General features: G+C 35.1%; 7 protein-coding genes and 1 long non-coding RNA gene across 12 annotated transcripts in view; 5 read left to right on the forward strand and 3 right to left on the reverse strand.

Annotated features, from left to right (window-relative positions):
* LOC115998071 overlaps window positions 1-560 on the forward strand; it is a 1,760-nt gene extending 1,200 nt beyond the window's left edge. The window contains exon 2 of the long non-coding RNA XR_004093833.1: window positions 96-560. This is a non-coding gene — a long non-coding RNA (uncharacterized LOC115998071). The remainder of the gene's footprint in view (window positions 1-95) is intronic.
* A 1,101-nt stretch (window positions 561-1,661) lies between these two features.
* On the forward strand, window positions 1,662-6,841 carry LOC116000435. 4 transcript variants are annotated; one of them, XR_004094105.1, is made up of 3 exons: window positions 1,662-2,001; window positions 3,671-3,794; window positions 4,229-4,678. XR_004094105.1 is itself a non-coding variant. In XM_031240523.1 (3 exons), the coding sequence occupies exons 1-3, from the start codon at window positions 1,899-1,901 to the stop codon at window positions 4,235-4,237; spliced, it is 258 nt and encodes an 85-aa protein (XP_031096383.1). In that variant the 5' UTR covers window positions 1,662-1,898; the 3' UTR covers window positions 4,238-4,678. The 4 variants fall into 4 exon arrangements, 3 of the variants coding, with proteins under 3 accessions (XP_031096383.1, XP_031096384.1, XP_031096382.1); XM_031240523.1 differs by having other exon boundaries at window positions 3,649-3,794; XM_031240524.1 differs by having other exon boundaries at window positions 3,649-3,794; window positions 4,408-4,678.
* A 20,587-nt stretch (window positions 6,842-27,428) lies between these two features.
* Window positions 27,429-33,420, forward strand: LOC115999375 (expansin-A10-like). Its single transcript, XM_031239230.1, has 4 exons — window positions 27,429-27,451; window positions 31,676-31,767; window positions 32,007-32,319; window positions 32,997-33,420. The coding sequence occupies exons 1-4, from the start codon at window positions 27,429-27,431 to the stop codon at window positions 33,418-33,420; spliced, it is 852 nt and encodes a 283-aa protein (XP_031095090.1).
* A 3,960-nt stretch (window positions 33,421-37,380) lies between these two features.
* On the forward strand, window positions 37,381-39,276 carry LOC116000481 (expansin-A1-like). The gene is made up of 3 exons (XM_031240570.1): window positions 37,381-37,641; window positions 37,728-38,016; window positions 38,719-39,276. The coding sequence occupies exons 1-3, from the start codon at window positions 37,509-37,511 to the stop codon at window positions 39,173-39,175; spliced, it is 879 nt and encodes a 292-aa protein (XP_031096430.1). The 5' UTR covers window positions 37,381-37,508; the 3' UTR covers window positions 39,176-39,276.
* Window positions 39,277-42,926: 3,650 nt separating this feature from the next.
* On the reverse strand, window positions 42,927-45,357 carry LOC116000089 (probable pyruvate kinase, cytosolic isozyme). The gene is made up of 2 exons (XM_031240108.1): window positions 44,973-45,357; window positions 42,927-44,361 (listed from the first exon to the last, which is right to left on the reverse strand). The coding sequence occupies exons 1-2, from the start codon at window positions 45,333-45,335 to the stop codon at window positions 43,132-43,134; spliced, it is 1,593 nt and encodes a 530-aa protein (XP_031095968.1). The 5' UTR covers window positions 45,336-45,357; the 3' UTR covers window positions 42,927-43,131.
* A 3,712-nt stretch (window positions 45,358-49,069) lies between these two features.
* On the reverse strand, window positions 49,070-53,551 carry LOC115998234. 2 transcript variants are annotated; one of them, XR_004093854.1, is made up of 8 exons: window positions 53,290-53,551; window positions 52,927-53,056; window positions 52,786-52,836; window positions 52,616-52,667; window positions 51,645-51,703; window positions 50,534-50,579; window positions 49,523-49,828; window positions 49,070-49,292 (listed from the first exon to the last, which is right to left on the reverse strand). XR_004093854.1 is itself a non-coding variant. In XM_031237734.1 (7 exons), exons 2-7 carry the CDS (start codon window positions 53,014-53,016, stop codon window positions 49,692-49,694), a joined length of 435 nt encoding a protein of 144 aa, XP_031093594.1. In that variant the 5' UTR covers window positions 53,017-53,056; window positions 53,290-53,551; the 3' UTR covers window positions 49,307-49,691. The 2 variants fall into 2 exon arrangements, 1 of the variants encoding a protein (XP_031093594.1); XM_031237734.1 differs by lacking the exon at window positions 49,070-49,292 and having other exon boundaries at window positions 49,307-49,828.
* A 6,554-nt stretch (window positions 53,552-60,105) lies between these two features.
* On the reverse strand, window positions 60,106-62,128 carry LOC115999376. Its single transcript, XM_031239231.1, has 8 exons — window positions 61,840-62,128; window positions 61,649-61,745; window positions 61,434-61,561; window positions 61,262-61,349; window positions 61,039-61,141; window positions 60,683-60,967; window positions 60,365-60,592; window positions 60,106-60,276 (listed from the first exon to the last, which is right to left on the reverse strand). The coding sequence occupies exons 1-8, from the start codon at window positions 62,126-62,128 to the stop codon at window positions 60,106-60,108; spliced, it is 1,389 nt and encodes a 462-aa protein (XP_031095091.1).
* A 7,192-nt stretch (window positions 62,129-69,320) lies between these two features.
* Window positions 69,321-71,868, forward strand: part of LOC115999218 (exportin-2-like) — a 4,314-nt gene continuing 1,766 nt past the window's right edge. The window contains exons 1-2 of the mRNA XM_031239031.1: window positions 69,321-69,379; window positions 69,473-71,868. The exon at window positions 69,473-71,868 is cut by the window's right edge and continues 615 nt beyond it. Of these exons, the coding sequence (XP_031094891.1) occupies window positions 69,544-71,868 (2,325 nt within the window). The 5' untranslated portion in view covers window positions 69,321-69,379; window positions 69,473-69,543. The remainder of the gene's footprint in view (window positions 69,380-69,472) is intronic.

Here is a 71,868-nt window from a genome sequence, read left to right on the forward strand (position 1 = left end):
TTAGTTCCAAATGGTTGATGCAACCTGTACTTATAGCATGTGCATTGTGTTATGTTAGTTTTTAACGGGAAACTTTTTTCGGTTACTTTTTTTAGGTGTGTGCAGTGCGCTTGAGGCTTGGAGTTTGTGCTGGGGACATGGGGATGCGTCACATGAAACGTATGTAGGGCAGCTGCTTGCCACTTGGGGTTATGTAGCCTTCGTAGTGGTGATGCACGATGTTTGTGGTCTCTATCTGTGTGCTAGATTTCAGATATTATAATGTTTCATAGCAACGTACATCGGGATAGAGCATCAACTTCGTGTTGGGTGAAATTCAATTGTAGTCACAGAAAACAAGGCCAATTCAATTGTAGTCACAGAAAACAAGGCCAATTTATCAAACAGGGCCAATTTATCTTTGTTTAGTAGTTTCCTGGATTCCTTATCTCATTATTTATTTTAATGTAGAGAGTATTTATTTAGATGTAATAAAGTAGTTGGTGTGAAAGGTCAATGCACTGACTACTAAATTGTTAAGCACACACATATGCATTGTTGCGCATCCGCTTCATGATTCATTTGTACCATATATTTTTTACAAATTCTTATTTCCAAACCTTACATTTTTGTTGCTTAGAATTTTTGTTATTGCACCCATAGTTTTGTAGTTGTCACTGACATACTCATACAACACTAAATCACTGACATACTCATACAACACTAACGCACATGGGTCGTCTTTCAAAAATGCACTCACAAACTATGCTACGGATATGTTCACGACAAATTTTAGTGTATCATAAAATGTCTTAGTTTTTTCGGCAACTTAGGAAATTCATTATATGGAAACGGTAAATTTCAAAGTATACTAAAATGTGTTTGTGACATTCATTGGAGTAGACAACTATGAAAAATGTGTGATGCCTTAGTTGCACACACATATGTAGGATAAAAAACACATGTAACCTTTAATGCACACACGACGGTTATGTCATATGCACACTCAAATAGGCATTGACGCATAAGAGACGGCTGCCCACTTTAGTATTATGGACATATGTTCAATATAATGCACACACAATTTCAGTTAGAGCACACAAATATCACATTCTTGCACATTGAAATGCACACTCCAGAATACGAGAATGCACGTACGTCGGATAGGTGATATGCACCCACCGCTGTATTACGGACATGTTCCGTAATACGCACACATCTTTTCCGATAAACGCACACAGAATTTTGCACAACGTTTTGCACACACCTAACTGATCAAATGCACACGTTGTACGCAATAAATAAATAAATAAAAATAAAAAACCAAGAAAGACTTATCACGGCTGCTGGTTTTTTTTTTTTTTAATTTTAAAATCTAAAACTTATTCCTACCCAGGATAGAGTCCCTTTAAATTAGGAAAATATTCTATTTCATTTATAATCAAATTCTAACAACATAATGAAATTACAATACCACCCTTATGTATTAATTATATTCTTATAGAAATGACATTTTAAATTCAATCTCATCCATTAAATCCAATTTTTTAAATGGTTGTGATGGGATCTCACGATCTCATCTACCAGGGTGATTTCATTGGATGCAGCCCCTATATATATATACTTGTTCATCGTCTTCTTCTTAATTGTTCATTTTCCAAACCCAAACCAATTTCCTTTTCTTTTCTCACTCAGACCAGCCGCACGCCCCCCTTCGTGCTTCTCCTTTGTCGCGTACAGACCAAGAAGTTCCGGTGGCGGCGTCACCGGACGAAAAGCAGCAGGCGTGAGGCAGCGTTGAGCTTCGTCGGTGGCATCCTCTTTCTTCCCCCTTTCTTGCTTCGACGGCGGTGAACGGAGGGACGGAGCAGCAGACCGGCGACCATGGCCCCTGTTTTCCCGGCGGGAGCAAAGTCGCGATGGCAGTGGTAGTCCTTGGCCTCCCCTTCCTCCCCGGCAAGCCCTCTCCTCCGGCGGCAGTCTCGACAAGTCCGTCTGGTAGCGACAGCATAGAACCCGTAGGTAAGGTTCATTTGAGATAATGGGGTTTAATTAGGATTATGGAAGTAATTAATAGTTGGTTATGCTGATTAATGATAATAATTAGGGCTATGATAATAATTAAATGTTGAGGTGCTGATGTGTGGATGAGTAGGAATTATTAATAAATGATGACGCAAATTATATGGTGGACCATGGTCCACAATGCATTGCATTGTGGACCATGATCATGGCTGATATTGCAGTTCTGTTAAACTGATACTGCAGTTGTGTTGAATTGATACTGCAGTTGTGTTAAAAGAAAACTGTAGTTGCGCGGAACAGAGGTTATTTCATCGGTTCAACACACTGCAGTATCAGTTTAACACAATTGCAGTATCCGTTCAACACAACTGTAGTATCAGTTCAACACAACTGCAGTTTCAGACGGATGAAACGACCTCTGTTCTGCGCAACTGCAGTTTCCTTTCAACACAACTGCAGTATCAGTTCAACATAACCACAGTATCAGTTCAACACAACTACAGTATCAGCCATGATGCATGCTCCACGGTATAACAACTGAAATGATGATGTTTGGATTATTGAGTAAATGATGATTATGTTGATTGTTGATCATGGATTAATGGTTGGACTTAGGCTAATGGCGATTAAAAGATGAGCATAGGTTATAATAATGATTGGATGACAATGTTATGGTCAGTTAGTGACGATATGATTATAGTATTGGGTAACAATAGTATGGGTGTTGTTGGTGAAGAAATTATTAATTAAGAAGATGATGTTATGGTAATGCTTTAGGATAATGAAGACTAGTTATGAGTAATGTCGGAGATTTTCAATTATAAGTGTTGAATAAATTATGAGTAGTTAGTAACATTGATTTTGGAATGATGGTGAAGTGCTTGAACTTTAATTAGTTGATTATTATTAATGATGTGGTTGATTATGGGTTAATAGAAATGTTATAGTAATATGATGGGATGAGGATTATTAATTAATGATGATAGATTATGAGCTAATGGGGTAATTATTGGATTAATGATGCAATTTATTAATTATGGATGGAATTAATGAATTATTAGTGTTGATTAAGGAAATTTTTTATGGATTAATTGCTAATGATGATGGTGATTATGAGTTAGTAATGAACTAATGATGATTAGAATGATTATGCAAACCTAATGGGTAGCTCAAGTGGCAAGTGAGCTCTCTTTGTGGGAAGGAATTTTGGGAGAACCCGGGTTCAATTCCCACAAGTGACGATTCCCCCTAGGCCAGCTTGTGTGTGTAGTTTCACATATACAAGTAATGAATTTTAAATAACGTGTATTCTCAGCATTTTCCAAGAAACCAGATTTCAAAATTGGGGTATTAATATTTTTTTAATTTATGAGCCAATCATATTTTAGACTTTTTCTTTTAAAACTTATTTTTTCAGTCTTCCCATACAAAAATTACTTTTTTTTTTTAATTATGGTCATAATATTTGTAGCCGTATTTATCCAAACGATGTAATTAAATTCACCCTATAGACTGCCGACCTTTCGTTGCCAAACGAAAGATCATCAACCTTAACAAAAGTCCTATATATACATGATTTCCTATGCATGTAAAACACTACCAAATTTCAAATACTTCGAATTTAAAATCGCTACTCAATTCCAGCCATGATGTTCATTCTTGCAAGAGATATATCGGCAATGAACACTAGGAGTGCTCTACGTGTTTGCGTGGTTAGGGCGTACGACATTCCTGAAAGAAATGCTTCATCAATACTCAAATCTAAAGAGTTGGTATTTCATAACCAAGAGGTAAGTTTGAATAAGTACTTACAGTTTTGAAATCATATGTATATAATTATTATCGATGTGAAACCATTTTACCTACTACAAGGCACCTTCCTCCACGCACACATACCAAAAGAACATGTTGAAAAGTTTAAAGATGTCTTTAGGGAAGGATTAGTCTATGGTGTAAACAACTTTGTAGTGATCACAAACTTTTACAACTTTAAAACAAGTCCACACCGATACATGTTGAAGTTTAACTACCAAACCGTGGTGAAAGAATTCAAGAATCCCAAATTTCCTATGCACCTCTATTGCCTTAAAGGTTTTGAAGAACTCAAATCAAAGCAAACTGTCGATGAGAAGGAACTATTTGGTAAAAAAAAAAAATTTGGCTTTGCACAATATACGTATACAGTATGCGTTTAGAAACTAATATTACTTTTTTTTTTTTATAGATGTTATAGGTAGAGTTGTCGAACTCCATGCTCCACAGGATAAAGTTATTAACGGAAAAAACTCTAGGCTGATTGATTTCATCATTGAGGATGTCGAGTATGTTTATACTTTTTCCAATAATTATTTTCTATTCATATTTATTAATGAACTTAATGTATTCTTTTATTCTAAAATGCAGTGGTAATCGATTAACATGCACCATATGGGATAATAATGTTGTTAAGATTGAGCCATTTTATAACTGCTCTACTGAAGAACCATTGGTGGCTTTAATCCAATTTTGTAGGGCAATGCTTTGCTTAAACAGTAATTAGTCTATTCTATGTACCTAATCTATTTTTTTACGCGATCTTTATGCTACTTTAATCTATCTAGAGGCATACCACATCAGAAAATACTGCAACAAACATTGACATAAACAAAAAATAGGGATCAACATTATGTACCTATCACCTTTTTTTTTTTTTGTTTTATTTTGCTTTCCTCTGTCTTTTTCTTTTGTGAATTTTTTAACCTGAAATCATATTCAAAATTTCAATGTGGTAAATAGGTACAAATACTGTAAGCTTTGTACTGTTATACCACAACATAAAGGGGGTGTTTGGTTATTGGCTTATAAGCCAAATTTTAGCTTATTTGATCAAGTTTAACTGTTTGACCTATCAATAAGCTATTTTGAAGTGTTTGGTAAATGGCTTATTGATTTTGGCTGATTGGACCAATAAGCTGAAAATTGAAAAGCTAATGAGTGTAGCTTTTTGTATCAGCTTGTTGAATCAATGGGTATATTGACTATTTTATCCTTTGAAATCAATGAGATTTACTTTTAAATGAGTGGTGTTTTTGTTATTTTATAATAATAATAATAATAATAGTAATAATAATAATAATAATAATAATAATAAACAACGGGTGATGGGTTTGTCATTTTTAATAATAATAATAATAATAATAATTAAAAATAATTAATAAAAATTATTTTATAATATAATTTAATAAGAGTTAAATAAACAAAAATAATTAACTTATGTACTTAAAAAAAAGTATAGATGATATCCAAATATTATAATTATTTATTAATAAGAGTTTATCTTCTTGTTATATTTAAAGGTTGAAATAATACAATACACTCATATCCTTAAATGTCATTTTACATTCAATTAGCTACTAGTAAACAACTAGTTTACCAAACAGTTTTTTATAACCAGCCAATACAACCAGCTGGTCAAACCAGTTAACGCAATCAGCCATCAACGCATACTAAGAAATGTTTCAGATTTGAAGCTGAAGCTTGAGAGCTAGAGCTTTGAAGGCTTTGAAGGTTTCAGATTTTTCCCTAAGAAATGTTACCCAAGAAAATCGTGAGTAATCATCAACGCATACTAGAATATACCTCTTACCTCCAATACTTTCTGTTTGAGTGGGACCCATGAGATCCATGTGGATCAGCTCCAAGCAGTGTTTGGTGTTGATTTTCTTTAGAGCTTGATGAGATGTTCTCGTTTGCTTTCCAGCCTGACATGCACCGTAGATTCCTTCCGAGTCAGTTTTTAGGTTTGGTAGACCGATAACTGCTTGAGGATTGATTAGCTTGTCAAGGGAACGATAATTTAGGTGTCCTAACTTTTGATGCCATAGTTCAGCTTCATTCATACTGGACCTGCAGCACATAACATCATTAGTTAGAATATATGCATTATCAGAAGAGCGCTTACCTTCCATGATGCATTGTTTTTGGTTGTTTAGGACGTTGCAGCTATCTTTTGTGAAGTTAACAGTCCAATTTTGGTCGCAGAGTTGGCTTATGCTGATGAGGTTTGCACGTAACCCGTTGACAAGTAGCACCCTTTTGAGTTTAGGTAATCCTGCAACATTTAGCGTACCAACTCCAGTGATTTTCCCTTTAACTCCATCGCCAAACATTACATCACCTTTACTTTCTTTAATGTCGTTCAGGAAGTTGATGTTTCCCGTCATATGGCGAGAACACCCACTATCAAAATACCACCTTTCTTCTCTACCTGAAGATTTTGTTAGAAGAGACACATGACATATGTAATCAGACTTCCTTACCCAGACCTGTTTGATGAAAGGAGTGATAAACTTCTGTTTGTACTTTTCGACCCTCTGATCTTTGTAGAAGTAGTAACACTCTGGTCTGGTGTGTCCTCGAATCTTGCAATAATGACAAATAGGATTATAAGGTTTAGATATACGTTTATACTTCATTACCATGTTGCGACGGTGTCTTGCTGAACTCATTTGTCTTGATGTACTAGGTTCTGGAGTATCTTCTGGAGCTGGTCCAGTGGCTTTGACAAAGATAGTTTGCCCATTGTTTTTGCCTCCGGTGAAGCCAAGACCATATTTGGTAGTTGATTGCCGACCTGTGTCAAGAATTTCATCAAGTGTTGATGTGGTGTCCATCATCTGGATTTGCTTCTTGAGTGAACTTAATTCCTGTGTAAGCTTGACCACATCCTGGTTCAGCTTGGCTTCTCGTTCAGAAGCTGCTTTGAGTTGTAGATCTCTTTCACTTATTTGATCTTTGTATACATTGATGGCTTTTTCTGATATCCCTACTTGACTACACAAGTTACGATTTGCCTTAAGTAAACATTCCCATTTTGAATACAACTTTTTATACTCGGTTTCATAAGAAAAAGCAGGGGCTTCAAGATCTTCTACCGAATTGTAGTCACATCCTTCCGAATCAGCTAACTCTTCATCTTCATCTTCTGGATCAGCTGTGATACCAATTGAAATTGTATTGTGGGTCTTGAATGTACAATTTAGCTAAAAGTTCCAACTTTATTTTAAAGGAAATATTTATCTGAAGAAATAAACTATACAAACAGATAAATAAACAAGAAAATAAAGCGATAAAAAGGAACCAGACACCAGAATTGATCACGCAGTTCGGAGCTCCACTCCTACATCTGCGGGGCACTTCACGTCAGCCCAATCCACTAGATAATCACAAGGGTTACAAGGAGTCACACAATAACCATCCTACACTAATGGTTACAAAAAGATACTCCTAGCTAAGCCTTCCTCATCTTTGAGCTGACACTGTGCAATTCATCAAGATTCACCAACACGGCTGTCTTCAAGCAACCGGGACAGGAACACGTGAAGAACTTGTGAGAAACCAGGATAAAAGCTTCTTATAAAGTCTGATTCGAGAGAGTAATGAAATAGGTTTAGAATAGTAATCAAACTTGTCAAGAATCCCATGTGATTGAGCTATATTTATAGCCAAAATAATAACCAAACTTTCCTCAAGATTTGCAGCTGAAAACCACTCAAAATAAGGATCAGCCATAAGATTAGATCTGAGTAAAATGAGGATCATGATGACTGAATTCTGATTTGAATAAATCCCGTCCACTGGACTGCTCGCTGGCGCTGCTCCAGAATTGTTCCAGCGAACTGACAAAACCACCTAATAAAATAACCTATGTTTTTGACTAATAATTAAGCCAATTAAAGGTGGTCCAAATGTGTATCATTTGTACACTTACATTTTAAGATACAGAGTTAAAATTAGGGTGGCAGACTTGAATGGAAATGCACATTTCTTGCTTTGGGACTGTGAATGTTGTGAACTTTTAGGAATGAGTGCTTCTGATTTGGATGCAAAGCATAACAAGGTAAGTTTAAAGCTAAGCTTTCTTAATTACAATTTTGTCATTACTCGTGTTCAAGGTTAACCTATTTTGTAGGATAAAAATGGGGTGCCTAAAGAGTTGCAGGACTTGGTTGGCCTTAATCTTATCTTTCGAATTGCTGTTGGAAAGGAACAATTCCAGAATATGCTCAACGCATTTCCAGTAATGCGTATTTTAAATGACCTGGACTTAATTGAACAATATGATCCAGAGCTAATGCAGGGTAGGGATAAAAGATTTATCCTCAAAACTTGAGTTAGAGCTGACAGAAGAAGATCTCTGGGATGATGAGGTTTGTTTAAATGAACTATTAATGTAAACAAAATTTCAAATTATCTCATTAAATGTTAATTCTCTGTGTATAGGATTTTGATGAGATGAATGAGGCAGAAAGTCCTGTACAAGTGGTCCCACATAAACATGATAAGGATTTGGCTGACAACGGAACAGTTAAGAGAGCTCTCATTGATGAGTTTTCAAGTACTCAGAGCTCAAAAAAGACAAAGGAGCATGCTATATATTAAACTTGAGAAGCTGAAAGAATTTTGAAACTCTATGTTTGAGAAATTGAAAACAATTCTGGTTGGTTTTTGTAAAACTATGCCTAGTGCATGTGGTTTGATGGTCTGTTTTTAGACAATGTTTTGGTTATTATTCACCTAACTTTGTGCTGTAAGGGTACTCATGATTTAAACAATATCATATATGCCGTCTTTCTTTAGAACATATATAAAACTATTTTCCGTAGGCTTTGGTTTTTTTTTTTTTTTGTTTTTTGTTTTTGTTTTTTTTTCGTTTTTTTTTTTTTTTTTTGTTTTTTTTTTTTTTTTTGTTTTTTTTTTTTTTTTTGTTTTTTTTTTTTTTTTTGTTTTTTTTTTTTTTTTTGTTTTTTTTTTTTTTTTTGTTTTTTTTTTTTTTTTTGTTTTTTTTTTTTTTTTTGTTTTTTTTTTTTTTTTTGTTTTTTTTTTTTTTTTTGTTTTTTTTTTTTTTTTTGTTTTTTTTTTTTTTTTTGTTTTTTTTTTTTTTTTTGTTTTTTTTTTTTTTTTTGTTTTTTTTTTTTTTTTTGTTTTTTTTTTTTTTTTTGTTTTTTTTTTTTTTTTTGTTTTTTTTTTTTTTTCCTTTTTTTTTTTTTTTTTTTTTTTTTTTTTTTTTTTTTTTTTTTTTTTTTTTTTTTTTTTTTTTTTTTTTTTTTGCAGGTAGTAGACAATATTAAACAACTAGGGAGTTGCAGAATAGTATACATGGAAATAGGTTCAAAACCATTATTATTCAGCATTGCTTTGTGAATAATATATATGATGTAACATGAAATGTCTGTTATATTTATTTATTTAATTTTTTTTGCAGGCAATGGACAAAACATACACTTATTACACTACATATTCAGCACTCAACCAAACACAGCGGATGTGAAGCATGGATGTATGAGGAGAAAGATTCTTAGAGCATTTACTTACATGGACTCAGAATAACATACTTTTTTGCACGTTTACTTCTGTCTTCAATTCATGTAACGTACAGCAAATAAAACTGTAATTGTAATTTTTTAAATGCCTCAAAGTAATGTTTATTAAGGATACAGTGTAATGCAATTTAAGCTCTATAATACATTTGACGGAAGCAGTTTTACGTGGGGTTGAGCTGTCAAAAGATGTGTGTATGTTAAAACGGAAAGTCAATGACTCCCCGAGTGTCGGTCTCGAAGGAAGGACGTGGAGGTGTGTCAAGTGTTTGTGTGTTCAAATGATTGAGTCATGTAAAAGATTTGAGTGTGGTGAATGATGATTCGAGAGTGAAAAGGTTCATAAGGGTTGTGTGAGAAGGAGAGTAAAATGAAAATGAGTAAAAGTATGTAAGGAGGTAGGGATTGGAGAGTGTTCATCTATGTTGCATCCTAGTGTGTCTAAGGCAATGGATAAACAAAGCAAAGATGTTGCTATTCAAGAGTGTGTCTTCTTAGTCCTCTTCCACCTTTGTGTACTAAGGCTTCTTGGACCTAGGAGTGACTTTAAGCAACCAAAGTCCTAAGAGACATTTTATCAAACACTTTAGTTACACACTATCATACTATTCTTAAGAAGTCCATAGGATCTATGATTGTTACAAAGCTTCAATCCTAACTCTAATCACAAAGACATGAAAGAGTCAAGAGCTCAATCTTTCATCTAGATTGGCCAAATCTAAACAAGATATTATCAAAACAACAATCAATAGACAATAATAGATATTCCAACAATCCAAGCATTAATATCCAAAATAAAATATAAGATCATCACACTAGCAACATATCTTCACACAATCCAAATCCCTAGATTAGCCACTCATGATAAAGAATTCAAGACAATAGCTAATTCAATCCAAGAACAAAATAGTAAAATAGATTAAGATGTAATAGAAATCACCTAGATTTGAAGTGTTCCTTCAATCCAAGTTTGTTGTCTTGCTACAAGGAGAGTTTTTCTAAGCTAAGCTAAAACACGTGTGTGGAGGTCAGTTTGGGTCCTTCGGGGCTCCGGACTTGCTCGGTTCGTTCCTTAAGCTCGGTCTTCGTTCCTAATAGCTCCCGGAACTCCTGTATTGACTCAATTTATGCTAAAGGTAGCTTGTGTGCGGTTAGTGAATTGAAAGCACATTTAATCACAAATTTATCATGTAAGGATACTAAAAATGTTACAAAGCACCCTAAATTATACTCGAATAATGGGTATCTTGGGAGCTTATCAACATTCTGTACCTTGCTATCTTCATACATATTTTTATTACATAATCTCATTGTCAAGATTTTTGGTATTCAACCTGCAAAGTTAAGTAAAACAATTAATTAATATAAGGTAATTAACAAACATATTATTAATCAAAAAGTATTCATTTCATTCTAATTAGGTCAATGAACAATGCAAGCAGCAAGCGCATACCTTGGATCACATCACAAATAAATTTTTAACATGAGAATGGTTTAAGTTACTGGGAAGAGAACTAATGTGACATTGAAATTCATTACATTTATTATTTTCTGTGTACCTTGGTGCAGTGTTTGTAGATTTTTTTAGTAATGCAAAACATATTGGTCCGATACATTGTATTCAACCTGCAAACTAAAGTTGAAATTGTGAAATACTTAATCAAAATTGTGAAATACTTAGTGGAAAAATCATTTCTTTCGATCCCAAAAGTTTATAAGTTAATGCGAATAAATTGAGAAAACTTAAGTTATAGGCAAGCTGCATTTTCAGTAATGCAATTGAAATTAGTGATGCCAATCACCAAATGTGTGCAAAATAAACTTGCTCGAAGATCATGAAAAAGTGAATTACTTACTTGGAAACTAAACCTCTTATAATTTGTTAATAACTCAGTTAACTACTAATGAACCTGATCACCAAATGACAGTCTACATAATCGCAATAAAATATGTACCTTTATTAAAGAGAAGTAAGTAGATTACATATACACAACTTGATATAAACTAAGTACTACATTTTCCAAGGTCCTGTCAAAAACAAAAATGAAAGAATAACTGGAACATTTGGTTCGCTGGAAAATATTTGAAGGAAATAGAATTCAAATTCCATGGAAAACAAATTACCAGGAAAACAGATTCCATTGTTTGGTTGGCGGAAAAAAAAGTTACTCAGAATTTGAATTCCATTGTTTGGTTGGGTGTAAAAAGAATAAGGAATAATAAGTATAAAGATTTATATGCCCTTATGTATTAATTAATAATTAATAATGATAATAGAAATAATAATTATTTTTTTTCAATTTGAGGCCCAATATTTAGTTTTGGGCCAAATACTTTTTTTATTGATAACATTTATTAGGGCTAATTGTTAGGTTTTTAGTCTTCTGATCTTTCTTCAATATCTCCTCATTCTTCGTTCTTCAACGTCGCAGACTGAGAGCTCAGAGGCAGAGACCAGAGGGCGAGGTTCCGTAGCAAACTCGCGGCAAAGCGGCGTCACGGACTCGCGACGAGGTGGAGGCGCGGACTCACGGCGGCATGAGACGAGGCGGGCACGGCGACGGCAAGCAGTGAGGACGCGGCGACGACGAGCGGCGAGGGCACAACGAGGGCAATTCCAATTGCCAGTTTCCAGTTTGGCAGTGAGGAAGAGAAATCAGAATGAATGGAGGAGGAAGAAAGCCAAGGGTAAATTAGTCTTATCAAGTCAATTTTTCTTCCCAACTCTTCAGGAAAACAAAATACCGGGGTCTCTTGCGGATTTTGTTTTCCTCAAAAGTAAGGAACTCAACTTCCGATGGAAATTCAATTCCAATGAACCAAACAGGGGAAAACATCACTTTCCATGGTTTTGAAGAAAATCTTTTCCTTGGAAAAGATTTTCCTGCCAACCAAACATGCCAGAAATGTTCTGGTCACAATGAAATCCCACTAATTCAAAAATAAAGCCATAACAATAACCTTATAACACATTCAATATTACCCCGGCCCCCAAACTGATATAAAAACAAAATTGAAAAACTTATAATTTCAAGTTACTGCAACATTATTACCAGCTATCCAACTATTAGTATTCCACATTTATGATTTATCAGTTTTTAATGCTTTGTTTTATCAGTTTTCAAGACATTGATTACATTCTCCCATAAATCAATGACAACTCTTAAACCATTTACTTAGTATAAAAGGGTCTATCAAGGTTGTCAGAACATACTTTACCAAATTTCTCTACCCAACAATCTCTAAACTGGACATGAAGAGGATTAGGGGTGGAAATAGGCTAGGCCAAGCCGGGCTTTAGAAAATTAGGTCTGCGCCTACTATGAAAATCTAAAGCCTGGGCCTAGGCCTAAGCCTGTATGTAGGCTTTTTTTTAGGTTCAAGCATGAGCCTACAGTTGGCCTGGCCTGGCTTGAAGCCTTTTTAAAAGCTTATTTAACATATAGGCATTTAAAAAGGCTTCAAAATAGATCCTAAATAGGCTTTGAGCCTATTTAAATAGGCCTTGAACCTATTTAAGGCCTACATTTTAAAGCCTTTTAAAGTATACCTGTAAAAAGATTTACAAAAAATACCTAAGTTCATATTTCATAATGAATGACAAAATCATAAGTTCATATTTCATAATACAATATCCAAAATCACATGTTTAATAAATAAAAGTTCGTAATACAAAATTCAACAATGCATTGTTTACTAATTACTAGTATTACTACAAATCTATAAATCCTACAATCAATTACTAGTAGGCTCATATTACATTAGTATTACTACTTTACTCATTGCTAGTAAACTGTAAACACTAAACGACTAACAGAATTATTGCTAGTAATTAGTAATACTAATTATTAGCAATTTAGCATAATAGTAATAGTAACTAGTAATATCTAACATTGTTTACTAACTAGTAATATATATATATAACCTACAACCCTAATTCCCAATATCCAAATCCCAAATACGACTTACTAATTAGTAAATAGTGTTAGATATTACTAGTTACTATTGCTATTATGCTAAATTATATATAGTGGGGTTAAATTATATATATAAAAATATAGTGGTGTTAAATTATATATATATAAATATATTAGATATAAAATGTAATATATAATAATTAAATATAAATATTATAATATATATATAAATAGGCTAGGCCTGCGGGCTTGTAGGCTAGACTTTTAAATATAGGCCTAGGCCTATTTAATTAAATAGGCTTCTAATTACGCCTAGGCCTGGCCTTTTTATTAAATAGGCTAGGTCAGGTTAGGCCCTAAGTAGGCCAGGCCGTAGGCCTCTATGAAGGGGCCTGGCCTATTCCCACCCCTAAAGAGGATTACTACTTTAGTTACTATTGAGTCTAAGAGGCAACATCATCAGCAAAACAAAGGTATTTTCATCTTCTTTGTCTAGATGTTTACACTAAATCACTGTTCCCTACTATTACTACTTTCTGTATATACATATTTAAGAGGCTATATCTATGTCAATAGCATTTTTAAGCTTCATCTGAATAAATGCATGCGAGTTTAATTGCAACACAGATTTACCACATTCAAATGAAATGCATAAACCAAACATTTTTTGCCAAATAAACAGAAATTTTTATGTTTGAATCTGAGTATGCGTGTAAAATATAAGCTTAGCCTCATTCGGGTAGAACTTTGATTGTTTACCAAGTTCAAAATACCTCAACTACACATCTTCAATCTACATTACCTACAAAATAAAAGTAAAAAACAACACTCTATTAGAAAATAAAATTGCACATCAACATTTAGAACGTAGATCTACCTGACAATTTTACAGTTTGTGAACACCAAGTATAGAAACATCAAAAAAATTTACGTATCTTTTTCCGAGTTCCATTTCGGAGATGCCATAAAATCTAGATCTGGGATCAAAGAGCCGTGTTAGGGAACACCCATCTTTGAATCGAATGAAGTTTCTAACACGGAAAGATCGATAAAAGCGAATTCCACCATAAATTCATCTTTGTCTACCAAACTGAGATCTGGAAATCGTATGAACAAACACCATTGAAAGTGACTACAATACACGATTTCTACATCAAGAACCCATGCGAACAAACAATTTCGATTTCTAACTTGGATAGAAAGCGGAGATGAATCAAAACTGATGTAGAAATCATGCGCTATCTTCGTTTGGGTGGACCAAGGTTCTAGATGAATGAAGGTGACCAATTTAATCTTTATCACTAGGCTTGACAAATAATGGTTGTGTCACAGTTGATAATGAACAACATATCAACACAAGAACGACCACCCAAGCAATACCATAGGGAAGGAATTTAATTACAGATTTTGATAATATTGTTGACAAAAATGAAACAAACAGTGACCCAAACAATGGTGAGCTTCAATTTTCTTTAAAGACAAAATTATTATTCTGTATCACCATACTCTACAAAGGGTGAACATGACATTTTGGTAGAGAGCAGATTTGGAGTACTAAAACAAATAAGTGAATTAAACCCATCATATTTGCCATTGCAATATCCTATTTTATTCCCATATGGTGAAGATGGGTTTAGGGAGAATTTACTTTTCTCAAGAAATGTTACTGCACATAATTTCGCAAAAAAGAATATTTCACAAAGGGAGTACTTTGCTTTCCGTATCCGTGAAAGGTTGGATGAGATCTCAACTTTAATGTATACTAGGAGGCTATTCCAACAATTCTTAGTTGATGCGTACACGATGGTAGAATCTTCTAGACTTATTTACATAAGGTCAAACCAAAAAGCTTTGAGATGTGAGGCATACAAAGGACTTTCCGATGCCTTGACGCGAGGTGAAGTTGAACCTAGCTCCCAAGGGAAAAGAATAATATTACCCTCAAGTTTTACAGGCGGAGCACGGTACATGATACAAAACTATCAAGATGTCATGGCTATTTGTCGATTTATTGGTTATCCAAACCTTTTCATTACATTTACATATAATCCTAAATGGCCTGAGATCCAACGATTTGTTGAAAAAGGGAACTTGAAAGTTGAAGATCGACTAGACATCGTGTGTCTTGTTTTCAAAATGAAATTGGATTCTTTGATAAAAGAGTTTTAAAAAGGGAGAATTTTTGGTCGCGTGAAAGCAGTTAAGTTTTATAAATATATATTTTTTCGTGAATACTATATTTCTTAATGTACTTTAATTATTCTAATTTGTTGTACAGTTATATATACAATAGAGTTTCAAAAATATAATGAGGGTTGCTGCATGCTCACATATTTCTATTCCTAGAAAGAAAACAAGAGTTCTCCAATCCGTCTTTCATGGATTCAATAATTTCAGTTGAAATCCCAAATAAACATAAAAACATAGAATATTACAAAGCAGTTGAAGAATTCATGGTCCATGGTCCGTGCCGTCAAGCAAAGAGGAATTCACCATGCATGGTAAATAATAAGTGTTCAAAGCATTTTCCCAAAAGAATCATTAATGCATCCCAATTTGACCAAGATAGATATCCGTTGTACCGGAGAACGGATGATGGTAAAATGTAAAAACGGTAAAGAAAAATGGAATAGAGTTGGATAACGTTATATTGTTCCACATAATCGGTATCTACTCTTGAGGTTCAAAGCCCATTGAAATGTGAAGTGGTGTAACCAGTCACGGTCACTAAAATACTTATTCAAGTATGTTAACAATGGTAATGACCGGGTTACTGTCGAATTTTATAAAACCACAACTAATGATACCGGTAAGAAATTGGTAGATGAGATTAACATGTATTATGACTGCCGGTACATTTCAGCTTGCGAGGCAATGTGGCGCTTATTAAGTTTCGATGTTCAATATAGAACACCACCTGTTGAGAGGTTGAGTTTCCACCTTCCTGATTGCCAGTCAGTGGTCTTCCAAGATGATGATAGCGTTGACCATGTTTTAAATAGAGAGAATGTTGAACAAAGTATGTTTAATGGGTGGTTTATAGCAAACACACAATACCCATAAGCAAAGATGCTAACTTACATTGAGATGCCTACAAAATTTGTATGGAAAAAGGACATTCGTGAGTGGCAACCAAGAAAAAATGGTTTCTCAGTGGGTCGTATCTTCTATGTCCCACCAGCATCAGGCAAAATGTATTATTTAAGGTGCTTATTGAACATAGTTCGTGGTCGTACAAGTTTTAAAGATATTAGGACTTTGAACGGTGTTGAGTACATGACCTTTCGGGATGCCTATTTTAAAGAGTACATTGATGCTATAAATGAAGTCAGCTATTGGTCGACAACTCATTCAATGAGGAAGCTCTTTGTGGTACTATTGACATCAAGTTCTATAATTAGATCGGAAAATGTTTGGAATGAGGTTTGGGAACATTTGTGTGAGGATGTTCAACATAATCAAAGAAGAATCTTACAACAACCAGGTAAAAATTCAAATATATTATCTTCAACCGTTAATTAATGTTCATGTTATATTATTTAAAAATTCTGTTGTTATTTTAACAGATTTGGTACTAACAAATGAAGAGAAGAAAAACATGGCCTTGATTGAGTTGGAAAAGATTTTGGAATTACAAAATAAGTCTTTAAAAGACTTCCCACAAATGCCAATTCCAAACATGGGTAACTCGAGATTGGTTAGTAACAGATTGCTTTTTGAGGAGTTATGTTATGATTGTGATGCCTTAAAACAAGAAGCGGAAGATTTGTTTTCTAAACTAACTGATGAGCAAAGAGTTATATACAATACAGTGCTTGAAGACATTTCATGTAATCTAGGTGGTTTATTTTTTGTTTAAGGCTATGGTGGGACTGGAAAAACTTTTTTATGGAGAGCGTTGTCATCTACATTGCATTCTAAAAGGCAAATTGTTTTAAATGTTGCGTCAAGTGGCATAGCTTCTTTGTTGCTATCAGGTGGACGAACTGCTCACTCAAGACTTGCAATACCAATTGCAATCAATGAAGAGTCAACATGTAACATTAAACAAGGTATCCATTTAGCAAAATTGTTGATAAAGACCAGCTTAATTATTTGGGATGAAGCACCCATGATGCACAAACACTGCTTTGAAGCCTTAGATCGAACTATGAGAGATTTGTTGCAATTTGTTGACCCAAATAATTCGTCAATGACATTTGGTGGAAAAACAGTGGTACTAGGTGGGGATTTCAGGTAGATACTGCTAGTTGTGCCTAAGGGTACAAGACAAAATATTGTATCTGCTTCAATTAATTCATCTTATCTGTGGAACAATTGCAAAGTTTTAAAGCTTACAAAAAAGCATCCGCCTAAACACTGTTACGCATGGGGTTGATAAACAAAAGGTAGAAGATTTTGCTAATTGGATTGCTGATATTGGAGATGGAAAGACTGGTGGACCAAATGATGGATATGCAGAAGTGGAAATCCCAAAAAAAACATGCTTCTACCCTCTGATGGGGATCATATTTCAACAATTGCGAAAAGCACATTTTCGATGTTTGTTAATGGAAATTCTAATCATGCTTTTTTGGAAGGTCGTGCTATACTAGCACCAACACTAGATGTGGTCAATTAAGCAAATGAATATATGAGTGCGTTGCATACTTCTGAGAGCAGAACATATTTTAGTTGCGACAGCGTTTGCAAAGTCGATGCAGATAATGGTATACTTAGTGACGTACACACCCTGTAATTCTTGAACGAGATTAGAGTGTCAGGTTTACCAAACCATATATTGACTTTGAAAATTGGGTCTCCAGTGAAAATTGGGTCGCCAGTTATGTTGATGAGGAATATCAGCCATAGTGTTGGTTTGTTTAATGGTACTAGACTGATAATCACCAAGTTAGTTGAACGTATTATTGAGGCTGAGATAATGATTGGTGCTAACAAAGGAACAAAAGTTTTGATTCCACGAATGTCAATGTCACCATCCGACCCAAGGTTGCCTTTCAAGTTTCAACGAAAACAATTTCCATTGATGTTATCATATGCAATGACCATTAACAAAAGTTAGGGCCAAACTTTGTCACATGTAGGATTGTTACTAAAGAAATCAGTTTTGTACATGACTAGTTGTACGTTGCTGCATCTCGGATTAACAATCCCGATGGTTTAAAAATATTAATTGTGAATGACTCAAGGACAACTTCTACAACAAGCACTAATGTTGTATATCATGAAGTCTTTAATAATTTGTAATTTTCCAATTCTTTGATTTTAATAATAAATGTACATTATATTTCATGTTACTTTTATTCTTAAGCTTTAACAAATCCCTTTTTTTTGGTTCCATTACCAATTTCAATATACTTTTTCTTCTTTTAAAGTTCCTTAAAATTGGACAACAAATTTACCAATTTACATCTCGTGCAACGCACGGGCAACTTACTAGTGAGTGATTAAGGATGATGATGGTGGAATGATAGTTATGGACCATGATAATAATTAAGTAGTGACTAGTGATGAAAGGTGAATCATGATGAAGAATAATGTTAAGTGATGGTGAAGTTAGTGATAGTGATGATGTTATATTGGATTAGTGAGAATGTAATAATTGATGATTGGTAAAGCTAATGATGGGTTAATATCGAGATGAAGATGATTAAATAATGAGTTTGGAAATGATTGAATAATAATAAAGAGATTATTAGGTTGGGTTAAATGAAGTGATGATGGGATTATGGGAGAGTTATGATGATAATGATTATGGATGGTGAGAGTGACCATAATATTATTATTTAATTGATTAAAGATTGGATTCATCTTCAGGTTCTTTGTCAAGATGGGTAGCTTAAAAGTTGAGCTTTAGATTGGATGCGTGCTTTTAGGGCTTAGCTTGAGGTAAGTTTCTATGTCCGTCAAAACTACTTTGCCCTATCAAATGTGCTATTTATCTTATTTGTATCCTTAAACTATTTTAAAAATGTATTTTGATTCAAAGTGTGATAAATAGCGAATTATGGTTATTTTTGTGTTGACTCGTGATTTCCAAACCTATAATAACTGAGATTGTTTTGGGTATTGTAGAAATATATAATTTTGTGATATGTATGTCTATTGCTATAGAGTTCGGTGAAATTCCTACTTGGAGAAATTGTGGTTTAAAAACCTAAGTGTATTGAAATTATTAAAGCTACAATTTATATGGGAGGTTATGATATTATATTTATTTATGAAGGACTATTACTCTTGGAGGAAATGTGTAATTTAGAGAAAATATATTATTTTGCATACTAGTATATTTCAAATTGGAGGATAAATACTATTTTGATATGAATTCTATATATTTTGAATATATATATATACATATATATATATATATATATATATATATATATATATTACTTGAACTTTATACATTGACTTTAGAAACTATGTTTAAATAGCCTACGGGCAAATGAGAATGTTTTTTTTTTTTTATAATAATCTCTCGAGACTAATTCATTGAATCATAAGTGGAAACGTTTACAAGAAAGATTAATGGAATGGACAAACATTCCTTACAGTCAGACATAGAAACAAATTTTCTAACAATGTTATCGAAAACTTGAATCGCAGACTGTTTCACAAATTTGAAGCTGAAGTCGTCAGGAGCACTCCAAGCTTCTTTACTGTCAATAGTAATTTGGTCAATCATAACGAAGGCATACTCTAGTTCAAAAGTCGTTGACACCACCCGAGTATCAATCTTCATTCTTTTGTGGTTCACATACGCCATGACCAATTATCGTTCTACGCTTATAACAAGAACTCGCCAAAAAAACGAGAGGGAATAAACTCGCAAAAGAAGCGAGAGGGAATAAACTTGCTAATTAAAGATGCGAGAAGCAACAAATTAATTCGATAAATAAACAAAAGGTATAATAGCAACAAAACTTACTAATAAAAAAACAACACTGCTTTGAATCAAGAAAAAACCACTCCTTCCTACTTCACCTTTTGCAAAGCCCAAAACCTTCTTTTCCTTATTCAATGGTGATGTACTTCTTGACAGATCCGAAGTTGGGGAAGAGGAAGAACGCCGGAAGGGAAGGAAAAGGTGCGAGATCGTAGGTGTGGTGGACGGCGATGGGGGAGGCGAAAACGGAGAGGAGAGGAAGAGAGAAAAGAGCAAAAGAAGACGACAATCGTGAAGAGAAGAAGACGTCGCGTCCGCTATGCGGAGGCGGCGGCTGCCGGACTAAGGAGAAGAAGAAGCGAAGAGTTTGCAAATGAGAATGTTTATAAAAACCTATTTTGAATGAGTATTATTATTATTTTTGGAGGAATTATGTAACAATGTACTTATTTTGGAGGTTTATTCCTTTATGTGTTGGAATTAAACCTGTTAGAAATCATCCTGGGTTAGTATTTGAGGGTTAACCTAGTAGAAATCATCCTGGGTTACTAGGACGGGTTTACTACGGCAAATTATTGCATGGATCATGGTCCACACAGCTGTGTGGACCAAAAATAAAAAGTACATTTTTAATATACTAAAAGTACATTATTTTTGTACTGAAGGTACATTATTTGATAGTATATATAAAATAATGTACATTCAGTACTTAAATAATGTACTCTAAAATAATGTACTTTATGTACCAAAGATACTTCAAAGATAGCTCAATCAATCAAAAGGTCAATCAAGAATGAATGTGCAAAAAAATAGAAAAGGTGAAATCCTTCATCCTATCTACAGAGGGTGTTAACCATGCGCCATATAACTCTAGGAATATACAAAGGAAGATACAACCCCCGTAAGATCAAAGTAAGCTTTGGGGACACAATTTCACACCAATTACCAATCATGCAATTCAAATTTGGGTTCACATTCTATTTTGCAAGGGCCTTCAAATCGGTCCCACTAGTGGGAACGATGTGCACACCTCAACCAATCATCCACCCAAATGCCAAAGCCCAAGTGCATAAAAGTAAAGTGAGGGCACAACATGAGCCTCTCCCCGCCAATGGCTTAGGCGGGCTCTTATTCTTCTCAACCCCCTAGGATAACGTCATCGGGCACCCGACTTCATATGGAGTTCCATGTTTGTTTGAAGATCGGTGCAATGGGTACCTGAATCCTAGCGGAGTGGCTCACCTCCTCTCTTATCTTCTCATCTTCTAGGATAACATCGTTGGGACAACTGACTTTACGTAGAGCTCTACGCTTTTTCAAAGACGCTGTAATAGTTGCCCCAAATCCTACCAAGATGGCTCATCTTGGATCTTATCTCTATGAGTGACCATTTTAAGCCTTTTTTTCTTTCTTTCTTCATATCAACCCCTCATGCCTTTTTCTAGAGATAAGGGATTCACTCTCAAGCTCACCAAAGGCTCACCTTTTGCAACATGCCTTATCAAGATTATTCAATTCCGAACTTCGCTTACCATTTATCTTTCTCAAGTTAAAGGGTGCACACTCCCACTTCGAGAGATCCTTGATTAAGGTCCTAACAAAATAAGATGTGGACAACATGCAAGCACACAAGAATTTGAACCTCTTTGGTTCCAAGCATTTCAATTTAGGTGCAAAAGGTAACTTCCAAAGGATATTCCAAGAGTAAAACCTTTATTGGCACATTATTAAAACTCTTCCTAGATAGCATGAACAATAGCGCACTCTCCATCAACAAACACACCCATCAATCAAGAGCAATTGACCAATTGACCAATTAAGCAATCAAAAGCAATTCAAGCACAAAGTGTGTCATTTCCACACTTTAAACCAAACATCGTCCTCGATGTTACCTTAAGGAGCAAGTGGAACAAAGAAACATGAGTCTTTCAAATCAAGCAAACCATTTTCCACACTTTCGAAGTGTTCCCGGGGTTCGGGGTATTAACAACATAACCCTTTTTGGTTTAACAATAGAATGTCCTTATCAAGTGTGCATGAATGTGTACAACAACTCTTTTTTCACACTTTAGAATTGAAAAACGGGGCGTTGAAAGGTAGAAAGGGATAAGAAGTTTACAACCAAGTGAGCATCCCTTCCTTTCCACACTTTAAGCTTCCAAACATCTATTTTGCCTCTGTCCTCCAAGCTACATGAAACAAGGTTAGTGCATGAAGACAATCAAATGAACTGCAATGGAGTAGAAAACTACTCCCATTATTCACAATCTTTTTTCTTTTTTTTTTACTTTTTTTTTAAAGCTTGGGGTTCCTTCCAAGAGCGTCATGTTAAACGTCTTTAGCCTGACTCAAATGCAAAATAAAATAAAACAAATGCAATGCAACAATCTAACAATTGAAAGACACTATAATTCCTAATTATAAAAGCATCAAAAGATAAACTCTAGAACAACGTAATAACTAGAACAAAGCAAGAATAAAGAAATGCAAAACAAGATGAGCGATGATTCTCGACAAGGCTAGACTTGAGAGCTCTTAAAGATTGGAAGAAAAATAGCACAATCCACAACCTTTGTTCATGCCCTGCCCACGAGCTCGTCCACGAACGTGGACTTGCTCGTGAATGTTTCTGGAAGTTTTCCCTAGAAGTCCCATGCTCATGGATACACACGTGGAAGTTTCTGTTTCAAATCCACGAGCATGTCCACGTCGTGGATTAGCTTGTGGATATGAAACAGTACACTCTCAGATTTTTTTTCCCGTTTTCTAACTGGACGACCACAAACTCCATTTCCAAGGTTTTGGTGTTCGGGTAAGTACCCAACTCAACTTGTAGTCTTATAGATCCTTCTAACTCTATCGAGTCGCCCGTCCTGCCCGCCTTTCGACCGACTTCCCTCCATAGTCGGGCTTCGCTAGGTTTGATCTTACTGCCTCTAGTCACTTTCACCGGCCGTCTTCTCCTTCCGAGTATTAAACCTTTCCTTATCCATCAGTTACGATTACCAAACTAACCGTCCGACTAATTTGAGTAAAGTTGTTTTTTATAGTTATATACTCTAGTAATGTATCGTGTAATTGGTTAGTATTTTAAAAAGAAAAATTGAATGTTTTACTTAGAAGTAACAATTAATTTTAAAATTAAAATTAAAATATATGTCTAACTTTACCATAAATTTTTGCGTGGAACAATCAGGAATGCAATAAAGTTTTAAATATTCATCACAATTAATTAGGACATATCATATGTATTACTTTGTCGGCCCGTCGGTTCTTTATTTTAATCATATGAAGAATCCATCAACTATGCGTTAGTTTTAGTTAAAAATTAGCAAGAGTAGGTTCATTACTGTGGACAACTCCTTGATCGAATCTATTAATTTTTTTTAACTACAATTTACTTCTCAAATGTAATTTGTGAAGTATTACATAAGAATAAAATTTATTCAAAACACATTACTATATAGTGACTACAAATTTTCTTTTCATTTAAAAATTAACCACTCATCCTTGTCAATTAATTAATTAATTAATTCTCAATCTACATTTATTTTAGTCTTGCACTTTTATTTCTATTATCTCATTTCTCTAAAAACAATTGGAAAATAATTTTCAATTGTTAATTAATCGGATTAATCCTTTGATTGAAGAATTGATGATGACACTAATTCAACATTTTATAATGCGTCCTTTTGTGAATGCTCATTAAATTTTAATTGACCATTCATCATATTTTAACAAAATATTCATCAATGATAACATTTAACTCAAACACAAAATATTTAATATCATATTCTTTATTTAATATTTAACCCATGGATGAGATGTTGTGATCTCATCCAGATAAACTAAATGTCTCCGATTAAACTTTGTAAGTGTAGCTATCTCAAAATTTATGAGAGAGTGTGCTTTGTTATTGTTTGAGGTGCTACTCGAAAAATATTCTTTAATATTTATCATATTTACACGTATAATTACGGGAGTCTAGACTCATAAAATAACAGAAAAAAAAAAAGTGAATTTGTGAATAATTTATAAATCCTTGAACACAGAGTAACACATTAGGGAACATATATGTGAGGAGATCCTTGGCATGCTGAGCACATGTAGTCGGCCATCCGCCATTAAATTGCCCACGTGCATGCAAACTCAGTGGTTTCCGATCTGTAGATTTGGTACACAAAAAGTAAAGAATGACAAATAAAAAATTGGAATATTCGAAACTAGAAAATTAAATATAGGCTTAACCCCTTATTCTTATTATTATTATTACTAGTAAATTACCCGCGCGATCCATTATAAATTTTTTTAATTATATATATAAAAGTAGTGATAAAATTATAAACAATTCTAATATTTGAAAGTATATATTTATTTAAAATTATAAGATTTGTATATTACGTATATATTATTCTTCATTAATATTATACTAATTATGATGTCCATGTAATCTGAATAATTATGATAATTAAGGAGTATATATATTATTCTTAATAAAACAATATGTGTATGTTTAATTTCCTTTAGTTATGGATGTAATATGTCCATGTTTAATTTTCTTTAATTATGCTCGTAATATTCGTATGTTTAATTTCCTTTAATTATGTCTGTAATATGAGTACCATTAATTTCTTTAATTGATTAGATAAAATCTATATTACTACAAGTATAGAAAACAGTTTAATAAAAGTATAATGTGTAAATTTATTTCTTAATTACCATAATTATTAAGATTTTATTCAAAACTAACCATTATCATAATTTTATGAGAATTGGAATAATTTGCATAATTGTATGGACATAATAATATGTGAATTAGAATAATTATAATAATTTTTTAATCTCCTTTAATTATGGATGTAATATGTGTTATCAATTTCAATAACTGATTAGATAAAATTTAGGCAAAAACTTGTGTGAGACCGTCTCACCATGAGACGGGTCGGGTCAATATGCAAATATAACACTTATATACACAAATGTCATACTTATATGTTCAAATGTAATACTAATCAGGAATAAAAATTTTGTTACTTATAAGGGTAAATGTAATACTTTTAAGGGAAAATACAATACTTTTACATTTCGATTTAAAAGTATTACATTTCTCTTATAAGTAACAAAAATTGTATTCTTGATTAGTGTTATATTTGAGCATATAAGTATGACATTTGCACATATAAGTATGACATTTGCATGGTGGTTTGACCCGATCCGACCCGTCTCACGAACAATGATCCGCGAGACAGTCTCACACAAGTGTGTCCCTAAAGTTTATATTATGGAAAGTATTAATTCTTTAATTGTCTTAATTTTTAAGATTTTATTCAAAATTAATCAAAGGAAGTGTAAGGGTAATTGATATTATTTGAAGTATATATATATATATATATATATATATATATATATATATATAATATCGTCGTAAGAAGGGATTCTCTATATTTAATTACCACAATAAACTTAGATGTTAAATGCAGTTGGTAATTACCACAGGTTATTTAGATGGTAAATAGTATATAGTAATTACCTATATAGATTACCATAATAAATGGATTAACATATGGATATTATTAAAAAAAAAAAAGTTCGAGATGCCTTTTAGGTAAGATATATTAGGAAAAGTATCAATTAATTAAAATTTGATAGGAAAGTTATAATTATATTAGGAATCCTGCTAATTTTTCCTAATTCTATATTTGTAATTACCATTATAAATAGATTTGAAAGGAAAATTTAAATAGGAACTTATATTATGAGTTCCTGATTATTATTAATAGAGTTAATTCTATTTTTGGTCCTAGATTTATAGGTGACATTTCACTTTTAGTCCTCTTTTATCAAAACATCCTCATTTGGTCATAGTATTATTGTGGCATGACTATTTTTGGTCCTCCGTCAACAAAATTGTTGAAATGTTGTTAAATACAATGGTTTTTCAATCATTTTTATACAAAGTAAGTTGACCGAAATGTTGTTAAATACAATGGTCCTCCGTCAATAAATGTTTTTTTTTTTTTGAAAAAATCTGTAATTGAAGACCGAAATGCCATTGTATTTAACGACATTTCAACAATTTTGTTGACGGAGGACCAAAAATGGTCATGCCACAATAATACTAGGACCAAATGTGGATGTTTTCATAAAAGATGACTAAAAGTGGAATGACACCTATAAATCTAGGACCAAAAATGGAATTAACTCTTATTAATATTAGAGAAATTATATTAGGAAATTATATTAAGATTTTGGATTATTATTATTATTATTTTTATTTTTATTATTATTATTATTATTATTATTATTTTAACATAATATAGTTTAAATCGAGGCTACAAAATTTAATACTATTATTTCAATGTATACTAATCACCATTTTTAACAAATAATTGTGCATCAGAAGATTTCAACTAAGCCTACAGTATTGTGGAATTATAATGATAAATGCATGAATAACATTCTAGTAGTTTAGCTATAAAATTGGACAATATCTACATTCAACACTCAAACAATTAATAAATCCCTTTGAATATCATTCTAGTAGTTTAGTTATTGGACTACCTTGTGCTTCTTAGGCAATTGGTTTTTCTTTAATCGCTTTCCTGTACCACCACCCTGCTTCTCTATGTCAATACATGCATACACGGAAGATTTTGTGTTAGACAAAATATAATGTTTTCTAAAGAACTTCTAGCAGAGTTATTCTCAACAACACAATGTTCCATGGCTTCTTCGAAATATATTGGTGTTGAAGGCTTAATGAAATACGATCTTGGTGATCTTGTGTTCTTGTTGTACTTCTTCTTCTTTTTTCTTCTCTACACTACATTATCATATATATAATCTCCAAGCAATTACCGGACAATCACCACGTGTGAACTGAGCTAATTGCTAAGCCAAATTACAACATGTTATCAGCACGAATCATGTGTTGCATTAACCCAATAATTCATGTGTTGCATTAACCATGAAACTAAAATTTACATTCTTTTCAGTTGTGGCATGACCGTTTGGGTCATCCTAGGTAGAATATGATAGGTCGGATCATATCTAATTCTGCTGGCCATAATCTTTTAAGATCTCATGTACTTTCACAAAATATGTTTACATGTGTTGCTTGTGCGAAAGGTAAATATATTGTACGCCCATCGCGTACCAAGGTTGAACATGAATCACCTATTTTTCTACAAAGGTTGCAAGGCGACATTTGTGGACCAATTAGTCCACATTCTGGGCTATTTAGATATTTTATGGTCCTTATTGATGCTTCCACTCGTTGGACTCATGTTAGTCTATTGTCCACGAGGAACAAAGCTTTCGCTAAATTTATTGCGAAAATTAGAGAGTTAAATGCCCATTTCCCAGATTATCCAATTAAATCAATAAGAATGGATAATGCTGGAGAATTTACATTAACGGCTTTTAATGATTATTGTATGGTATTGGGCATCAAAGTGGAGCATCCTGTACCTTATGTCCATACTCAGAATGGTCTAGCTGAATCTCTGATTAAGCGTATTAAATTGATTGCTAGACCATTATTGTAGAAGTCCAGTTTACTGGTTTCTTGTTGAGGACATGCAGTATTGCATGTTGTAGTTTTAATACAAATCCGACCCACTGCATACCATGATTATTCCCCCTTGCAACTACTACGTGGTGTAGAACACAATATTTCCCATCTGTGTGTATTCGGGTGTGCAGTCTATACTCCATATCACCTACAAACCCTACCTCCATGAGCCCGCAACAAAAACTAGGTATATATGTTGGTTATAAATCTCCCTCCATTATTAAATACCAGTGTTGCAAAAATCCCGCCTATGCGCCGATTAATCCTCGCCTAGGCGCTAGGCGCTGGTCGGCCACCTAGCGTATCACCTTAAATGGTGGTCTAAGCGACCGCCTAGGCCGCTTAGGCGCTGACTGCCTAGGCCTCCTAAGCGCCAACTAGACCTCCTAGGCACTGACTAGGCCGCCTAGTTGGCCGATTATTTATTATTTTTAATGGGTTATTTTACTCAAAACAACATCGTTTTGAACGAAATAACTCTAAATTGTACACAGTCTAGATATTTTTTAGGTTAATATTTAATATTTTAGTAAAAGTATTATATAGTTTATAATTATTAGTCTTGAAAAAATTAAGAATACTTAAACAAATTTTTAAAAAATAAAAAATAAAATAAAAAAATACACGGGCGCCTTGAGGTGATTAATCCCCGCCTAGGTGTCCTAGGCGCTAGGCGCTCCCTGAGCGCCCGAGGAGCGCCTAACAATTTTTTTCAACCATGTTAAATTAAATACCTAGAGCCCATGACAAGAGATTAGTTTACTGTGAGGTACGCTGACTGCATTTTTTATGAAGATCATTTCCCGATGTTAGGGGGAGATAAAAGGCCTTATTTAATGAAATGCCGAGAAATTTCATGGGATGAAAAAAAAGATCTTCAGTACCTAGACCCACGTACAAGTTAAACTGAACTGAAAGTTCAAAAAATTATTAATTTGCAAAATTTAGCAAATAACCTGCCAGATGATTTTACTGATAACAGAGGAGTGACCAGGTCCCATATCCCTGCTGTGAATGCTCCTTCGAGAGTATAAGTCCCCAAGGGATCAGGAATGCACATTGGCACTCCCTATTGCTAGAAGCGCGGGAGACCAGTTAGTGCAAAAGATTTAAATCCGCGGAAGACGAGAATTAGTAAAATATCTCAGTCACTCCAAAAATATCTTAGCCATCATGAAGACAGGGAACCTAGTGAACCTGTGCTCTAAATAATATGAACACTGGGAATGCAGAACATCCAGATCAAAATATTTTGGAAAATGATAATGATCTGGTTGATATCAATATAGAAACTACCATAGATTTTGCTGATACAGGAGAAACATATAACAGATTTTTAATAGTCGTCTACGACACGTTTGCCTATACAGTTGCCTGTAATATTCCACATAATAATCTGGATCCAGAACAAAAATCAATAACAGAGTGCCGGAAGCGCCATGACCGGTTGAAGTGGAAATAGGTAATTGAGGCAGAGCTCAACTCGCTTAATAAAAGAAAAGTGTTTGGTCCCACCGTACTTACCTCAAAAGATGTGATCCCAATCGGATCTAAGTGGGTATTCGTACGGAAGAGGAATGAAAACAATGAGGTGGTTAGATATAAAGCGAGATTGGTAGCTCAGGGGCTCACACAGAGGCGCGTAATTGATTTTGAACAGACATATTCTTCTGTTATTGATGGCATTTCATTCTACTATTTAATATCACTAGCAGTAAAGATGAAATTAGATATGCAATTGATGGATGTAGTGACGGCTTACCTTTATGGGTCACTAGATGCTGATATATACATGAAAATACCCGAGGGTATTCAAAATCTCAATATGAGAGGGAAGGATCGAAACACGTATAGCATCAAACTTCAAAGGTCATTATATGACTTGAAGCAGTTGGGTAGAATGTGGTATAACCATTTGTGTGAATTCCTCCTGAAGAAGGGATATGTGAAAAATGATATTTGTCCTTGTATATTCATTAAGAAGTCATCTATTGGCTTTTGTATTATATCTGTCTATGTCGATTACATGAACATTATTGGGACAAACAAAAAGGCTAAGGTTTTTAATGAGGCAACTGATGCAACACATATTTTATACTGCATGTACTCTTTTCCTCGATTAGATTTTTCCCATAGGATTTTTCTAGCGGAGTTTTTAACGAAGCTTGAGTATAGTTATTTAATGGCCAAGGGGAGTGTTATATATATTTTGTTTATGATCTTTAACACTTGAACTCTTCATTTGCCTTCCATTTAATCTCCTGATTATGTTAAAGAATTGAAAGGTTGTATGGAGGTGTATATATTGGTGTTGAAGGCTTATGAATTATGATCTTGGTGATCTTGTGTTCTTGTTCTTCTTCTTCTCGTTTTTCTTTCTCTACACTACATTATCATATATATAATCTCCAAGTAATTACCTTGCATTCACCATGCTAGAATTGAGCTAATTGATAAGCCAAATTATAACAATTTTGTTATACTTAGAAAAATTTAACAAAATAACCAATTTGTCCTCTAATAATTTGACAAATCAAAATAAATTTTTAATTTTAACAAAAATAAGTAGTGGATGGATTGAAACAGCCACACACTTTCAACATAATTAAAGGGAAAAAGTCGTATAGATCAATAATTGATGAACTGAGTCTATAATTTATACATAATTAATGGACTAAAACTGTCATTTTTCCATATTATTATTATTATTATTATTAGTTGTTTTTGAAAATAATCAGGCATTCCATTAATGAAACAAGTCCAGTAAATAACATCATAAACATGGTTGAAAAAATCGTTAGGCGCTCCTCAGCGCTCAGGGGGCATCTAGTGCCTAGGACGCCTAGGCGGGGATTAATCGGCGCCTAGGCACCCGTGTATTTTTTTTTTTATTGTTTAAAAATTTTTTAAGTATTTTTTAATTTTTTAAAGACTAATAATTATAAATTATATAATATTTTAATAGTTAATACTAAAATATTAAATATTAACCTAAAAATATCCAGAGTTTTACAATTTATGGTTATTTCGCACAAAACGATGTTGTTTTGAGTGAAATAACCCATTAAAAAAAAAGAACAATAGTTAATCCGCCGACTAGGCGGCCTAGTTGGTGCCTAGGAGGTCTAGTCGGCGCCTAGGAGACCTAGGCAGTCCAGTGCCTAAGCAGCCTAGGCAGTCGCCTAGCCAGCCAGCCGTCTAGACCACCATTTAAGGTGATACGCTAGGTGGTCGACCTAGCGCCTAGGCGGGGTTTAATCGGCGCCTAGGCGTGATTTTTGCAACACTAATAACAAATAAAAGCCATTAGAATGACATCAAATAGGCAACACAATTTGCAGACAGCTTGCCCGTATGGGCAGCTTAACTGGTCACGTGGTAAAGTTTAAAAGAAAAGACTAGGGATTGAGTCTCACCGGTGACAGTATGGGATTCCGCTGTGAGCAATCTCTTTGTTCGGTTACTATGGGGAAAAAATTTGCAGACAGCTTAATAAAAGAGATTTGAATAGCAGAAAATTCTGTATACTTATCCTTAATATTATTGTTTTTAAAAAAGTTAAATAGTATAATGGCAGTACCTTTCAATATATTTGATCAACACACTCAAATAAAGCTTGCCCAAATGGCATGGCATGCTACCTGACCCTTATTCAAAGGAAGTCCCACGTTATCCGTGCACATAGCATATATATAAGATATTATTGAGATCAGATGCACCATATATATTCTGTACTTGTCTATCTCACACAATATAAGATCCAATCACCTGACTCCACACAGAAATCTCAAAGTATATAAGTGTCAACTTGTAACACGCCAGATACATAATATTCATACAACTTCATCTTGACTTTGCTACCCCGGCCCAGATTCTATTGTCTTGAAATAATGAAGACCTTTTTACTAGTATTAACAGTACTGTCATTCATGGCCAGGTTAAGCAGTGTTGTCCATGGTTCTGGCAACGACGAATGGTCGGACGCCCACGCAACATTCTATGGAGGCGCTGATGCATCTGGTACAATGGGTAAGTCCCTGCAGAAATCATAGTAACTGTGTAAATCCGTACAGTATTCTGGTTTTCTCATAGCTCTGTGACCCTAACCGGCAAAGGACGAGATAAATCAGCCTAAGTTACCCATAGCTGACCGGCTCAAACCCAGAAGTTTGAGGATCGAACCTTCCACCTCTGGGCTGTAGGTAGAGCACTCTTACCACCTGGGAATAGGTACAGTATTCTTTGCTAATGGGGTGAGTGCTGTGCAGGTGGAGCTTGTGGATATGGAGATCTATACAGCGAAGGTTATGGCGAAAACAACGCTGCATTGAGCAGTGCACTCTTTAAAGATGGACTGAGCTGCGGAGCATGCTTTGAGATCAAATGTGTGAACGATGGTGAGGAGTGCTTTCCAGGTTCCATTATTGTTACTGCAACAAACCTATGCCCTCAAAACAAGTCTCTGCCTAACAATGCTGGAGGATGGTGCAACTCTCCCTTGAAACACTTTGATCTCTCCCAGCCAATTTTCCAGCATATTGCTCACTATAGAGCTGGAATAGTCCCTGTTAAATACAGAAGGTACTCTAAAATTTGCTTCACATACACTTCGAATTTTAAATGAATGTATAGGAGCAAATACCAATTTTGGTCCCATGACTATTAGTAAAATGACAATTTTGGTCCACATGTTTAATTTCTACCAATTTTGGTCTCACGACTATTGTTTTAGTACCAATTTTGGTCCAATAACTATTGTTTTAGTGCCAAAATTCATCGCGCCGATCACCCATCCGTTTAAAACGTGCCGAAATTTAAAAATTTTAAAGGTATTATTTTCGTCCTTTTCAACTCAATATCCCAATTTGAACATTAATAAAGAGATTTAAGTCCTAAGATCGATCACAATTCACAATTCTCCTCCTCAAATTAAGGTAAAATGAGGAGGAAAACTGAGAATTTTGATTAATCTTATGACTTAAATCCATTTATTCATGCTCAAATTGGGATACTAAATTGAAAATGACGAAAATACCCTTAACAATTTTAGACTTTTACACGCTTTAAACGGATGGCGACCGGCGCGATGAATTTTGGCACTAAAACAATAGTCGTGGATGAAAATTAGTACTAAAACAATAGTCGTGGGATCAAAATTGTCATTTTGCTAATAGTCGTGGAACCAAAATTGATATTTGCTCAATGTATAGCTTACCACTTACCAGCAGTGTTCTGAACTTAATTGGATGGGTGAACAGAGTTCCTTGCAAGAAGAGAGGTGGAATAAAATTCAGTATAACAGGTCATTCCTACTACAACCTTGTACTGATCACCAACGTGGGAGGAGCTGGGGATGTTGTGTCTGTCTCTATCAAGGGATCCAACACTAGCTGGTTACCAATGTCTCACAATTGGGGCCAAAACTGGGAATGTAAGGCCTACCTCAATGGACAAGCGTTGTCTTTCAAGCTCACAACAAGCGACGCACGCACTCTTGTCTGCAACAATGTAACACCTCCGGGCTGGTCTTTTGGTAAGACCTACACCGGGGGACAATTCTCTGGTCACGAGTCCTCCACTTCCAACTCTTCCCATACTACCAGTATCAATTTTTTTGTACTTGTTCTAGCTCTGCTACAAGTACATCCACTATTACAACTATATACTTTGGTCAAGTGCTAGGCCTTAACTGTATATCAAATATTACTGTTGATAACAGAATATTCTAAACACACTGGAATGAGATTCAAAAGCCTGGCTTCCTTTGCATCAAAAATTAGAGTATGTCATGTTCATCCCATGGTGTTGAGAATGAGATATTCTTCCAAATTTCTATTTCACTGTACTAACCTAACAAAGTTTTGTTTATTTCTCCCATTATATGATATGGCAACTAATTTTACAAACACACAGCACACTTACAGTATTATACAAAAAGGAATGTAATTAGCTCAAAGAGGGAAAGGGTCAACTAATTTTACAAACACACAGCACAGCCACTGTATTATACAAAAAAGGGGATGGAATTAGCTCACAGAGGGGAAAGCTAGGTGTGGAAATTGCAATATGAAATAAATGCACAACACTATAATCAACTAAACTAATACAGCATTTGTAACACCATTTCTCCCCCTTTTAAACCTTTCAATGGAATAATCAGGACGGGGTGCGGAGCAGACGGGTCCGAAGCAGTTGCTAAGAACTGGGGTTAGCCCTCGGCCACGGGCTGACAGTGACGCGGGTGAGGTCAGCCTCGGCCAGGTCCGCCACTCTTGGGTCTAGGTCTCGCTGCGGGCGATTGCGGTCCAGGGTCATTGGATGCGTTCTCCCTTCGATTTCTCCGGATCTGTTGGACCCAAATCGGTATAAAAACATGTAATCCTGTCTCATTAAGGCATCTACTTCTGACCTAAACACTTTTGTCGTGTTATTGTCTAAGTCTATCTTTGTAATAGCATTATCCATTATTAACAAAACTTAATCTTCGCGATTACTATTAGTGTCATATCTTGTCAACCCCCATAATTTTATGGGGTTTTATTGATTCGGTTGACACGAGTTAATTAAATCCATCAGCCGAGTTCAAGCTCAAGCATTCTATACCCCTAGCTATGGCAAGTGCAAGATCCCACTCCAACAATTCCCACGACTCGCGTGGTAATCAGGCTCACTCCTGTACAACAATCCTAATGGGACAGCGAGTCGTCAAACTCTGCCCATGAGGTCGACCGGTAACCTCAAGGACATGATCAACAATAACCGCTAGGCTGGGTCAAACCCACCCCTTACGCCTCCAGCCCTGGGCTTCCAAGAAGGGATGGTCGCGTTCCGGCAAGCTACCACTATTTTGATGCAGATCTTGGATGGGCTCCAAGGAAGCCTCGCGGCTTTCCCACCCAACCCGTCACGGCGGGGAGAGGATCCGAGCACCCGCCGACTTCACACACCCAAACCTCACCTACACGGGCAGATCAATTCACCTCGTCCCTCGGCAAGGCGGGGAGGGGACGAGGCCACCATAGGTCGGCCTGAGCTAATTGAAAACAAGAAAATAAATAAATCATAATTCTAATAGCAAATTCGTCGCACTAACAACACGAAAATAAAATCGAAAGGTTAATGCATCTCATACGGGTCGTCGGAAAATTAGCAAATCATTAATATTATAATCAAGCTCTGACGGTAAAAACATGAAAAAAAAAAAAACTTGAAATTGGAGACGAGCCATCAATGTTCAATTTTGCCTTATCTGTTGCCTCCTTCATCAACGAAATAAAAACTCTGGTCAAGAAAAAGAGCTCAATCGCAGTGAATCAAAGATACAAAGAAGACGAAGAATATGATTTCTATCAGAAAGAGAAATCAAAGATGCGAAGATAAAAATTTAAAAAAAAAAAAGAAAAAAGAAAAAAAGATGGGGATAAGAAAAGGAAGGTAAGAAGATAACATCAGTTAACACCGTTAAAAAAAAATGAAATTTTTTTATAAGTAAGATGACGTCGTTTTGGACCCAGGTCTACCTTGCAATGTAGACTTGGGTCTACAGAATAATTTGCCTACTCTCGAGCAGAAATCTTACTAATATACATGTGTAAGCTAGTCATGATTTAGAGACAAAACACACTACTTAAATTTTCTTTTGGGACATATTCTCATGTAATTAAACTCCTGAAACATGTTCTTACGTGATCACAATCCTGAACCGTGTTCTCAAGTGATCACACTCATTTATATATATATGTATGTGTGTGTGTATGTGCGCGCGCGCGCGTGTGTGTATATAAAGGCGGATCCAGCATGGGGGCAGTGGAAGCAGCTGTCCCCACTCACCCACACCCACCACTATATAGCCCTTATATATATATATATATATATATATATATATATATATATATATATATATATATATATATATATATGTATAATACATTTTTAGATATAAGTATATGAAAACAGATATAAACAAATAATTGGTTAGTTGGCTGAGATGGTTGGTGTGTGCCCTTACCCAGGAAATGGTGAGGCCGAGTTTGACTCTTGCTAGCAGCATGTGTAATCATAATTGGAGCCTTCTTCAACCCTTTTCCCGTCCCCTTCTAAAGCTTATAATAATGAGATGTGTAATTTATAATGAATTTTTTATTTAAATTATTTTATTCTCGTTCCCTTCTAAAGCTTATAATAATGAGATGTGTAATTTATAATGAATTTTTTATTTAAATTATTTTATCAAATTAATTATTTTTCATATATTATTATTAATAATTTTATAAAGTTTTAGTCTGTTTTATTTTTTTGTCTATATCTAACAATATTTATGACTATATTCCTTTTAAGTCATTCAATTTATAATGTGTTCTCTATTTGAATTATTTTATCAAATTAATTATGTTTCATATATTGTTATTAATATTTTTATAAAGTTTTATTGTGTTTTATTTTTCTTGTACATCCAACAATATTTATGACTATATTTCTTTTTAAGTGATATTTTTTAAAGTTTAAACTACATCTTTTATGTTTCGCTCCCACTGAAAAAAAATTTCTAGCTCCGCCACTATATATATATATATATATAGACACACACGTGAAATCCATTTGAACATTCACTTATTTCCAATTAAGACGTTTCAATGATTTTTTTTAATCAAGATATTCAATTGCAGTATTTTATTAAATGGTTGAAATTTGGTTCCTCTCAAAGTCAAATATTAACATTCTAAAGGGGCGTTTGGTTCGGGTTATATAGGATAACTAGAGTTATATTGGGTTGGTTATCTAACATTCCTATGTTTGGTTAGAATTATATAACATTCCCTTGGAATCAAACATTGCCTCCACATCATTATATAACATTCCCTTGGAATCAAACATTGCCTCCACATCACACTTTAACATTCCCTTGGAATCAAACATTGCCTCCACATCACACTTTTTCTTTCCCTTGGAATCAAACATTGCCTCCACATCACACTTTTTCTTGTTTTTGAGGGAATGTGATTCCCTTGCTCATCTTAGGTAATGTTAGATTCCCTTGTCATTTTACATTCTTTGCCCTTAACATACATCAAGGTGAAAGTTTGATTTTTGAACTTTATTTTATTTATTTTATTTTTATGAAAGAAGACTAGATATGGGAAAACATAAATTTAGAAAAGAAAGAACATTATATTGTAACAGTTTGGCACATGTTCATGTTTGCAAGGTGATTTGCAATATGAGAGTATTAAGGTAAAATAATCATTATAACATAAACAATAAATTCAACCAAACATGCATGTTTATATTATATAGCCTAATTTTTACGAAACACAGGAATTTAACATTCCCAGTAATCTAACATTCCTAGCAATCTAACATTCTCTAAGGTAATCTAACATTCCGTGAACCAAACCACCCCTGAATAATATGTAACATAAGTGTACTTTATTTTTTTTTTGGTTTGCAGAGTTAAAAAATATAACTGTACACATAATATTGATGGAAGTAGGGGAAAAATACCCAAAGTATAACAATTTGGTGGGCAGAGTGTCTGTGTATCTGAATAAAAACCTTCCCAAACAACACGGGAATCTATCTAAGCCCATTATTTAATAATTGGATTTGCTATGCACACTACTTGTCAGTCCTTGACTACAAGCACCAGGCAGAAATCTTACTAGTGTACATGTGTAAACTAGTCACGGGTGGGTCACACATAAAACACCCTACCCTACCCTGCATCATCTTCTTTACTTAGCTTAGGCTGCAGAATTCTCAAAACCACTGAAATGGAAACCCTAGCTATACTCCTCATACTTTCTTCCGTGGCCAGGTTAAGAGGTGCTGATGGTTCCGATGGGGGCGAATGGTCCGATGCCCATGCCACATTCTACGGAGGCGCTGATGCGTCTGGTACAATGGGTAAGAGCCAGCCAGAAAGAAAGAACTTCTTCATTGTCTGCTCAGCTGCTTTAATTTAATTTGCTAGTGTTTACTTGATGGTGTAGGTGGAGCTTGTGGGTATGGAGATTTGTATGGGCAAGGATATGGCGAAAGCACTGCTGCACTAAGTACTGCCCTTTTCAATAATGGACTCAGCTGTGGTGCATGTTTTGAGATTAAGTGTGCAGGCGACACTGAGCAGTGCTTTCCGGGTTCAATTGTTGTCACCGCAACAAATTTCTGTCCTCCCGGAGGGTGCTGTGACTCCCCATTCAAACACTTTGATCTCTCCCAGCCAATTTTCCTGCAAATTGCTCAGTACACAGCTGGAATAGTCCCTGTTCAATACAAAAGGTAGTTATTTAACGAAATGGTATGGTTAGTTATGGCGACAAAGATTTAATTGAGCTCTCTATTATATATTGGGAGAGTCATTTTCATTTTTGGTGATATTGTTATTGGGACATTTCCAATTTTAGTCCATTTCATTAGTTTTTGTCACATTGCGACCAGTCTTATTTAGTCATTGTCACTTTTAGTCCACTGTTAAAATTTTCGTCAAATGACCGTTCAAAACAAGGATATTTTGGTCTTTTTATGCTTTGATCATCCTCTTCACCCTTTGCAGTAGTTTTCCTTACACATTTTCATCCAATGAAGAAGTTCGACGAAAGCCATGGGTTTTTAATGTGACTCAAATTGCTTTCGCTGGACCTCTTCATTAAATGAAAATGTATAACAAAAACCATTGCAAAGGGTCAAGGAGATGACCAAAGCATGAAAAAGACCAAAAATACTCTTGTTTTGAACGGTCATTTGACAAAAATTTTAACGGTGGACTAAAACTGGCAATAACTAAATAAAATTGGCCGCAATGTGACAAAAATTAATAAAGTGGACTAAAATTGACAATGCCCCAATAACGGATCAAAAATGGAAATGACTCGGATTTCTCAGCTCATTGGCTGCACTAGCTTAACATATTTCCAATCAAATAAATAGCTTCCAATAAGTACTACTAAACCTGGATGGCAGGCTTAACTGTTAAGTTAACAGGGTTACTTGCATGAAGATTGGCGGAATAAAATTCACAATAACAGGTCATTCCTACTACATCCTAGTACTGATAACTAACGTGGGAGGAGCAGGGGATGTTGTGTCTGTTTCTATCAAGGGATCCAACACCAGTTGGTTACCAATGTCTCACAACTGGGGCCAAAACTGGCAAAGTAATGCCTACCTCAATGGACAAGCATTGTCTTTTGTGGTCACAACCAGTGATGGGCAATCTGTAGTCTCCAATGATGTCACACCTCCAAGCTGGTCTTTTGGTCAGACGTATACTGGTGGCCAAGTCCCTGCAGGTCGCCGCTCCTCAGCTTCCAAGTCTTTACCCACTAAACAACTCATTTCTTGTAATTTATTGTTGGGAGTACTTCTTCTAGCTCTGGTAGAAGCAAGCACACTCAGCTCTTTCCTAGCCTTTGTCCATAAGGAACAATGTTCTAAATGACTAAATATAATATACCCAAGCCTGACTTGTGAGCTTGATGTATTTCTAGCCTATCTCAGTTGATGCAGAAAGGTGAGAGTTTAGCATTTTTGTTTGCTGAACAATCTTTCTACTTCTAGCTAAGCACAGCTGCAGTATGTGTATTAATTTACTTATCCGAGAGAAATACAAAATATATTAAAAAAAAAAAAAGAAGATATATACTATTAACCAGATCATCTATTTAGTGCTGTTACAAATATAAAAGGATCAAATGAGGACCTATAGTTAAGTGAGGATCCTGTGGACTTATCTATCCTTTAATTTAAATAATTCAATGGTTGTGATTAATTATATACAATAGATTTAATTTTTCGCGTCCAGTTTGTTGTGTATTCGTACTCAGTTTGTTGTGCATTCGTCTCAGCTTGTTGTGCATTCATAGTGTGCATGCTGTGCATCTCGCCCACTTTGTTGTGCAGTTACATTCACAACTGTTAAATCAGTCCAAGTGGATGATTTGAATTAATCCACAAGGTCCTCACCTAATGATAGGTCTTCACCTGATCCAGAACCATAATACAACTGTATTGCAGATGCAATGCCATGCAGAAATCAGTACTACTACCTATACTTAGGTTAAGCTTTCATAAATGTTCAGTCACCTCCCTAGCTATTTCCATATATTCTGCACATAACCTGATCTAAAAGTGAGACCAACAAATTCACCAATTTTACTTAATTCCATATACACAATTTACACTTGGCAACCAGGTCTATCTCTAGTATTACTATATTAGTGTTAGGTACTTAGGTTTATGACCTTTGGACAATCGATGTCTAGCCAACACTACTGGTCAGACAGTTAACAATATAAAGAGAAAGAGCAAAGAATAAGGTTAACCACAATCAAGATTCAAGATGGCAAGACATCCACACTTGTAACCACAAGATCACGAGTTCGAATTGTTGCCCCCTTAATTTGAGTCGCTCAGCTACCTTTACTGGCTTTTTAGTGCGGCAAAAATGGAAATAGGAAAAAGGGATCTATCAGCAACAAGTACAGTTTCACGCAGTGCTTAGCCAATTTCTAGCTAGGAAGACTAGACATCAGAATACAGAACTCACTGTGAGAGCATATTCAATTAGCTGCAGCAAAATGCTATTGTTTCTCCAACTAAAACTATCAAAGAGTTTCAGCAAAAGCTATAGATCGAACAAATTAATGCATTCAGGCTCTGAATATTTAACAAGCACCACGCCTGCAATACAGACTTTTAGAAAAGCAAGGCGGGTGATTGTAAGTCCAATTCCCAAATAATAGACATTTAGGATTATGACTCCAAAAAATTATGTAAAAAAAATTCATAAGATTATTGAGAAAAGTGTCAAATTGGCCCCCTAAGTCGGATGGATAGTGCAATTAGGCCCCCTAACTGAAAAAAGTTCCATTTAAGTCCCCTAAACCGGCAAAAAAGTGCAATTGAGTCCTAAATGACTTGTTTATCAGGTCAAATTCAGTTAGGGGGCCAAATTGCACTATCCACCTAGTTTAGGGGGCTAATTTGACACTTTTTATTTTTTATTTTATTTTTCAAAACAAATATTTTTATTTATTTCAGTTCAAAAAAAATATTTTTATTTATTAAAAATATTATTTATTATAAATAAAAAAATTTAAAAAAATTAAAAAACAACCACCGGCCGTTTAATAATTTGGTCCTACTGTCAAATTAATTTGTAGAATTCGTCCCCAAGTGTTGGCCATACGCATTTTTCGTTCCTAAGTTATAATTGATGTTGCACTTTTTGTGCCTTTATTAATAAAACATTAGGGACGAAAGGATAAATAGTTACACCCTTGTATAGTTTCATTTATAGGACAACTGTGTATCAATTTCTCGAAAATCGGGTAAGAGATATTTTGAATTGAGGTGGAAAGCGTTCTCACCAGTACGTCAACGTCGGAGTAAGTGAGGTTAGTGAGGTCTTCATCGCAGTAGAGCGGGAGTAAAGGCTATGGAAAACGGTGCTCTTCAACCCCAGAGGAGAGTGGCTCTTTAATTTTTGGCCAACTGCCAAACTCCATCGTCGCTGCCCATTGCTCAGATAGTGAGATAAGAAGATGAAGTAGCTACCATTTAAATTTGTTTGTGCAATTAGTATTATGAATAAATCTTACAAAAAGATAAATATATATTATTTACGATGTATTAGGAGTACATGAAAATGATATATTTATAGGAATACAAGACATAGTCCTAGTTAGCGGCATTAGCGCTTGATGGGCAAAAGTAGGGTTATGGAATAGGAATTCAAAGAGATGTTGGTTGTTGGTTTTTTGACCAAAGGACAATAAGCCGGTGACCAACACTACCGGAAAAGTTCACAGAGAGCTTGCTCACAAATTCTCTCGTGTATATTCTAAAATTGTCAACCCTTTTTATAGGGTCTTTCTCATGCTTATATACATGTCCAACCGAGTCTAACGGTCAGTGCTATTGTTACAATAATTAATACAATAAATGCCTTTTTCTCAAAAAAAAAAAATATATATACAATAAATGCCTTAACTCCCCGCCATTGTTCTAACCGTAGGTGCTATTGTTACAATAATGAATACAATAAATGCCTTAACTCCCAGCCATTGTTATTGGCTCCACTTTTCCCGCGTGGATCTGCCTCCGACAACAATCCACTCCATCATTGTTATTAACTCTTCTTTAATGGCTCATTAATGACCTGATCTTGGATTACTCAACGCCCTAAGTCATGTTTGGTCAACTACTTCTCCCGCTCGTCTTCGCCCACTAGACTCCTTTATCTTCTCGGCTCCGACTAATTGATTCCTCCATCCATTCGCTCGACGTCATCTGTCTGGTTCCTCCAACCACTCGTCCACAACTCCACATCATCCTGGTTCCTCCCTCCATTCGCCTCACATACTCGTCCAGCTACCCTTGAGGCCTTGATTGGTCTGACCACTTAAACTACGTACTCTGCACCACCCTTCACTGTCCTCCCAGACCGGCTCACTTTCTGCCACCTCCTTGACCCTACGCTTCCCCTTGTCTCTCTTGTCCGCATCGCTACTCTCCCGGTCTCCTTGGCTAGTATCCTATTAACACACCCTTGAATGCCTTGATAACAAATCATCCTCCCAAAAAAATAAATTACGACAATAAACAATGACTATTTCCAGAACACAAGAACATAAAAGAACAATGCACATTTCTAAAGAAAACGCAAAAAAAAAAACGATAATAGCGCACAAAAAATTAAAGAAAAAAAGAACTGGACAAATATGTCACGAATGCACAAATACATTTAACAAAAATGCACACTTCACGGATCAAAAACTCGACAGTAGGCCAGAATCATTAATGCCATACCCCAGAGCAAAAATACGTAATAAAATGGGAATAAAAAAAATAAAACCTGGACACAAAACCATGAATGGCCAAATCCTAAACGCAATACTACACGTCAGAAACAAAAGAATAACAAAACAAAACAAAAAAAAAAAAAAAAAAAAAAAAAAAAAAAAAAAAAAAAAAAAAAACAAACTTTAAAAAAAAATAAAAAAANAAAAAAAAAAAAAAAAAAAAAACAAACAAACAGGACAAACCTAGGAACTCCATAGCAACAAATGAGCTCAAAAGAAGCAAAGCTGCGAAAATAAACAAAACAAAAAAAAAAAAAACAAACTTTAAAAAAAAATAAAAAAATCATACACATTATAACAAAATTCATGGGTAATCCACACTTCTGATCTGAGAAATGTCCTCATTTAATCTTTAATCCGCTCCTATACTGAGAATTATGCCTTCCAAAAAAAGTTGAATTAATTAGAAACCAAACAAGTCCTTCATCATATCTAAATTTCCAATATTCTAAAGTAAATTCAAATTTTCTTTTCAAAAAAATCGATAAGCTCAGCTCTTTCTACCGTCGGTTAATTTCATCATTCTCGTCTTCTAGTTGATAGTCAGTACATTGATCACACCGTTTTCCGGCGAAGTCACCACCACGGTGTCACCGGCGTGGCAGAGCTGCTTTTCCTTTCCGTATCCAATGGCTGCCGCGGTCACCTCATCTTCTCCTCCTCCGTTGCCTTTCAATTCCGAGATCGAAACCGGCAGAATTCCCCGGTATATGAGCCCATGCCCGGCCGGAGCATCGTCGCCGATCAATGCCGACAGAATCGGCATACTAGGTCTATACTTAGCTAACAATTTGGCAGCGTTGCCGTCCTTGCTGAGGACCAAAACCATCGCCGCTTTAGCGGAATTCGCCGTCTGTACGGCGGCGCAGGCCAGGCTTTCCAGCGGATTCATCGGCAACGGCGAATTCTCCAAAGCTTTCTTGAAAATCTGGGCGTAATCGAGGCACTTCTCGGCTTCCAAGCAGATCTTGGCCATGGTTCTAACGGCCTCCTCAGCGTAATCCCCCGCGGCGGTCTCACCGCTGAGCATGACGCAATCAGTGCCGTCGATCACCGCATTGGCAACGTCAGTAGCCTCAGCTCTAGTGGGGCGCGGGCATTTGATCATTGATTCCAGCATCTGCGTGGCCGTCACCACCGCCTTACCCAGCGCGTTGCACTTACGTATCATAACCTTCTGCGCAACAAATATCTTCTCGATCGGAATTTCCATCCCCAAATCGCCCCTAGCCACCATGAAAGCATCGGAACTCGCCAAGATCTCCTCCAAATTACAAACTCCTTCTTCATTCTCAACCTTAGACATCAACACAATATTCTTCGCATTCTCGGGGCCTAGGAGCTCCCTAACCATCACAACATCAGACCCTTTACGCACAAAAGACAACGCAATAATATCAACCTTATTAGGCACACCCCATCCCAGGATATCCTTCTTGTCTTTCGCGGTCAGCGTGGGAAGATCGACGACCACGCCGGGGAGATTCACGTTCTTCCGTTCACCCAACACAGCGCTGTTCTCGCAGCGACACCGCACTAGGCCGGAGTCCTTGTCGCAGTTCAAGACGGTTAGTGTGAGGGTGCCGTCGGAGCAGAGGATGGTGCTTCCCGGAGAAACGTCAGTGGCGAGTTTATGATAGGAGATAGAGATGAGGGTGTCGTCACCATCAACGGTATAGTCTGTGGTTAGGGTAATTTCTTGGCCTTTCTTCAGTTGGATTGGCTTCCCATCTTTCAGGAACCCTGTTCTTATCTCTGGACCCTGCATTGCATGCCATTAATTAATTGTTTGTTTTTTTTGCTATAAAATTATATTAATATTAATTAGGTGTCGATTGATTATAATAATGCATATAATTAACAAAGTAACAAGGTGTGGGAGTTCGAATCTCACTGTAAATATTAAAATATAGCAAAAATTTGTGTGAGACCGTTGGGTCGGGTCAAGATGTAGATGTAACACTTATATGCACAAATATTATATTTATATTCTCAAATGTAATACTAATCAGGAATAAAATTTTTATTACTAAGGAAAAATACAATACTTTTACATTTCGATTTAAAAGTATTATATTTGCTTATAAGGGCACTTGTCAACATTACCTATTATGAAAAATATATTACTTTTTCTCTTATTGATTAGTGTTATGTTTGAGCATATAAGTATGACATTTGCACATATAAGTATGATATTTGCATGGTGCTTTGACCCGATCCGACCCATCTTACCCGAGTGTGACCCTTAAAATATATATGTGATTTGAATCCCATATACTAAATGGAAAGGTCTGAATTGGATCTCTAATATCTGGACGGTTACAGTGACTCGATCACCAAGTAACAAACAATAAAAAGTAGATACGTACGTACCTTAGTATCCAACATGACGGCGCAAGGAATACCAGTATTTTTGATGGCAAGTCGGAGGTTATCTAGGGTTTCCTGGTGGTATTCATGGGAACCATGGGAGAAGTTGAAGCGAGCGACGCTCATGCCGGCATTCAGGAGTTTCCCGATCATCTCCACTGATCGCGACGCGGGGCCCAGCGTGCAAACGATCTTGGTCTTAGGAATCTGATTCCCCCCATCCTCTTCTTGTTTAAGTATATCCGCCGCCGCCGTTTGATGGAAAACATCCTCGGCCGGCGAAAACTTTCTTTTTCCGAGATAGGTGCTGGTGTTCTCTTTGGTGAGAAGGGACCGTGAGGAACCCAAAGAGGCAGTGGAAGGCATTGTATAGATGTTACGTTGGTTGGGAATTGGAATCTAAGAGGGGGTGGGCGGCTAAGAAGTTAGAGTAGAAGGGGTGTATTTATAAGTGAAGTTACCTAGCTACTTATAATTCCTAGAAGGAAATAATTAAGGAATAGGGAATAGTGAAGGGCAGCATGCGCATGCAAAGAAAGGGGCTCTAGGGAAAACATTATCGGAGCTCCCAATTAGTATAATGCTTCAATGTTTCTTAGGTTTTTATTCACTTTTTCATACACACATGTTGTTTGGTAGGTCGAAGAGGACCACCCATTATGACATGAACCATTATCCACACAACTGGGTGAATTATAAATAAAAATTATATTTTTAATATACTAAAAATACATTATTTTTTATATAAAATACTACTGAAAATACATTATTATATATATATATTATAAAATAATGTACCTTCATTACAAAAATAATTTACTTTTAATATAATAAAAATGTATCTAGTCCACACAATAATTTGCCTGACCTCATACCTAGGCAATAGTTTGGGCTAGACTTCCTAAAGGCATCAAAGTTTAGTCCAAGATAAAGATAGTGTTTGTAAGGTATTTTGACCATGATTATAGAAATTTGGAATAAGGGTCAAATAGGCCACTGAACTACACACCAAAATGCAATTAGGTCATCGAACTCAAAAACAATGCAATTGGGTCCCTGAACTACACAAAATCATGCAATTTGATCCAAAATGACTTGTTTTACCTGCTTTGCCGGTTACCAATTTTAAAAATAATATTTTAAAATAATTTTTAAATATAATAATTAATTAAAATTAAAATATATTTAAAAAAAAAAAACAATTCCGGCCAAAGACGATTCATCTCCGGCCGGAATTGTTTTAATTTTTTTTAAATTTTTTTAAATTTTAATTAATTATTTTATTTAAAATTATTTTAAAATATTATTTTTAAAACTGGTAACCGGCAAAGCAGGTAAAAACAAGTCATTTTGGATCAAATTGCATGATTTTGTGTAGTTCAGGGACCCAATTGCATTATTTTTGAGTTCGATGACCTTATTGCATTTTAGTGTGTAGTTCAGTGGCCTATTTGACCCTTATTCCTAGAAATTTTGTTTTATTTGGAAAAAATTATGTTTAAGTGTTCTATATATTTATTTATTTTTTTGAAAAATCATGTATAAAACAGATATTACCTTTGTAAAGAATAATGAGTGTTTAAAAAAAAAGTTTCTTATATTTAAAGAAGTTTGGTACTATTTATAAAAAGTCTATATTTACTTAAAAGGCAAAAACTTGTGTGAGGCCGTCTTACCGTGAGACAGTTCGGGTCGGATCGAGTCAACGTGAAAATGTGGTACTTATACATACAAATGTCATACTTATATATGCTCAAATATAATACTAATCAGGATTAAAATTTTTGTTACTTATAATGAATAAAGCTCTACTTGGTAAGCAAGTTTGTAGACTAGTTACTATGCCTTAGCTTCATCTCTTGTTGCTCGTGTCTATAAGGCATGTTACTACACGAAATGTTCTTTTTTTTTTTTATGCAAAAGAGGGTAGCAATCCCTCTTATATTTGGAAGGGTATGCCGGCAGAGTATTGACAATGGCAGTGACACTGTAATTGGTTTGGATCCTTGGTTGCCTGAGGATGAGAATCCATACGTTCAGACAGAATTGCATGAATGTGTGAAGCTCCCGTCTCTTCTTTACTAAACGAGCAAGGTACGGGGTGGGATGTGGATTCTGTAAAGGATATTTTTAACCAACCTGATCCTAATCTGATTTTGAACATTCCTCTCAGCATACGGAAGCCGTGAGATCAGTGGGTCTGAAATTGGAGCCAAAAGGGAGACTATACGGTTAAAAGTTGCTATAAATCCCTTACCATGGTGGTTGCCGATGGTCGACCTTAGCATAGGATTTGGAACTTACATATTCCGCCGAAGGTGAAGAATTTCTATTGGCAATTTGCCTCTTCATATCTTCCAACCAGGGATGCCTTAATATCGAAGCATGTTGCATGTTCATTAATATGTCACATGTGCAGGGAAGAGGATGAAACAGCCACGCATTTGTTTGCTAACTGTCGTGAAGTGATCCATGTGTGGGCAGTGTTAGGAATGCCGATCTCACCAGGTTTTGCTGCCACTAATGTTAGTGAGTGGTTTTTTAACGTCCTTAGTGTCTTACATGATGATTTGCTCACTAAGTTTGCAATGGTTTGTTGGGGTTTGTGGAACAACAGAAATGACAGTGTATGAAAGGGTCTTACCTTTGATCTAAATACAACTATTCAAAGGGCCCTTGAATTTCTGGAGAATTGGAGATTTGCGAATGATGACCACCACCAGGCTGCTGCATGTGCATTTCAAACTCAATGGGCTAAGACGTCGCCAGGAAGAATTAAATTGAACACAGATGTTGCTATTAGCACAAGAATGTGTGTAAGCTAGGGAATTACATGGTCAAAGAAACCGAGGCTATAAGTCTTCGGGAAACTCTTATTTAGCTAAAGGACACGGGTATGGGAAACGTTGATGTTGAAATGGATTCCCATGTTGTTTATCATGCTATTAGAACCCCCTCTTTTAACTCTGCTTTTGGTTATTTACTAGATGATATTAGAGAATTAGCATATGAGATTGACGATATTGAGTTCTTTTTTATAAAGCGATCTGCAAATTGTGCCACCCACACTGTTGCTAGGGAGACCTTTTCTGAGTCAGGTTGCGGGAAATGGCTTGACATTCCCCCATCTTTTCTGGTTGACATTCTTGGACGTGATTTAATGCACTAATCCTTTATTCTCAAAAATAATAATAATAATAATAATACTTTTTTAAAGGAAAATATAATACTTTTACATTTCGATTTAAAAGTACTGTTGCAAAAATCCCCGCCCAGGCGTTCCTAGACCGAGGCGAATTGCTCCCTAGGCGTCCGCCTAGGTGGCCGGCCACCTAGAGCCTAACTCGGTTGACTGGGCCGAGTTGGCAGCCGACTAGGCCGTATTTGACTGAATTAACTTGCCCAACTCGGCAGAGTTAGCCGAGTTAACTCGAGCGAGTCAACCTCGTTAATTTTATTATTATATTTATATATGTTTAAATTTATTTATTTATGTAAGTAAGAGAAGTAAGAGACATATATATAATATATAATATATATATAATATATGAAATACACCCACACACATGAATTATTTTTTTGTTTTTATATGTCGCCGCCTAGGTACCGCCTAGGCGCCGCCTAGACCGCATAGGCATTAGTCTACCGCCCGACTAACGCCTAGCGCCTACCTCAATCATGTTTAAAAGTATTACATTTTTCCTCAAAAGTATTATATTTTTCCTTTTAAGGGAAACATTACTTATTATAGAAAATGTAATACTTTTGATGAAAAATATAATACTTTTACATCAAAATACAAAATTATTATGGAGTACTATACATTTTTCTTCAAAAATATTACATTTTTCCTTATAAGTGACAAAATTTATATTCCTAATTAGTATTACATTTGAGCATATAAGTATGACATTTGTGTATATAAGTATGACATTTGCATGTTAGTTCAACCCGATCCGATCCGTCTCACGAATCTTGGTCTCACACAAGTGTGACCCTTACTTAAAATGCTCTTGTATAACAAGAACAAGAACAACAACAATAATAATAATAATAATAATTCGCAAGTTGGCAACACACACTAGTTAGCAGTCTTGAGATACACAAGAACTAAAGAATTTTGTATTTAAAAAAAAATGAGATTCGGAAGAGGTTCTATACCAAGGGGAATGAAGAACCTTGTTTCTTCGTCGCTCACTATATTCCAAAGAAAGTAAAAGATATCATTAACAAACACAAGCATTTGCATCATTATATTCAAAGCGTGCAAATGAAGCATTAATCAATGCAGTGCACCCTCCATCCAGCCATTGCTTACCCAACCTGATCGAACAAAAGAATAAAGATGCTGAATAAATTAATTAGCATTTCAGACTGAAGCAGTTGAGTTCAGTCAATGCACTCTAAACACCACCCAAAAAATCACATGCCTATTAAATCACAACAATAGCTTCAAACCTGTGGTTGCAATTTACATTTACACATAACTTGCAGGTCCCATAAAAGCATCACTATGCACTTTTTTTGACTGCAAAACACAAAAAGAATAATACCTAAAACAAAATTAGGTACCAATATAAAGTGTCCTGCGAGCTCGGTACACCACCTAAATGGGGCAGAGGTCATCTGATGCAATGGAAACCCTATAGCTGACTGCATTGATAGTGGGCAAGATTCTCAGGAGACTGATGTGCCAAAAAGTCCTTTGCCTATCACTCACAGTCAATGTTTTAGAGTGGAGGATGGTCGGGACTTGTTAATCTTCTCGTCCTGCGAGGATGGAGGCTGTAACGTGGAAGATGAGATGGCAGCATGGTATGAAGATGATGCAAGTTGTGCAAGTGCTGGAACAGCACCACCTGTAGGCAGGTTTATTACCAATGTACATCAAGTCAGATAGGGAACATTGAAGTGGACAGTGGAAACGTAAAGACTAGTGCTGGGCTGACTTCAGTCAAAGTCAATATTTTTTAATGAGGCTAAAATTCAAGTTTGTCATATTTCATCTTAATTCCAAAGGATGAGAAAGGCAATAGTTTAGGCCAATGCAGTTTTATAATGATATTATTATACAAATAAATATTTACCCCATATCTTTTTTATATACAAAAGGCTAAAGACTGCCAGCTTGCAAGCTTTTGGTCCAAACCTTAACTAGTTCAAATTTGATGATAGTATGATGCAAGCAAATGCAACAGTGGATCAGTTTTGTGGTCCTCAAAATGAAGTAGATGTCTTTGGAATCTCAGCAGTCCTGGGGGAATGTTACTTGAGTTCTACAGTGTTTGAGGAAAAATATACAGAGGAGTCCAACATTCATGTCAGAGTCCAAAGGAGGCTTTAACTTCGAATCTAGTGTCAATGAAAATGTTCTTTTTAACATAAACCCCTCATTTTATTTATTTACTTTTGCCTTTACTTATAGTACCCATCCCCACCAAACAAATCCATGTGACTGAGGGATTTGATTAAATAGGAATAAATTTAACTCAATATAAGACGTTTAGGAAATGTAAACAAGCCAACTACTAAAACTTGCAATTGTGGAAAAAGCAACTTATTACCTGCCAATCCTGCACATGCCGATGAGAAAACAATAACAGGTGGAGCCTGCAACCACGAAATAATGCATCAGAAGAATTCTTCGACTGTACCAAAAGAATCACAGGGAAGCAAAGATGAACTTTAAATTATACTAGAACAGAAAGTTAAAAATAAAAACAAAGAAACCTAGAACAGAAAGTTAAAAACAAAAACAAAGAAAACTTGACTAAGTCTTCGTTCCCACAGCAGGAAATGAACCATATTTGATATTCCTACCAAAAAGTAATTGAGGGTTATTATTAATGGAGCCCATATCTTGCCAACACAAATACCCTTCCCCCCCCCCCCCCCCCCCCCCCACAGACACTCAACATAAAGATTATCACTCCCAGAGGATAACAATGTTTCCCCAGGCAATGGAGGGCAAGAAATGACAGCACGTCAGAATGCAGGGAGAGAAACTGTGCTATATGTCAAGTCAGAAAGAGGTGAAAAAAATCAAGGTTATCAAGGCGGACTTTTTAGGCGAGATGCCGTCGACCGCCTAGGCGTTGCCTAGGCGATGAGTAATATATATATTCAGATTTACACCAATTAATATTAAATGTCAAATGCCATATTAATATTCCTTGAAACTTGTATTGCATTGGGCAACCCAAAAGTTCATTGAGACTTGTTCCTTGAGACTTGCACTATATTGGGCAGCTCAAGAGTCCTTTCTTTTTCTTTTTTTCTTTTTGAGTCCTTCTTTCTATGTATGTATATATATACACACAGAGGCATAGAAAAATCAGACTACATATGTACAGGGAAAATATAGAATATCCAGCTTTCAACCTCTAAACTGGGATCGGAGGTAAAAGTCAGTGCTTGGGCTAGGTTTAGGGAGCAGCGGCGACACCACGAAAAGAAGTCCGGTCGCCATCGGAGGGCTCACGCGCCGTCACGCGCCACCATCTCCGAACTGCTCCGCCGTCACGCGCCGGCGCGTGCGGTTGTTTCCGGCGACTTCGCCGGCCGTTTTGTTCTAGGCGAGGCGAGCAGATTAGGCGGTCGTTGTCGACCGCCCAGACGCCTAGGCGACGCCTTGATAACACTGAAAAAAATAACTGGCAGACTGAAAAAGTTTACCCCAACAAGGAAATGTAACCACATTGGGCCTTTAATCCATCTTCGAACAATAGGCATCACTGGAAGGTCATAAAAAGATGAGATAAAAACATTAAAAATCAGTGTAAAATTCATAATCCTTATTAGTAGAGAATAGAGATGAAGATTGTATAGAAACCACAATCCTTCAAGTAGAACACAGAAGATGTGTGATATTCAGATATTCAAATAAATATTCTTAGATAAAGAGATATGGTCCAAAAGAAATTCATAATAAGAGCATCAACCACACAACTCAAAATATTTTCTAACAATTTGGTGATCCAAAAGAATTTGATACATTCAACAGTGTAAACACATCCTCAATTCTGCACAAAATACTATGGAGCTATAATCCGGTAATCCCAGCTCACCATGAAACCAATATAACTATAAAGTTTTGGCTAGAAACCTACAACTTAATTTTAAATATAGAGTTGCAAATACATAGCTCAAAGCATACTCTAAAGAGATGCCTAAAATAACCAGTAAAGCCAATGTATAGTGGGGAGTATATCCCACATCAAGGTTTGCCAGAATTTTCCTCAAACCAATTGTAGAACTACAAGGAAATTTTCATTGTATTGCATTTAAATTTACATAAATCAAGCATACTCAATTTTGCCCTGCCCTCATTCTCTAACTAGTTATTTTATTGCTTATAATAAAAGTAGGTCCCTGTTTCCTACTTGAATCAACTATAAGTGACAATACTAATAACGATACTTTAATAGTTTAATGATAACATATATCCTGATCACCTTTTGCTTCTTATGTGTCTAGGATCAATTTTTGTTACCTTGACAACTGAATTCACATAACATCCATCAGATCATATACAACCAATAAAATTAACAAATTGGAAAATGATGTTTAATAACACCTAAGTGATCACTGTAGTCATAAGCTAGATGAAGATAGTAACAACAAAGTTACATGGTGAGCATCATTACCATGGTTGAAGCCATAAAATGCACTTGTTGTGCCGCCAACAGCAGTACCAATCTAGCTCATCCCAGTACAATAAAATCATAACATAAACAAAAAGAAAAAAAAAAATTAATCAAATAAGAGATATAAACTAGGGCTGTATACACGCATGTATATAATGGTAAATTAGTACCATAGAAAAGCTGTCTCTGATCAAAGGTGGAACTGTCCACTCGCTAGTCTCCTGACAGATTATCAGAATACTACATCAAAATTTCATGAAAAATTTATGCTGCAAAAGGAATAAATGAAGAGAAATTTTGCAAGAATTTACCATTTCATTGGAAAGAGGACCAGCGCAATGGGAACATCTCATGCTACTCTTAGAGCTAGGGTTTGATTGCATCATTGTCTTCTTCTCCATTCACTCATCCACGGGCAAGACGCATATGATTCTACAGAAACTGAGAATTTCTCCGTAACAATTAGCAAGGTCGAAAAACCAATTGACATTTCGACCGTACAAAAATTTACAATCTGATAAAATCACAGAAATATTACAAATATTTCTCTGACTGGGGACGGCTGCTCTCCAAAAAGTGTTTGATCAACTAAAGCATAGAAAATCTGATAGAAGTAAAACTCTACAAATGTTTATAACTGCAGTTTTAACAATTTCAAGTCCTGAATAACAAACCTGTCGCTGTAATTCTGTTGCAGCAAGCCAGCAAACATAAGCCTTGGGCAGAGAGACCGTAGACGAGGGAGAAGTGTCGAGGGACTGAGGGGCAGTGAGCTGTGAGCGTGAGGCAATGAGGGGCAGAGTCGTAGAGACCGGAGAACCGTCGTACGTCGTCTGTAAGCGGTGGAATGGTGGAATGGTGGAATGGAGAAGCAGACGCGGAGAAGCAGACGCGCAGAAGCCAGAAGCGAGGGAATGAATGGATTAGGGGATTTAGGGCTATGCTATTTTGTGTTTTCTATTTTGGAGTAACTAAAAGTTTGAAAAGTTATAATGTAGAAGTTGAAAAGACCAAATTGTCATTTTGGTCTACTGACTATAAGGCCTTCCCCAATAAGGGGATCTTTCACATTTTTTAAGAAAAGTAGGTTGAGGTGGAAGGGAGAGAAGGAAGAGAGAGAGTGTCAGCATACCTTGCAGGAGGAAGAGATTTTGGAACAGTAATGTAGTCCCATTGGATGAAGAAGTGAGGCGCAGTTGGGCGGGCGCTTGCAGTTTTTCTTCCACCTCATTTTCTCTTTCCTAATCACGCTCACAAAATCTCCTCAAAATCTACACCAAATTTCTAACTATTGGAGAAGGCCTAAGGGTTCTCTTAATTGCAGTGTACGATTTTTAAAAGTGTTAATTGCATACCCTGACTATTCAATTTTTGTCAATTTTGGTCACTCCGGCCAATTTACCGGTCAAATTCGCCGGAAAATCCTAAAACCTAAAATAATGAGGGTATTTTAGTCATTTCACATCTTTTTCCTTCTTCTCCGGCGAATCCCTCCTTTCTTCTTCTTTTCCGGCGAACCAAAATGACTTTTCCGACGGACCACTGATGTAGCTGTTGTGGTCTCGTCGGGGATAAGGTCACTGGTGACCAAAGGCCGTTGGGTGCAGGAACTTGTTTAGTATACCTTGGCCTGCATTTATAGCCGACGATAGCATTTACTTCATCAATGGAGTTCTCCACCTTCGAGCTGAGCTAACTATTCGACCCAACGACGTACTCGGAGACTAACAAAATGCATCGTCTGACTACCGTAATTTCTTTCCTTTTTCCTATTGACTTCAAACACAGGACAGGTGCGGAGCTTTACATATAGTGACTTTTAATGGTTTTAAACTAAAATTTCTAATGCAGAGCTCTACCGTAACAAAATGCAGAGCTTTCCTTCTAATGGTGACTTTTAAAAAGCCATAAAGCTAAAATTTTCCTTAGGATTTTGGTTATACAGTGACTGGTTGATGTATAGTGCCGGAGAAGAAGAACATACATGTGAAATTACTAAAATACCCTTCATTATTTTAGGGTTTAGGAAATTCCGGCGAATTTGACCGGCAATTGCCTGAGTGACCAAAATTGACAAAAATTTAATAGTCAGGGTATGCAATTAACACTTTTTAAAGTTGTGGATTGCAATTAAGATGACCCCTATAGTCAGTGGACCAAAATGACAATTTGCTCAGTTGAAAATTAAAGAGTTGTTGAGTTGTTATGCTTAAAAGTGTTTGGTAAAATTAGTTTTTTGATAAAATGATAAATGTAAAAAAACTAAAAAAGGATATTTTCATAAAATTTAAATAGTTTTAAATTTAAATAGGTTTGTTTAGTGGTGAGCAACCGACTGACCAAAAAAAACAAATAACCAACCATGGATTTTGACTGTCATAACCGACCGGAACTGACCGAATGAAATACTGTAACTGACCGTTGGTTTTGATCGGTTACCAAATAACTGAAAGTACACATATATTCAACAATTAATACATATGCTATTATATATTTATATATCAATCTAGCAGAATGAGTTAAAATATTCATTTACCTACTTAACAATAAATATTAACAGTAAATACTAAATATATTAACTAAATAACATATTAACAATCTACACTTATAATAAGAGCCAATAATGTTAGACCCCTAACTGGAACTAAAAAAATGTTGGTGTAATAGTCTGCTATAACATATTGTACTTTGTGTTCTTCTTATTGTGCAACCTCCAATTAAATTCCTAATATATCCTAATCTTTTATAATTTTACCAAATTCTTTCTGTTAAATATAACGGAAGTTTATAATTTTACCAAATTCTTTCTGTTAAATATAACGGAAGTTTAACATTAAATTCTTTAGGCAATGTTAAATATAACGGAAGTTTAACATTAAATTCTTTAGGCAATTTGTTTCTTTATTGCAGTTTTCAAACAAATTGGCAATATTCTATAATACAATTCAGTATAGATTACTAACTTAAAATTAGAATATTGAAGTCTTAATAGGATTCTATAATACAATTTTGTATAGATTCCTAACTAAACCATTATTTTACCCAAAACAACAGTATATAAACCCCTCCCCTTCTCACTGGTATTCACCCAAAACTAAACCTAACATATTTTGCAACACACCATCTACTTGACATTTTATAGGTATGATTGTCAAAATATTATCATGCTAATTCTATTATTTGTATTTGTACTCATAATGATTACAGTTTAAAAAAAATCAATAATGGTACACTCATTAATTAGTATAACGTCAATATCGTTATGTAAATATATCTATTGTATAATCTGTTCATCTATACTTGTATCCTTGTATGTAATGTTGTAGTTCTCATTATATTCCTCTATAATCTACACATTTTAGTTACTCCTAACTCCCTAATCTATCATAAACTTAATTGATATTGACACAAAAACTATGGGCTGGAGTTGTACAGTTCATGTCATTAAGAAAAACGAACCAAAAAACGTTATTGGAACGCCTGAGAAAAAGTATATGCTCATCGTACTTGAGGATCAAACAGTAAGTAAATAGTAAAAAACTTCTCCTTTTTATTATTATTATTATTATTATTATTATTATTATTATTATATTTTTATCATTATTAGTATTATTATTATTATGAAGATGCTCTCATTCACCACCAACATCATTGTAAATGCTATATCTAAATGCAAGGAACTCATGTTCAATCAATAGTGTTTGATAATGACATTAGAACGTATGATATCACTTTACAAACCAACAAATGGTACATCATCTCAAATGTCATTGTCAAACATGTCCGGACGAACTATAAAGTACTTGATCACAAATACAATTACACATGGATTTTAAATGGTCGGACCGGTGTCCAAACAAGTGACAATGATGACATGTCATTTGCTCCCATTTAAGTGGTTTATTTGTTTCTACTTACTTTAGTTGCAATAGGTATTTACAATTTCGTTATGTTTTATTAAAATATATAAGCATCTAGACTATTTCTTTGATTTTTATTAATTTAGCATTTTTTTCCTCTCTCATTATTATATGACTACTTTAACTAATTAAGAAACACTAATTTAAAAATACGCATTTGACATTGGTTTAATCGCGCAACGCGCGTGTGATAACTAGTAAATCAATAAATATTAACTATGTTGACACAGAAAATTTGAACCCGACAAATAGACCGATAAAATTATTATTAGGCTTAATTCTAAAATTAATGAGTTGTGGATACAAATTATTATATATCACCACCATACATAAATTTTGAAATTTAAATATTTTTTTCAATAGTGCTTCCAAACAGATTGTTGTGCTTATGTGAAATACTTACTATTATTCAAAATGGTCAATGTTGTATTTATAGAGTTCTCAAACACGCCAAATACGTAGGGATCCGTGGTTTGCACATGATGTTCATTGTTTGTGCTCTTGTTTTCTGCATTGTGAAAGACCATTAACAAAATTATCTATCGATGTTTGTCATACATATTAAACAAAAAAACACATAGGAACTATAAAAAAACTCTATATCTAAAATAAGCAAGCATGATATATTATACTTATAAAAAAAATTATATATTTTGCACACATTATCTTATAAAATTATATGAAATATTTTTCACACATTGTATTATAAAATTTTAGACTATATATTTATAGACTACAAATTTAGAAATATATATGTAATATTTATATCTGTAGATATATATATATATATATATATATATATATATATATAATTTTTGATACCATTAACCATTATATATGTAATATTTATATCTGTGTGTATATGTAATATTTATATCTGTGTGCGTGTATATATATATATATATATATATATATATATATATAAAAGAAAAATGAAATATCAGATATAGCATCCGTAGTCTTCATTTTGGATCTCCCAGACTGCACATCTCTTCCTCTCTACTCCTACCTCAATTTCTCTACTCCTATAAAAGAATATCTGTAACTCTATCAAGCCAGATCTGTAATCCATGCCTATATCCCTCAAACTCGCGGTAACCGACAGACCATCCATGTTAATCGGCGACTTGAGGTACCGATTAAATTAGCAAAGTGTAGAAAAGGGTTTTGGTGGAAGACGAAGAACAATGAACTAGTAAGTTTCTGTTCAAATTGTATTTAGTTTTTAGTTCGTAGATCTACGATTTCCGACAAATCTTAGTGAAATGCATGTGTTTTCTTTGTTAACTTGCAGGTTTCTTTTTCTGTTACTTCTAGTGAGAAAAAATACTACGGACGACTGGACTATGTACTGATCAGCTTAGATTTACAGTGAAAATGGAGTTTCTACCTAAATTATTTGGTAATTTTTCAATTCATTTTGTTTTGAGTTTGACTCCAGTACCAAATTTGCCCTAATTAACAAAATTTGTAATTTGTCTTACCTACTGACAATCATTTCAGTTTATTCCTCAATTAGAAGGTAAATTTCACCAGAAATTTGTATTAAGTTGGCGTAAAGCTAATAAATTGCCCAAACTGACGAAATTTGAAATTTGTCTAACAAACTGAAGTTGATTTCAGTTTGTAGATACAATAGAAGGTAATAGATTAATGAACTTTGACTACAATAGTTGTTGTGCCATCAAATTTAGGACTGCACTTGTGTTTCTAGCTAAATGGTAATATAAAGTCCATATGTTTTAATTTAGCTAACCTACTGAACTCTGTAATCTGCAATGTAATTATAACACTTAGCTTCAAAGATATTTGCACTCTAAATATCATGTAAAAGAATAAAGGTGAGTACCTTTCTCATTAGATGGATGTTTCCTTTTAGTGCCTATGACCCCTGATTTGGTGAGCTTCCTCATGCTTGAAATTGCTAATTAGTTTTTCTGTGTCTCATGTACAGTGAATAAGTAGTATTTATATTGGAGTAAAAAGCAATATTAATGAGTGGGGCTTTTAGTTTTCCAGAATGACATTGGAATACTAAATGACTTACAGGAGATTAATGATGTTAGCTCCATAATGATGATGAACTTTATGTGTAAGAAACTAATTACACTGATACTTAGGATTGATAATTTTTAACTGAAATTATCAATTAATTGTTAATTTAGTATACTACTTGGCAGCGTTACAAAATCATTTTAAAGCTCTATCTCATGAATAATTCAATTAAATGTAAACATTTTATTATGAACTTTATCTATTTTTTAATATTTATCCACTGAGATTTGGTCATGCATTGGAATTTCTAATTGTTGATGTCACTATGTCAGTTTATATGCTAAGGATGAATCAAGAACACAACTGACATACTCTCAGTGGAGCCGAGAGATAAGTCACCTAAACTATTTTTAATTAGTTATTAATTCTAATGTGAGATTAATGTTTTTTCTTGTAGTAATAGAAGAGCATGTAGTTATTTTCTTGATTTACAATTTGTGTAAATGTAGGAGAAAGCAATTTACATTCATGATGTGCATAAGTCCTTATATTTTGTGGTAATATAAAACATATAGTGATTTAGTATTTGTGTAAATCAATCGTAGAAGGACATTTACAGTCATGATGTGCTAAGTAAAATTATTTTTGATAATTTTAAAGTTTGGATACTACCATCCCATAAATTTCCATAAAAAAGATATAAGTAAAGTTTGTATACTACCATCTCACACTGTGTAGAGCATTGTCAGATGTTAGTTTCTATTTGTTTATATAGTTTGGTCATGCATTGGAATTTCTAATTGTTGGTGTCACTATGTCAGTTTATATGCTAAGGATGAATCAAGAACACAACTGACATACTGTTAGTGGAGCCGAGAGATAAGTCACTTGTACCTATTCTTAATTAGTTATTAATTCCAATGTGAGATTAATTTTTTCGAGCATGTAGTGATTGTCTTGATTTAAAATTTGAGTGAATGTAGGAGAATTTGTTGATCTAGTATTTCTGTAAATCAATCGTAGAAGGACATTTACAGTCATGATGTGCTAAGTTCTTTTATTTTGGAGTAATATAAGAGAATATAGTGATTTTATTGATTTAGAATTTGTGTAAAACTAAAGATAATTAAAACAGTGAACTAAACAAATACTAAAGATAAGAAACATTGAATACATTCCTAATAATTCAATCTAATATTGTATATCTATAGAGAACTGCACTACATACTTAGTGTATACAGTCTTGCTAGGTTATAGCAGTACTCCAAGCTTCTACTTTAGTTCTCCTGCCCTTACACCTTGAATCCTGCAACAATGAAAAAAAAATTCCAACAGTGGTTTTGTCAAACAATCCACATTTTTTTAATGTGGTTCATGTTATACTTCATCCAATTCCATGTTAGGGTTTAACCTGCAACAATTTTTTTTAATACAAAAATCATAAGGAATAACATAGTTCACCAATACCCAAATTTGGGTGTACAGTTTAAAACAGAAAGCAACACCACAAACAAAACATAAGTGTCATACACCATAGTAACACAATTGTCCATCAAAAACACTCATAGAAAACAATCAATCAATCTTCTCTAACTTCACATGGCATTGCTTCACTTTCTTTCCACCCTTGGTTGAAGAAAATGAATCAAGCAAACAACGCTTGACCGGTCCATCAGTAGTACAATCAGTACTACTCGTTGGGGCCAACATAGCAACAGGGCTCTCCGCTTCATCACTCTCAAAACCCTGAACATTGAAAACATATATTAACAAAAGTTAATATTTATGTGCAGGAGCAATTATTATCTGCATTTAGTTCAAAAAGATAAGTCACCTCCAAAAATTTATCATCCCCCTCACTTATAGGGCATTCAGAGTTATAGTCATTTTCATGTAAACTTAGAAGATCAGGGCAGTGTTGTTGCAGCACAATCTGGTCAGTGTTAATTCTAAGAACAGGAAATGGGATATTACGACGAACAAACTGGTCCTTCTTTGCTGAAATCTTGAAAAACATTATCCTCCCTACCAGTTCAAATATCTCCTTTATGTGTCCAAGGTTCTGAAAAAATAAAGATGCAGTTAAGTTTAAAGTTCTGAATAAATTAAATCTGAAATGAAAATATGTATAAGAAATGTAGAAAAAACTTACATTCACATTTCTTTCATATAGGTCTTCTGCTGCAAGACCTAGCAAATCCACGCATTCTCTATCCCATAGCAAAAAGGATGCAGTACCCTTCATGTCAACCACACGTACTCTAATTTTATACTTTGTAACGCTACCCTCAGGAATTTTATTACATTTGAAACACTTATTGACACCCTCAGAAAGTTTGAGTTTTTTATTGCAACCCTTATTAGGATAGGAAATATAAAACCAATCACTTGAATTTTCAACACCATTTATCCTTGCAGCTATCCAAAAGTCACCAAACTGGAAAAAAATATAATACAGAAATTAAATTAATGAATAAGAAACTGCAAATGTAATTTATTTGTAATTACCTGTTCATTGTCATAGAGATCAGTAATGGTAGTGAGTTCCATTGATTGAGTGCTTGAATCATCATGAGTGTTTGTGAAACTCATGCTAGACATGGAAGCTATACTGCGCATGGGTGTTTGCTATGAGAGCTCTGTCATACTGTAAATTAAAAAAAAAGAGTTAATAACGAATATAAAAACAAATAAGTTTTATGTTAAGAGGTATCAGTTCATGTAAACTTACCTTTCTTTAAACTGCTGCATTTCAGGGCAGTCAATATTAAAGTGAATTTGAGTGACATCATAGGAAGAGCAGATTTTTACATCACCATCTGAAATTATATCTGTGTATGTTAGTATAGGTATACATCTAGAATTTAATTTAAACTATTTTGATAAACAACTCAGTGACTTACCTCTAACACCAAATTCCAGTCTACAAAACTGGATCAAAACATACAGAGGCTCATTACCAGGAGATTGATAGAAAGACTCAATTTTTGCAACATGTTCATCCCAGAATGTACAGGTTAGACGATTACCCCTATTTTTTAAAGCAATCAAATGAAAATATTTAGCGAAGTAAAGATGCATGGTACTTATGTTTACAAATAGTAAATACTTTACTTACTGTGAATCTTCTATAACAAAGTCAATTAGTCTAGTATCATTGCCAGCAATGGTCTTCTGTTGTGGAGCATGTATTTGAACCACACGACCAAATAAATCTATACGAAAAGCTCTTTGTCAAAAAATGCAAGAAAACAGTAAAAATTTTTCTAAACTAATTAATGGACTGAAATCATAGTTTTGAATGCTTACCAAACAGCTCTTTGTCATTTAAGGTTGGGTTACTCCTCAAACTTTGGAATGCCCTTATTCTATACATGTGTTTGGGGAAATTTGTAGACCTATATTCTTTCATAATAGTCTCACCATTGAATTGCAACATGTATTCATGCATACTGGTTTTATAAGTATGCCAATTTGCTACCACAAAGAAGTTTCTTACACAATAGACATCTCCTTCAACAAAACTGTTAAGGAATTTAGGAAGAATGTCCTTTGGTATATGGGCATGGATAACAGTCCCCTGAACAAATAAATCCATATTTATGTGCTTAGCATTTGTAGAAAAAAATCTAAACAAAACTAAATCGAATAGTACAGATTCATTAAGCATTTGGTAATGAATTTGTACCAAAAACACAAAAATTACAAACACACAATTTTTTGCAGATTCATGAAGCATTTGTACCAAAAACTAACGTGGAACTAATTTTTTTTTGCAGATTCATGAAGTATTTTTTGCAGAAAATACTTACCTCTTCGTCATGAAAGACTACCTCTTTGCTCTTGATCTCAGTAGACCCTCTCCTTTCCATTACGCAGTACGTACGCATCACTCGTAGCTTCATAGCACTACGTCTGTTGAAGGCAGTTAAATGGTTGGCGAGACAATACATCCCCATGATACAAATCAGTTGTGCAGCAGAACGCAAAAGCTAAATATGGAGAATGTATCTGTATCTGTATCTAGTCTAGCTTAATATAACATGTAATATATATGTGAGATGTAGATGTCTAGAAGTGAAAGAGTTCTTAATGTACTGTATTAATGGTTGCCTTGATACTCTAACCGTTAATGACGGCTAGAGTATATATGGCTGTATATAATGTTGAGCGTGAAAGACATCTATAATGGTTCATGGATACTCGAATCGTTAGTGACGATTCGGATTCCTATTCAATTTCCCGGAAATCGTTACCGGCAAATTTGAAAATAACTTGATGTAATTGGATCCTTCTAAACGTCGCCGTTTAATGTTGGACTGTTGGTAAAACCTAATTACGTTACGCGTAACGACGCGTTGCTTATCCTACAAAGTCGAACTGCCAAACGACGTCGTTTACTCTTGGGCGGGAATTTGTGAAAAAATGGAAGCATTTACAACGCCGTTTACATGACTGCATTTAATGCTGTTGTTGTTGCTATTTATATATATATATATATATATATATATATATATATATATATATATATATATATATATATATATATAACATACCAGAAGAGAACACTAAGAACCAATCTTACTCGTACTTTTGTAAATATCATATAATCATATCAATTTTTTATATATATAAAAAAAAAGCATTGTAGCATTTTCGTAATTATCATCAACTTCACATTGCAAATTTGAAAACTTTTTTTTTTTTTTGTAAAAACGTTACAAAGAAAAGGATGAGGGTGCATAAGCCACTCCTCGCAACCTAACATAGAAACGGATTTCTTGGCAAAGATATGAGTAGCCCAATTTGCATATCGCTTTACAAAAGAGATAGATGATGGGTAAATATGCATAAATGACTAACCCGTATAGCCAATCCGTCAAAAAGTCACCCGACCGGTCCGTCATAGCCATCACCCCGACAGGAATAAATCACTTGTGATCAACCGTACCGCTCGTACCGATGGGCTTCGTGACAAAAGAAGATGATCTCGGATAACCCTTGGAATTGCTCCGACGGAAAGCTACCCGGTCAGTCTACTGTAGGTTGACCGGTCAGTCTAGAAAGTGACGTAACCTGCAAGCCGAAAACCTAACTTACACAACAATTAATGAGGGCCAACTTGCACCTGCAGAGCGACAATTGACAGCCTGCATGCATAACGGCTCTGCAACCTCGATCAGTCAGCCTACGTGTAGCTTGTGGAGCGACCGTCTGACCAAGCCAACGAGAAGATGCCACGTTAAGCCACTTGTTACAGGTGCATTAAATGCGTAGACTGACTCAGTCAGTTTAAATATGAGGGTCTCCCCCTCACTTCTCATCATCATCTCATTGTAACAACTACTACTTGCTACTTGTAATCTTTACACTGTAGCATCTCTTTATTTGAGAATTACTCTACATAGCAATGCATTCACTACTTACGACCATCCACTTGTAGTCACTTGTTACTCGTAATACAAAAGAGCCTCGGACTGCTCGGTCGCCCTATAAGAAGAAAAACCACGCACCTAAAGCTTTAGACCGACGCAGCTTAAGTTTCAACAAGAAACACACCTTAAGTTCTCAACTGAAGAACTGACACACCTTAAGCACAAAAACCACGCACCTTAAGCACAAAACCTACGCACATTAAGTACAAAACTTACGCACCTTAAGTTCTCAACTGCACAAGCGACACACCTTAAGCATAGAACCCATGCACCTAAAGAAGGAACACGACGCACCTTAAGCACAAAACTTACATATCTTAAGTTTCACCCATATGGAAAATAACCAAATTACCACCTTATTTTTGTAATGTTGTTAATCCTGGATGCTGATTTTGACAATATCAATGGCTCTCTTCTCACCGCACAATCGCACATGAAAAGCCCTATCGCACGCGAACAGAATTATATATATATATATATATATATGGAATGGTTTAGGTGCGGGGAAGGGTTCTCGTGCGGTTGTGTGGTTACACACCTTAAGCATTACAATAGCGCACCTTAAGTATACAAACCACGCACCTTAATCACACAAAGAAAGCACCTTAAAAACATAAACCACACGCACCTAAAGCTTTAGGCCGACGCACCTTAAGTACACAAACCACGCACCTAAGGTTTTAAAATGTCGCACCTTAAGTTTCAACAACTCACGTACCTTAAGCATACATATCTCGCACTTTAAGAAGGAAAACAATGCACCTTAAGAAGGAAAACCATGCATCTTAAGCTTTAGATTCACTCACCTTAAGTTTCAACACTCGCGCAACTTAAGCATACAAATCACGCACTTTAAGAAGGAAAATCATGCACCTTAAGAAAAAAATTACGTACCTTAAGCAAACGCACGAGAACTAAATTCTATATATATACTAACAAATTACCCGTGCGATGCACGGATGAATTTTTTATTATATATTTAAATAATAAAATTAATGATGAAATTATAAACAATTCTAATATTTGAAAGTGTACATTTATTTGAAATTATAGAATTTGATATTAGTGTTGAAATTGATGACTTAAAATTATATTAGAAAAAATATAAACAAAAAATAGAAGGAAGAGCATGACTAATTGATATTATTTTAAGTAACAAAAATATACTATAATAAAATGAAGGGAATCTCTAAGTTTAATTATCATAGTAAGATTAAAGTGTTAAATACATGTTGGTAATATGGACGTAATATGTGTACATTTAATTTTCTTTTAATTATGGACGTAATATGTGTATATTTATTTTCCTTTAATTACCCACAATTATATGTGTATGTTTAATTTTTTATATGGGCAGAAAAATTTATCATTAATAATTCTAATAAAAATGATGTCGTTTTATTATGATTACTATATCAAAATTAAGGAGTATGTATTATTCTTAATTAATATTATGCTAATTATGACGTTCATGTATTATGAATAATTATGGTAATTAAGGAGTATATATTATTCTTAAAAAATAAATATGTTTAATTTTTTTTTAATTATGGGCGTAATATGTGTATGTTTAATTTTCTTTAATTATGTCCGTAATATGTGTATCATTAATTTCCTTAATTGATTAGATAAAATCTTTACGGCAAATATAAAAAACCGTTTAATAAAAGTATAATGTTTGAATTAATTTCCTAATTACCATAATTATTAAGATTTTATTCAAAAGTAACTATTAGCATAATTTTATATGTGTAATAATCTGTAAATTGGAATAATTTGTGTAATTGTATGGACGTAATAATATGTGAATTGGATTAATTATCATAATTTTTTTAGTCTCCTCTAATTATGGATGTAATATGTGTATTATCAAATTCCTTAACTGATTAGATAAAATTTATATTACGAAAAGTATTAATTCCTTAGTTGTCAAAATTTTTAAGATTTTATTCAAAAGTAAAGAAATGAAGTGCACAGGTAATTGATATTATTTGAAGTAAAAAATATATAAAATTATCGTAAGAATGGAATCTCTATGTTTAATTATCATAATAAATTTAAATGTTAAATACGGTTGATAATTACCACGGGTTATTTAGATGGTAAATAGTATATATGATAATTATCTATATAGATCACCATAATAAACGGATTAGCATATGGAACAATATTATATAAAAGGAAGGACTTTTAGGTAAGATATATTAGAAAAAATATCAAATAATTAAAATATGATATGAAAATTATATTAGAAAATTGATTACATAGTATCAATCATGCCAATTTTTCCTAATTCTATATTTGTAATTACCTTTTATAAACGGATTTAATAAGAAAATGTAGTTACGAACTTATATTAAGAGTTTTGGGTTATTGTTATATTATTATGGCTAAAGTGCCATCCCGCACCATGAACCATTCACGATTATTCACCCCGCACCATCATCTTCAATAAGTGATTATTCGAGCTATAAACTAATTTTTTTTTGCGCCTAGCATTTTTTGTAGGTTTTCTACAGGTTACCGGTAATCTGATGCTGACATGTAATTTTTTATTATTTTATTTTATTTTTTCTTATATTTCTTTGAGCAGCTAGGGCTCCCAGTGAAGATCCAGATGATCTATTACAGCTCTAAGAGGACATCCATACCAAACTCTTCGTAGAAACGCATACATACACAACACAACACACACCCGATGAAATATAATGGGAGCAAATCACAGAAACCGAGATAGATTAAAAAAAAAGAAGAAGCATAAATATACATAACCACGTAGAAATGAAGTGAAATATGAGAAAAGGGAAAAAGGAAGTTACCGCGGGGCCATGAAAAAGATCGGAGGAAATGAACTCGTTATTGTCGGCGTCGGTCCAGGAAGCAAGCGAGTAAATTATATTATTTGTTTTTGTTGGGAGAAGCAGAGTAAATCTAGAGGAAAAGTGGAAAACGTTGAGAATGAGAAAAAAAGAATAGAGAGATAAGGTTGGCACGTGGTGCCAATGCCCTTAGTGAAGAGATTGATAGAATTATGGTAAGCACTGGGTGTGTGCTGCGAAACTCCCATCTCTAAAGATGAATTTTCCTTTAGCGAACCTTTTGCCTCCGGTTCATCAAGAGTCGGGTTCATATGCGAACTTCATATTTGGAAGTGGCAATACAGATTGCGAAATGGACGGCGTTGGCACGAAGCAGGCATGGGGCGAAATACAACTCTAGTCTTCTTCTCGTCTTGGCGTGGCAGCTCGGTCCTCTCTCCGGCATGGTGAAGGTTGAAGATGATTAAGGTAATTAAGGCTTAATTAATGGTAATTAGTCGTTAATAAGCCACATCATTAATATTTCAAAAAAAAATAGCCACCTCATCAACAAATAAGCCGATATCAGCTTCCAAACCCGTGACATGTCAACACTTTACCAGAAAACCTACAAAAAATGTCAGGCGAAAAAAAAAATTAGTTTATGCCTCGAATAATCACTTATTGAAGATGATGATGCAGGATGAATAATCGTGAATGGTTCATGATGTGGGATGATACTTTAGCCTATTATTATTAATATTAAAGAAATTATATTAAGAATTTTGAATTATTATTATTACGGAGTATTATATTATTATTATTATTATTATTACTATTATTATTATTATTATTATTATTATTATTATCTTCACATAATAGATTTTAAATCAAGGTTACAAAATTTAATATTATTATTTCATTTATTCAAGTATAGTAATCACCATTTTTAACTAATAATCGTGCATTAGTATTTGGCAATTAATGATAAATATTAGTAATAATTGGAATCAACAATCAATGATATATGAAGTGATACAATGACATGATTTTAAGTTATTTAGGGGCTGGATTATAATTTTTTGAGTTAGATTGTGAAATTCATTATAACTATTGTTGATTTTGATTTTGGGTCAAATTTAAATAAAACGATATTTGGATAATATTTTGAGTTTTGGTTGGAATGTTTCGAAAAAGACGCACACTTAGGGTGTGTTTGGAAACCCGAAAAATGATTTTCGAAAATTATTTTCCGGGTTTTTGGTGTTTGGCTAGGACAGGAAAATAGAAGTCACGTAAAATAGCTTTGCAGTCAACGTAAAATAGCCCCTCTTTTCTGTAAAATGACTTCCCCTTTTTTTGGGGGGAAGTCATTTTACACTCTTCCTCCAACCTCCATCAACATAAAAAAGGGTCGGAGAAAGGGAACCTGCACTGCGCGCCTGAGACCCTGTTGGAGGTTCATCCCATCGCCTGAGACCCTGTTGGAGGTTCATCCCATCGCCGTTGTCGATCTGCCTGTCGCTGCCACAAGAACTGCTTTGCCGAAAAATATGGAACTCCACTGGATTGCTCGCAGCTCGCCGGATCCGCTGCTGCACTGTCGGAGAAGCTTTGTCTACGTCGAACGGGAGAGACGTAACTGTTGCTCATCGCTGCAAAGAGTACGCTGGAGACGGAGGACTCGCTGGCGATGAAGACGGAGGAAGAAACCCAGATTGCCGCTGCTTTGCCCAAGGAGACCTCAAATTGCCTTCTTCGGCGAGAAGGAGACCGGCAACGGCTAGCCAGAATATGTCGCCGGCCGTCGGAATCTGTCGCCGGAACTTAAATGATTTGTTATTACAGGTCATTTACCGGCTATTGCGTTTCATTGCCCCAAGTTGACATGTTAAAGGGTTTAATTGACCCTTTTAAAAGTTTATGTGCCTAATTGACTTTTGGTATAAATTTTAGGGGCTTATTTGACAATTTTCCTATACAAATATAATAAATATTAATATTTTATTTAATACTTCAACATGAAACATGTAGGGGAAAAACTATCACTGCAAAATATCGACAAGCGCTTGTAAGATCAAGAGTTCATAGTACAACTAAGATCCAGTCATATACATAACATGACAAATTCAACCTTCTACACCATAATCTTATTGCATTACGCTGTCATCTATGCTACAACTAGTTACTGAATTGCAAATGGCACACTACTAATAAAAACGAAGAGGACAAAATGGTAAAGATGAAGACAACGACAATGTTAACCAAAAGAGAATTAAGAAGACTTAGAGAAATTTAAACCAAAAGTAGTATTTATTTAGATTATCGATTTTACAAAATTGCAAACATTTATTCTAGTGACAATTATAATGAATCTCCTATATTATCTTATATTCATATACTTTAATATACTTTAAAATATTTATTTAAATATAAACATTGGACGTTAGATTAAAGCCCATAGTGGTCCAATAAGAAAGTACTCTTCACTACGGCCTAGCCCATTTTCCATAATTGCGTTTCCCCCCTTCTATTATCCCTCCTTTTTTACAACATTGTTCAAACGCTTCAGCCACTATCTCTCTCTCTCTCAGTGTGCCGATCGATCGCTCAGAGGTACTCTCTTTCTCTCTATACCATTTCACAAATTCAATATTCTCTCTCATTTCCTTCAACTCCATTTCTGGCTACACACTTATATACCTATAGATTTCTCTACAGTTTCGAAAAATCTCTGTAAAACCCTAGGAATACACTTCACTGTTTAAGCTCAAACTGATATGGAGTGGAACCCTGAAACTGTACAATTCCTCTCCCAATGCTTCCTGAACACACTATCTCCAATGCCCCAACCTCGGCGCCAGGCTGAGGCGGGACTCGCGGAGGCCGCTGAGAAGCTCAACTACGGCCTCGTCGTGCTCCGCCTCGTGGCTGAGCCTTCGGTTGATGAGCAGATCCGACAAGCGGCCGCTGTGAACTTTAAGAATCACCTCAAGTTTCGATGGTCGCCGTCTCCTTCTGGACCTAATGCTCCCACCCCGGCTCCAATTGCGGACCCTGAGAAAGAGCAGATCAAAAGTTTGATTGTTTCGTTGATGATTAGTGCATCTCCGAGAATACAGTCTCAGCTCAGTGAAGCTTTGACTGTGATTGGGAAGCATGATTTTCCAAAAGCGTGGCCGACTTTGTTGCCTGAGCTCGTTCTGAGTCTTGACAAGTTGAGTCAGGCCAATGATTATGCATCTGTTAATGGGGTATTAGCTACTCTGAATTCCTTGTTTAATAAGTTTCAGTATCAGTTTAAGACCAATGAGTTGCTCCTTGATCTTAAGTACTGCCTTGATAATTTTGCAAAGCCATTGTTAGAAGTTTTTAAACGCACAGCAAATGTGATAGATCAGGCTGTGGCTTCTGGGTCTGCAACTGAAGCGACCCTTAAGCCATACATAGAGTCTCAGAAGTTGTGCTGTGGGATATTCTATTCTTTGAATTTTCAAGAGTTGCCTGAATTTTTTGAGGACCATATGAATGAATGGATGGTTGAGTTTAAGAAATATCTTACTGTGAAGTATCCTGCTCTCGAGGATAGTAGCAATGATGGGCTTGCAGTTGTTGATGATCTACGATCTGCTGTCTGTGAAAACATTAGCCTTTATATGGAGAAGGAGGAAGAACTGTTTCAAGGGTTTTTGAGTGGATTTGTGGAGGCTGTATGGAGTCTTCTTGTAGCTTCATCTGCATCTTCCAGCCGGGAACAGCTGACTGTCAAAGCAATCAAGTTCTTGACAATTGTTAGCACTAGTATTCATCACACATTGTTTGCAAGAGACGACATTCAAGAACAGATTTGTCAAAGTATTGTCATTCCTAATGTAATGCTTAGGGATGAAGATGAGGAGTTGTTTGAAATGAACTATGTTGAGTTCATAAGGAGGGACATGGAAGGAAGTGATCTTGACACTAGGAGGAGGATTGCTTGTGAACTACTTAAGGGAATTGCAACTTTTTATAAGGAAAAAGTGACTGAGAAGGTATCCCTTCAGATAAAGAATTGTTTAGCCATGTTTACTCAGAATCCTGCTGGACATTGGAAATTCAAAGACTGTGCTATCTATTTGGTTGTCTCCCTTGCGATTAAAAAGGCAGGTGGTACTTCAGTGTCAACTGACCTGGTAGATGTGGAGAACTTTTTTGCATCTGTTATTGTTCCAGAGCTCCAAAGTCAGGATGTGAATGCCTTTCCAATATTGAAGGCGGGTGCATTGAAGTTCTTTACTATGTTTAGAAATCAGATATCAAAACCCATTGCATTAGCACTACTTCCAGATGTTGTTCGTTTCCTTGGTGCAGACTCCAATGTGGTTCATTCTTATGCCGCAAGTTGCATTGAGAAGTTGTTGTTGGTCAAAGATGATGGCGCAAGAGCAAGGTATACAGCATCTGATATCAGTCCATTTTTGCTAGTGTTGATGACCAATCTTTTTAATGCCTTGAAGAAGCCAGAGTCTGAAGAGAATCAATACATAATGAAGTGTATTATGCGAGTGCTTGGTGCTGCAGAAATTTCTCGTGAGGTTGCTTTACCTTCCATAGCTGGTCTCACGCAAGTCCTGAACATAGTCTGTCAGAATCCAAAAAATCCTGTTTTCAACCACTACCTCTTTGAATCAGTGGCTGTTCTTATTAGAAGGGCCTGTGAGAGGGATCTCTCTCTTATATCTGCTTTTGAAGAAAGCTTGTTCCCTAGCCTCCAGATGATTTTGGAGAGAGATGTGAGTGAGTTCTTCCCTTATGCATTTCAACTGCTGGCTCAGCTTGTTGAGTTGAACAGGCCGCCCATTCCACAACACTACATGCAGATATTTGAGATTCTCCTTTTACCTGACTCCTGGAAAAAGTCTGCAAATGTTCCTGCTCTTGTGCGATTGCTCCAGGCATTTCTTCGGAAAGCACCTAATGAGCTTAATCAGCAGGGCAGGTTGTCAAGTGTCCTTGGGATATTTAATACACTGATATTTTCTCCAAGCACTGATGAACAGGGATTCTATGTGCTGAATACAGTCATTGAAAACCTTGGGTTTGATGTTGTCTCACCATACGTAGGC

The sequence above is a fragment of the Ipomoea triloba genome, chromosome 12 (assembly GCF_003576645.1).
Source record: "Ipomoea triloba cultivar NCNSP0323 chromosome 12, ASM357664v1".
Classification (NCBI taxonomy): Eukaryota; Viridiplantae; Streptophyta; class Magnoliopsida; order Solanales; family Convolvulaceae; genus Ipomoea; species Ipomoea triloba.

Bases quoted from the DNA above. Each gene is read 5' to 3' on its own strand.
- LOC116000435 (XM_031240522.1), top strand. From the start codon at position 1,899: ATGGCAGTGGTAGTCCTTGGCCTCCCCTTCCTCCCCGGCAAGCCCTCT. The intron at 2,002-6,508 runs GTAAGGTTCATT...TTGATGTACTAG, and splicing joins CGACAGCATAGAACCCGTAG to GTTCTGGAGTATCTTCTGGA.
- LOC115998234 (XM_031237734.1), bottom strand. From the start codon at position 53,016: ATGGAGAAGAAGACAATGATGCAATCAAACCCTAGCTCTAAGAGTAGC. The intron at 51,704-52,615 runs GTAATGATGCTC...ATGACCTTCCAG, and splicing joins ATTTTATGGCTTCAACCATG to TGATGCCTATTGTTCGAAGA. The intron at 49,829-50,533 runs GTAATAAGTTGC...ACCTGCCTACAG, and splicing joins GGCATGTGCAGGATTGGCAG to GTGGTGCTGTTCCAGCACTT.
- LOC116000481 (XM_031240570.1), top strand. From the start codon at position 37,509: ATGGAAACCCTAGCTATACTCCTCATACTTTCTTCCGTGGCCAGGTTA. The intron at 37,642-37,727 runs GTAAGAGCCAGC...TTGATGGTGTAG, and splicing joins TGATGCGTCTGGTACAATGG to GTGGAGCTTGTGGGTATGGA. The intron at 38,017-38,718 runs GTAGTTATTTAA...TTAAGTTAACAG, and splicing joins GTCCCTGTTCAATACAAAAG to GGTTACTTGCATGAAGATTG.
- LOC115999375 (XM_031239230.1), top strand. From the start codon at position 27,429: ATGCTTCCACTCGTTGGACTCAT. The intron at 27,452-31,675 runs GTTAGTCTATTG...ATTCATGGCCAG, and splicing joins CTTCCACTCGTTGGACTCAT to GTTAAGCAGTGTTGTCCATG. The intron at 32,320-32,996 runs GTACTCTAAAAT...ATGGGTGAACAG, and splicing joins GTCCCTGTTAAATACAGAAG to AGTTCCTTGCAAGAAGAGAG.
- LOC116000089 (XM_031240108.1), bottom strand. From the start codon at position 45,335: ATGCCTTCCACTGCCTCTTTGGGTTCCTCACGGTCCCTTCTCACCAAA. The intron at 44,362-44,972 runs GTACGTACGTAT...CATGCAATGCAG, and splicing joins CCGTCATGTTGGATACTAAG to GGTCCAGAGATAAGAACAGG.
- LOC115999376 (XM_031239231.1), bottom strand. From the start codon at position 62,128: ATGGATTTATTTGTTCAGGGGACTGTTATCCATGCCCATATACCAAAG. The intron at 61,746-61,839 runs GTAAGCATTCAA...CTTTTCGTATAG, and splicing joins AAATGACAAAGAGCTGTTTG to ATTTATTTGGTCGTGTGGTT. The intron at 60,968-61,038 runs GTAATTACAAAT...ATTTTTTTCCAG, and splicing joins ATCTCTATGACAATGAACAG to TTTGGTGACTTTTGGATAGC.